Genomic DNA, 62,285 nt, shown 5'->3' with positions numbered 1-62,285 from the left:
CTCCGAGAATTGTTATGGACTTACTTGGTTATGATTTCTCACTAGACCAAACTAGTTATTATATAATTAAGTTTAAACATTAAATGTATATATTGTTTTTCATAAAAATACATATAAAATTCTTTTAAAATAAAATTTCCGGCCTAACGGGGTGTCAGGCCAGGGGCCGTTGACCACACGCCCCCCCCCCCTGACCAGCCATGCTCCCATCATCACTTGGGTACATCTGAAACTAAATGATATGAGCATGAATCGAACATGTGTCACATGAAACACCAAGTCACTTTGTTACCACTCTACACTAGCTCATCGGCACAATTGTGTTTTATTATGTTTTTTATATTTATAAACTCTAAAAAAACATATGGCGAAATGTTGTAATAAGTGTGTCATATTATAGTTGAATTGGTCATTTTTGATGCAACTGGGGTAATCTTATCACTTGAAATGAAATTAAACGAGTTAAGTTTTGATCTATACAGGCATTTCGGTCATAAAGCGGGTGACACGTTAATGACCGGGTGTTTAACCCTTTTATGACATGAATAACACGTTTACCTGATCGTGTTAAATGGGTTAACACGTAGGTACAACATGTGTAACTTTTTTTTATTAGAGTGATGTAGATTTATAATTAACAATAATTAAATCATCTCCCCTAGCTAATGTAGTTAGTTTATGGGTTGTATTTTTTTTTAACTTAGGCGTGTAACAATTATGCTAAGCGGGCGTGTCTTTCGTGGTATTATTAGAAGGTTGAATACAACCATGTTAATTATGTCGTGTAACGTGCTTACTAAACAAATTTGTGTTAATGTTTAGGTAAGTGACGCTTTTAGGTTTACCTTTTGGCTTTTGGATGTCATGTTGGAGTTAATTATTCATGTCAAATGTTTGGAGGTAGTATATAATTGTCTTTAAAGTTTTAACCAAAGAAAGTATGGTGCATAGTGCACACTAATGTTTGCTGCTTCTAATCCTTTACAGAGTAGTCATTGTGCACATGAAGACAAAAGTATGTTACATACTTTATCGAATTATTTTAGTGAGACACGGTGATAAAGTGACCGTGAGGATATTAAAGCAAAGTTGTTTATGAGAGATCTATTACAAATTCTCAACAAATATACGTATGTGTCGCTTCGTTAGCTACATGTACAATCGCATCTATATTGACGTTCTATAATGGTTCTCTTATTGGGACCACGAGATGTCGCTATCTAAGAGATTTCTTTGTGGCTTGAGCCCCACGAATAATCTCTCTTTGAAACCACACGTTATCACTCTCTTATGTCTTAACTAATGCTATTTGTCTTTTTGATTGCTTTGTTGTTTATGAGATGTTACCCTATAATTATAGGTGAAAAAAGAGATTAAATTACATGTCATGGATGTACATGGGCATACCTACACTTGAAGTATGGAGGCAACCGCCCTCCATAAAAGACATTCTTAATGTTATTTATACGTTAAAATTCTGATCATCCCCATGAAAACTAAATCCTCAATTTGTGAAAGGGAACAGTGGAGTTCTTGCAAGGCCAAAGGACGGTGAAGAAGGCGAGGCCTTCGTTGACATGAATCCATTCTCCATGATTTTCGATCCAAATCTCGACGTTTGATCATGACAATGTGATGCCAAACGTCTTGTTATCATAACCGGGTTTAGTGTTTGATTTCAGTAGATTGTATGAGCTCTTTTGCATGAGCACTTGTAGAAATTATACTCTTTATAACCATTTGACGTTGGATGTTAATTGTTCTATGTGCCTACTTCTTGTGCCGGCGCCTATTTCTTGTGCTGCTTAGAAACAGTTTCATGACTGTGATTATACCAACTAGGGCTGTAAACGAACCAGATGCCCGGCATACGTCTGGATGTCCATTCGGCCAGAAGTTCGATCATATTCGTCCGTTTAATAAACAAGCCGAGCATGAAAAAAAAATGCTGTCCGGTAAGCTAAACAGATGAACACGGAGAGAGAGTGCGTTCGTTCAATAATGTTCGTTAACAACACTAATATTATAATGGTGGGTTGAAGGCGTTCCTTAATCAGTTTAAGAGTAAACTATGTATATAGGGTTAAGTGATTTATATCTATATTATTGGTGATCTTTATTTAAACAAATTATGGATTTTGGAAAACATGTAATTAACCAATCCAACTCCAGAAGAATTTTCAATAATGTACAAACAAATATGTAATCATTTTGAAAATCAAACCGATTGTATAAACGATTAAAACTGGCAAATCCCGATCTAAGCAAAGTAAAATAAAAATAAAAATTCATTGTAACCAAAGACTCCAAAACTACATGTTTAATCTAGATGTTACTTAAATAACCAAAAAGGTACAGATTCAGTTGAGCTAACCTTGATTATGACGTTAACAGAGATGTATTATTAACATAATCACAGATTCAACCAAGTAACAAAAGCCTCACGAAGGCTTTTTACTCTTTTTCTGGGTAGGCTTAGCGGGCCCATCATTTGTCTCTCGCTTCCGTTTATTTTGATTATTGTTGGTAGTTGTGGTGTTGGTGGCGGTGCCACCAATGCTTGTTGGACTCTTTCCTTGACTCTGAAGCAAATCTTTCACAAAGAACTTTAACTTCCATAAAGTCGCCTCGCTCTGCACGTTACATGAACAAAAACACGATGTCACAACACATGTTGACTAACATAAAATATTCAATTTGTTTAAAATTTAGATTATAACCTGTGCATCAATGTCAAGGTCAACCTCTTGACCCGTTGCTTGAAAGCTGGGGTTATTTTGAGCAACGATAAGTAACGCCTTGTTCAGATCTTCAGGTGATAACTGTGTCAAAACCGTCATCAGTGCTTTCTTCTCTTCCGTGGACATTTTCCTGAAATAGCACACTATATTATTAATATCATTAACTCATTAATTTAATAAACAAATTTAGGTCGTATGCTCGTATGCTTAAAGATAATCTTAGGACAAACCTGCACTTGCTAAGCACAACTTCTCTCATTTCCTCGAGCCGCTTGTTAATCGCGTCAAGCTGAAAAAGGAATAAAACCATCAAGAAGATATTAAAATAATCAATTTGGTAAAAAGCTTTAAAGTTTTAACCTACTTCACTATTCAATTCTCTAGCCATTTTAGCATGAGTGACCTCCTGAGCCAGCTGTACATCTAACTGTGCTTCTGCTTCCTCTCTTCTTCTTCTTGCATCCTACAAGTACAAATTCATAGTTCTAAATGTTACCAAACAATCCCTGAACAATTACAAAGTTTACATCCATTGTTTAGAATTTACCTCTTCATCAACTTTTGGCATAAACTCTATCCATTTATCCTCATATTTTGATAACAAAGTTTTGGCCATGACATGAACATCGTTTCTCTCATCATTATACTTCATCGCATTCTTAAAAATTAATCTCACGTCTGCGTGTATTTCTCGAACGTGTTTATACCCATTCCCGTCTTTTGCCTCCATTTTAGTTTTGATTGTACTGAAGTCCATTGGCTTTTCAATTATCTAGATTGAAAATTGTGCACCAACATAAAGTGAGCAATGTCACATAACATAAACAAGATATAGATCGTTAGATGATAAATGATGACTTAAAAAGTAGAGAAATACCTCATAATAATCATGCAATCCAAGCCCTACAACGTCCACCGGTTGCATGAATGGTCCAGCCCATTTGTGCGCCGTAACACCAATGGCGGTTAAGGAAGTTCAAATATGGTAACATATTATTTAAGCGATACGAATATTTAATACGAGGGTAACGTTATAAGAGATAGATTTCACAGATATCCTACACAATTTAGGTTCCATCTTAACTTCTACTCACAAGTCACATCTAGTAAATGAGACCGACTATCGTATCTTTAACCATCTGTACATCATCTTGGTGGGTCCCAAATAAATTAAAATGTTTTTATTGTCAAGATAAAGTGCTTCGACCTATTCAAATATGGTATGATGAAGCAAGATTGGTTACATGGGAAATCTCTAACTGTCATACAATGTATTTTATTGTGTAATTAATCTGCTTCCAATAAAAATCAAAATTGATACATAAATTCAAGAAAAGTTTGGTAAGATGTAAAGGATATATGATGTGCAGACGTAACAATCCCGCAAGCTGGCGCATAAGATCTTGCATTCTCTTCGCAGCAGCTGCTTCTCTGCGTGATGCATCCTGCTTTCGCTTCTTAAAGCTTGTTAATTGTTTATCTTTCTCATTGTCTTTCGTTGCTGAACTACCTTTAGAAGTGTTTGACTGTTTTTTATTTGTCTTTGAGTAGAACTGCTCAACTTCATTAAATCTTTTCTCAAGCTGTATATTAGTTATATCATGTAATATTAACAACTGAACACAGAATGTAACGCAATATGATCAACACTATAACACAAAAAAACCATGTAAAAAAATCCACTTCTTATGGTGTTTTATAAGACTGACTCCGAAGATACAATATCTATCTTTCCGGCTACTCAAATCCACAATTAATCCTCTCGCTATTGCCAAACTTAGAACAAATAGTTTACATGCTCTATATGGTTACACATGATGTTCTAGCGGATCATTAAATCAGAGAAAACTTGGACCATAAGATATATCACAAACTCCACTGTCTATAAAACTAGAGATCCAATTCAAGGGTGAATCTTTTCAACTAAATTCGTAAAACAACGTTTCCTCAATGTAGGACTTCAGTTTCATTATGTATTAATTATGTAACTGTTGCATCCGACTTCAAAGTATAAAAAAGTTTTAAAAAATAGTGAAAAACTTTATTTTCATATCACACAACGGTGCGCCCGTACCTACCTACCTATTATCATATAAACTTTAGAATCAAATTATCAAAATTAATCTCTATAAAACCTCATCTGATCTTTATCTAGCCTATGCAGTCAATATCGGTTATCGGTGACTCCCCATGTGAAATATCGGTCACCATATCGGTACGGATAATATTGGCAATATTGACCAAAATATCACCTATTTTCCCAATATCAGTACCTTTCTTCTTGGTCCTTCTATTCATCTTTCTTTTTATTGGCTATTGCCGCTATTAATGTTTTTAAGTCTTATTCAGTTCCTACTTGCTACAATTGTTAGCGTTTTGTACTGAATTGCAAGTTTGAGTTAAACTGCTATGTATACAAAGCCTACATGTTATTAAAATTACCGATATCCCACCGCGATGACCTGTATCTCAAATACCTGTATCGGCACATTAACTGCCTAGTATCTAGCTCAATCCTCTAGCATAAAAGCTTTAAATCAATATCTCAGATAAAAATTAAAACGACCTAGTAACATTCATAATCATAGACCTAAACTTAGGGTTTGTTAATAATCACAATTTCAACATTCCCTGCTAAATGTCACTATGCAGCAACCGATCGTCATCAATAAACCCTATATAATAATAATAACTGTAACAATAGCCCTACCTATTTCCAGATAAACTTTATAAATCAATTTATTAGAATCAATCTCTGTAAAATAAAAGTTCATCTGACATAATAATAATAATAATAATAATAAAACAGTAAATTCAATTCACACATTCATAGACCTAACCTAAACTTAGGGTTTCATATTCATAAACTCATAATAATAAAAAATTTAACATTCAGCAACCGATCGATCGTCATCAATTAACTCATAATCATAAAACTAAAAAATCTGAAGCAGTTAATGGTGTAATATGAATCCATACCTCATCGACTTTGAGGAAAATCTGATCAACATTTTGCCCTAATTCCTCCACAAGCGCAGGCTCGCCTTCGGTCAGAACCGGTGGTGCGTCCGTTGTTTCCATTGATCGAGACGATTGAATCAATTGGTTTTCTGGCAGAAACAGTGAGAAAGAGTTAAAAGGGTTTGAGAGCATGTGAAGGGGGTTTTGAATGAATATTAGTAGTATTATTTACAGACAGATATCTTTTTTTGTTTTAATTTTAAATTAAATTAGAATTAAATAAAATAAAAAAAATATCTTTTTGTTTTATTTATAGAAAAGTAATTAAATGCTGTGTTTGATGAAATTGCAAGATTCACCTTGTTCTTGTGTCTATTGACAATAGTACACTCAATATCTACTTCCTTCAACTTTTAACAAATATGTAATAAGAACTTATATGTCACACTTAGGGATATAAATACATGAAATTGTGGTATAAAACACGAAATGCATGAAATGAAATATAGGTATAAAATGGCTAGGAATATATGAAAAGGTGAATGGTTCGGTTCGGTCAACCGAGGGTATAAAACATAACCAAACCCGCTTTTTGGTTAATTCGGTTATCATTTAATTTCGGTTCGGTTTCATTGATTTTTGGTTCGGTTTAGTTAAGGGTTTGACTTTTGCTCACCCCTACCGAGTTAGACTAATATGATATAAATGTAACTATTTGATGATAACGTTATACATTAAAAAAATTATATGTTTTTAACTGTAATGGGAGATTTGTATTAGAGAATTTAAGAAGAAATCAGCCTTATGGATTTCTTTGGGATTGTATTAAAACTTAAAAGAATAAGTTGCTTGCATTGATTTGTTTTGTTTCATTTTACATGTGTAACGCCTCTATATATTGTATAAAAATGTGATCGGAAGAAAAAGCGGAGCGAGAAAGATGGAGTGTTCAGTGTTACCCATTGGAAATTGATAGTTGGTAACAGTGATGAAGCTTATTGTTTCAACAAATTAGGTTCAGCAGCATTGCACTGAAAACGCTTATATAGAAAGTTGTTTGTGTACATAGGTGTATATTAGTATCCAAAGTTATATGCTAAGAATGTTAAATCTATAAATATTACTAGACTAGTATCAGTTAAGGAACTTTTTTAAAAGTTTTTTTTATTTTGAAAAGCATTTGGCATGTTGTGAATGGTATTTTCTTTTTCTTTAAACTTCAATAAATAAAGTTTACAGCTTATTAGAACCAAAGCAAAGTCTTTTTTATGTGACATTTCACTTTATGAATTTCTTTAGAAAAACAACTTTAGTGTTAAAAACTTAAATAATAGAAAATTTACTAAACTAACTCAATCTTTATAAAACGTGAGTATATTAAAATAATATTTTTAACAAACTTACTATTAAATCATATTTGAATTCTTGACCCTTTGTTATCGCGCGCATTTCTAAGAAAAAATGACACACAATGTTTGATATGAAATTAAGCCTTTGCTATCAAAGCCACTTATTCACTTAACGCACTATGAAACATAGATTCAACCGAAAACGTTCAATCGTTACATTACATATCGTATCAGTAAACCCACGCGTGTAACATTGATCGGTTAAGTGAGACGCATGCATACGGTTTATTTGGCGGCGTGTGGTTACAAAGCTTTTAGAAAAGAGAAAGATTGTTCACATGTTTGAAACAATCAAGTTGTAAACGTGTTCACGCGTTAAAAGTATTTTATCTTGTATAAAGTATAAAATGATATAAGCATGTTTGAATAAAAATTGTAACTAAAAACAATGTATATAGATATATATATTTTTAAATGGATCGTACATGTATTGATGACACATTTAGAAATACATCTATTTTCTATGTATTCTTTCTTTTGTAATTGACTATGCATGTCATATTATTTTCACAATACACGTTTAATTGGCAAATCGACTTTCTACATACAATCTTTAACAAAAGTAGGTTGTTATTTCTAGTAAAAACGTCAAACATCGTTAAAGTGCGATTATTCCTTTACAAATCGGTAAATGTAACCCTTTCATCGAATCACAACGAGTTCAAACTCATTCCATTGAAGGTGGCATACGTGGAGGAACGAACATTTGGTGGTCTGATCCAACCTATTAAACAAGCATTACCATTTTAAGCTTAATACTAGCTAACAATATTCCAAGCCGAAATTTCAAATTTATAGAGCTAACCTTTAGATGGTGTCGAGCCCTCGGATTTGAGCTCATAATTATGTTCTTGGCTACGGGAACAAAAGTGAACACAACAATCGTCGCAAGGGTCTGGTGGCAAAATGTGCTTGGCTTGTAGTTTTTCTCTAAACATGCATGATGCACGAGTAGCTAATGGCACGAAACCATCATCAAGACACCGTAGATGAAGCCTTGGGCCACACATGCTGCATGTATAGTGTAATCAAGGATCTACTAATGGTAGTAAGCTAGTGATAGATTGGGCAGGTTGGATTACAAGTTAAAATAGTCGTGTAACACTTTTTACGTCTAGTTTCTATAACGTTTGTCACAATTAACGGTTTAACTACTTAACTAGTAAGGAACCCACAAAATTTGTTAAAACTTTCAACATGACCACCAACAATACAGGGTGAAAGGAGGACAGTCGACTAGTCAACCTACGAATCGTTGATATTTGTCATAAAACCGACATAAACGTCTACCCGGCCATGGGTTGCGTTTGTGAAGGCTTTGGATTGGGCTCAAGATAGAGGTCGGTTTTTGGCCCTTATTTTGTTTATTGTTCATTAGTTATTGAACCTGATTAGTCTATATATACCTGTTCTGTAATTGTAGTCTTGCACTCGAGCTAAACTCTAGTTGTAGCCGTGGATGTAGATCACCTGACCGAACCACGTTATTTCTTTTGAGTTGTTTATTTTTTTTGTTGCCTGTGTGATATTTGTTAATTAATTTGTGCAAGTGTTGATTATATTCGTTGCATGCCACTCTGTTCCTAACAAGTTGTCGATGAATATTAAGAGTAGTGTGTCCGGTTTAACTATAAAAGTTTTGAGACAAACCTCTAACTATGGTTTTGGAAAAGACAAATAAGACACCAAACCAGACATTTCGATGGCGAGGATATAAGAAATGATACGTTTATTAGTTACTGACAACTTTTACCCTCGCCCAACATCTCCGCAGTCTGACCGAAGGTTACACATGGAAGACAACATGTTATGAAACTTGCAAAACCATTCATTGGTACCATCCTCATCATAAAACTAAACATATATACATACAAAAATATAGAGATGAGTGCTGGTTACATGTAGCCGGATTGCGGCGAGTTCAGTGGACCATTTAGATTGTGGGGATTGGTTTTTGGTGTTCATTGTTGACTACAAAGCATTGTTTGTTCACATAACATGTCTGATTTTAAGGATGTATATTCATATATATATGCACGTGCATGTTCCACATAGGCCAGCAGGCAAGTTACCTGAGATCACTATGTCACTTGATACTGTCTGAGATTTAAAAACATGACAAAACAAATAGAAAAGGACAACAAGGTGTTATATTCAGAGTGTGATATGTTTTTCTTGTGATTTTATAAATGATTTTATAACATTTAACTACTTGACTTGCTGGAACTAAATAGACTGAAATGGACCCGGTTCTTTGGGAAAGTTGCGATGGAAGATGTAACGGATTGACATATCATTTTCAAAACATGAAAACCCGCAACGAGCAATTATAAAATGATTTTTTTGAAATACTTTAAATGACATTCACTTTTTATTTTGTGTTTTTATCAATGAAAATGTACTTTTATTATGGTGTTGTCTTTCATTATGTGCCATGACGCGGCCCGAACTAAATTATGACGTTGGGTCGTTATAAATCCGAGCACCGGAAAATACCGACCCATATGAAAAATATCTTGACTGCGCACTAAATGAACACAATGTTGTGACAATTAGCCATAAGCAATTTGCCATATTTGCAAACACAATATTCTCACATAAAGCCTCGTGACGTTTTTCCTTAAATTTCGTTATTTTGATTGTAAACTTCATTAACTCTCGCGTTTAAATTAATTACCATTTTGGTCGATTTTGATTCGTCAACATCTACTATTATAATATACAAAAACCATTATCGTGTCACATGTCACATAATTGTTCTATTTTTATGCCAAGTGGCATGGTTATTGTTCAACATTGAAAGTCAAAACTATCTAATTTAATCAATTAATAAATATTTAAACATTACATATTAATTATTTATCTATGATTTTAAAGCAGTAAATAAAGTAAAAAAATAGAATAAAAGAATGTATGTGGAACTATTGAAACTCATTTTAGTGTGTGTAAATTCGTGTTTTATGTTTTTAGTGACCAATTCAGAAGATACCACTATTTATATTTACTCTAAGCAATACGAAAATGGTTCATCTCACTAGATTACTTTTTACTTTTAAGTCAATATAATAAACTCTTTTTATGTATTGATAACTTTGTGCTAAAGTGACATAATTCAACACTCAATGAGCATAATTGATTAATGATGATGTATATCGGTACTTTTTTTTGTATCTAATAGTTATGTGAATTTTTTTATGTCATATGTTAACTGATGATGAACTTCATTGTTCTTATTATACTTCATTTGAATGTCAATATATTATACAAACTTGTATCAACTAGAGTTTCGGGCCAAACTGATATAAAAATAGAGTTGTTTTGATTCTCATAATACAATGGTGCCATAATGAGTTTTTGTTTTTATATATTCATATTCATGAAGAAAAATTATATGTTATTGGATGACTATCATTGTGTTGTCTTTTTGGAAACAACACTCATATGTTTTGTTTTGTTTTGTTTTGTTTTTATTTCAAATCTTACAAGTTGAGACCATAAGGTATAATTGACTACTAGAAATGATAGGGAAATGGTTGTAATTATGGGTGTTACAAACCGATTCAATACATAATCATTGTAAGATCATGAGCAGGGCGTTAGAAATGATAATTTGTTTCTTATAAGTTGATTGTTTAATATTATAATTTATTTGTGTTGTATATTTTATACAACTATCTCGAAATTGTTTGATATAAGGGAGGAATGATGGTTTGGTTTTTAGTGAGATACTTATTTGTTGCGAATAAAATATTTGCAACAGTTTTTTTACTCGGATTTACGTATTGGGTCACAACAAGTTCCGCTTGAAACAGACCCTTAAGCTACATTAGAAAGCTTTCATAATATGAAATCTGGGCAAGCTCAACTTATATTCGGCCTTTTAAGCTACATTAGAAAACTTTCATAATATGAAATTTGTTTTAAAAAAATGCACTATCTCTAAAAACTATTAAAAAACAACGATCTCGACATGACATGAGCGTGAAGAGGTTCAATAAATCAGTTTTCTTTTTATAAAGAAATAAAACAATTATAGAAAAAAGCATATTTTAAATAAGAAAAAATGTTTATTATAAATAAAAAAAGTGATATTTTGTTATTTAAAAATCATTTATAATATATATTAAAAACAATAATAAAAAATAACCAAATGATAACAAAGAAACACAAATTTTTTGAATTGTATTAATGAAAAACTTCAGGGAGGGGATATATTTAATAAAAATGAGGGGGTGAGGTACGTTTAATAGCACCCTTATAAAAATATAAAGAACAAAATCAAATAATAAGATAATGAATGAGATTTAATTTTTTAAACCCGTGTATTACACGGGTTTCTAACCTAGTACAGCAATACATGGGAAGTATACAAATTTTCCTACAAAATTAGACTTTCATATATTGAATTTACTGATTTGGAAATATATTTATTTTCTCTAGCGTATTGTTTCCTTTATAATTGTTCTGTGATAAGTAACATATTATATTTACCAGTCAGGTATCATATATGTTTACCATACACAAATCAACCTTCTATATACATTCACATAACAAAAGCAGGTTGTTATTTCTAGCAAAAACGTCAAACATGAGATCGAAAATTGTTTTAAGTGCGATTATTCCTTAATAGAATGGTAAATGTAACTCATTCTTCGATCACAGTGAGCTCAGACTTCAAAATCTATTCATTGACGGTGGCATACGTGGAGGAACATTTGGGGTCCGATCCAACCTATTGAACAAACATCACCATGTTAAGACAAATACTGAAGAAACACTAAGTGAACCCTGGACAGATTATAGATAATCTGGACAGATTATAGATAATCTGGGGGGTTAAGTAATGTTTCCCACGGATGAGATCTAACTGAGAAGGCTGTTCTTCAGGAGACCTGCAAAACAAACACCGTAAGCTCGTCACTGAGAAGGGGGGGGGGTTCCTCCTTGTGACCACCCTCCGGCGTGAGAATCAGACTAGATTGCTCTGAATATAAGTGTATATTAAGAGATTGCTAGATAACTGGATAGCAGATGATCCTACCATTCCAAGATGTTGGAGTATTTATAGCCGAAGGTAGGTTAGAAGGTATAGCCGGCTGAATAGTATTCCTGTTCTACCAACAGTGAACTATGCACAGGCCATACTGGTTGGTGGATAGGTTACGGCCAACAGTAACTATGTCGGCTGCACTATTCCTCCAACTGTAGATTATGCACGTCCTACCTACTGTGGATTATACGCAGGCCATGCTGGTTGGTGAATAGGTTACGGCCAACAGTAACACTATTTCACCAACTGTAGGCTGCGCATGCCCTGCAGTAAGGGTTGGTGAGTAGGCAGCGGCTAATAGTGACAAACAGTACTAGAGGGTGCTCCTCCTCGTACTGTTATCGGTGAGCTGTCACCCTGTGATTGGCTCATGGGCTGTTCTGGTCAGATTGTCTGTCCTATCCATACCTTGGTAGGTATAGTACAGAAGATCTTTCAGAATCATACGGACTGGCTCATTTTGGCGGGATTGTTCCCGTCTTGCTCATTCCTTCGTGTGACTACTGAAGTATCTATTGTCTTGTGCGTGTAGCCCTGCTGTCTGCGGGTAGCCTTCCCTGATGGCTTGTATCCGCAACTGCGGGAACAGGCGGGGTACTTCACCATTGGGAGGCTTTCCCTGCGTGTACAGCTTGCGTACTGCGCGTAAGGTTCTCTGAGCATGGTGGGTCCTGCGGAAGCAGATGGCCTTTGCGCAGACGTCCCTGTTCAAGGTGAGTCTTGCGGGACCAACTGGGCTCTGCTGGGACCTACCTCTTCAAGTCCCCCCAGTCCAATGTTCTTCTCATGAATGTTTAATAAAGTGAGGTGAACTTTTGGACTTTGAGCAAGGGGTTTTGAAAAGGCTTTTTAGTTTTAAGGTTCTCCGTGGGGATTCTTCCCGCGGGTTTCCTAGTGTCACTTGCAAAAATTCCCGATTTTTTTGCTTGATCTTTGGGTATGATGCGGGTAGGTATGTAACCTTCTCGCAAGGCAGGAGCGTTGAGTCTCGCTTGTATATAGTCTCCATGAGGTTCTGGTGGTTTTCAACATAGTGATCAATTATGCTAAGACCACCAATTCCATTACGGAGTTTCAAACAATATAATTCTCGACGTTCCCGTTATGCGGGGATGTTATTCCTCTATCCGCAAGCATTGCCTAGAAGATCCTTCTTGGTTTCAATTCTCTGCGGGTGCTAGGTATGTGAAGGGTTTTGCCTTAACACTGTACCCGCACCTGTCTTATAGTTACTTGGTTGCCAAGGTATTCTTGGCTTCAATTCCCTGCGGGTGCTAGGTATGTGAAGGGTTTTGCCTTAACACTGTACCCGCACCTGTCTTATAGTTACTTGGTTGCCAAGGTATTCTTGGCTTCAATTCCCTGCGGGTGCTAGGTATGTGAAGGGTTTTGCCTTAACACTGTACCCGCACCTGTCTTATAGTTACTTGTTTGCCAAGGTAAGGGGTGTTTTCCCGCTTACTTTTGAATCTTTTTTGAATTTTGAATTTCAAAATTCGAAGAGTTGGTAGAAAGATAGGAACAGTCCAAACGTCTGAAACGTCGTGCGACGGTTTCTTCTGACTGTGTCAGGACGTGCAGGAAGTTATGGTGACGTGACATTATATGGTCATTCCAGTCTCTTTTTCCGGCGCGTGGGCGCGATTTTTCGGGCGCGTGGCCGCGAAATTACTGGCACACGTCCTGTCAACAGCTGTTGCCAGCCTGCTTTATGCCACGTGTCATAGTTTCATTGCACCTTCGATTTCTCTCTCCTCCGCATTAAATTCATCGCATTAATTGCGATTAGTATATAAAGGGGGAGAGGGCTGTTTGCAATCCACACTTTCACCCTTCTCTTCTTCTTCTTTAGCGATTTCCGGCAAATACTCCCCTTTTCAGGCTAGCATTTTCCCGAAATCGCTTTCTTTTTTCTGCACAATGTCTTCTCGTGATCTTGAGTCTTCGGCCGATGACAAGAGTACTGCTGGTGAGTGCCAGTGTGCTCTGCCCGGCGATCAGTACCGGTATGTTGTTAGGAAGTTCATGCTCGATCCTCTCGAGCCTGAGTTTCCTGAACCCCATCAGACCGTGTACGATGCCCCCAGTGGCAAGATCGGGGTATATGCTGCATTCTTTGTTTATGGGAACCTTAGGTTCCCATTGACAAAGTTTGTTTACCGTGTCCTCGAAAGGCACGGTGTTCATCTGACCGAGCTGCACCCAATGGCGATCGCGAAGATTCGCCACTTCGAGTGGGTGTGCCGGATATTGGGTGTTGAGCCCTACGTGGCCCGCCTGATGACCTTCTATACTTGGAGGTACATCCAGGGGTGGTACACCCTGACAACCCGAATCAAGGGTTTGAAGATTTGCGCGACAGAGCGCAGTCTCCGATCGTGGAAGCGGGAGTTCTTCTACATTTCTGCTCGCGCCGTCCCCATTGCCATGAAGTTTAAAAATGGCCAAGCCATTCCGAGCCACCACGCCACAAACTACCAGGAGGCGGAATGGTTTGCAAAGATATCCCGGGTCCAATCTCCGGTTTTCCGGTTTCCGGAGTCCGGGATGGTGATGTTGGGGATGAGCCGAGTGTGGAAAGAGGCTGACGCGCAAAAGGTTCCAATCGTCCTCGAATACGGTTCGAACTTTATCCCTTACGGTATGCTCCGTTTCTCTTTGCTTATACGAGTTTATCTTCTAACTGTTTATTTTCTTTCAGAGGGGAACAACTTGGAGTCGCTCCTGTACCCGCGGGAAGCTGACGGTCCCGCGCGGATGGGTACTCGTGCTCTAGACGAGAACGAGTTGCCCATCCTGGAACAAATGGCGGATCGGTTTGTGGAGGTCTATCCGCCGGGCCAAGAGATCCTGAGCCACCGGCGGCCAGGTAAGGCGATATTCTATCCTCAACCCCTCAATGCTGTACCCGCTGCTGGAATTCCTTACATCCTGTCTTCTTCTGAGGAATCCGCAGATGGTCCTCCGCTAGTGCGGAAGAAGAAGGCTGCCGGCGGGAAAGGGAAGGAGAAGGCCTCCACAGCTGATCCGGTGCTTCTATCTGACACCGAGTCAGATAATGAAGAGGTGGCGGGGAACCCCGGTGGTGAGAAGACCACTGCTCCGGAGGCTACGACTGTTACCTCCGGAGAACCGACGACGACGGTGACCGGCATCAAGAGACCGGCTCCATCGGGTTCATCCCCGCCCGTCCGTATGTTCAGGCTCAAGAAAACCCGTAAGTATAAACATTCTTCTTTTTGTAGATTTATCATACTTCATAAATTTATTAACACTTGTCTTCTTTCTGCAGGCGTGGATGTTGACGCATTCCAGGGTGGAGCGCAGGGGAGTACCTCTCCGCCAATGACGGTAGGCTCGGTCAGCCTACCTGAGGCGTCGACCCAGGCACCTTCGCCTGCTTCCGCTGGTCCAGTTGCTCAATCCTTTGAGCCAACTGTTCCAGCCGAGATGACGTCACCGCCGGCGGTGAGTGCAATTTTTACAGCATCGTTCACCGAGCCGGCGGTTACTGTTGCTGCTGACTCCTCGGCGGCGTCCGCGGCGGACACCATGCCTCCGCCATCGACTGCGGCGGAAACCATGCCGCCTCCGCCATCGGCCTCGACGGCTGGACCTTCAGGTACGCGCGGGGCTTCTCGCCGATCTTTGTTACCTTCCCATCTGCCTGACCTTTTGGATGGATTTACCTTAGGTTCAGGTGATGGGTTCGGTGGCTATCGGCCTGTGATCGACCCTACAGGTGCGTAGGGTTCTTTTGTCCTTTATGCAATTTTTATCATCTTTTCCTAACTGCTTTGTTTCTTTTGCAGTGTCGGATTCCAATGAAGTGTATGTTCCAAGATGGAACATTCGCCGAGGAACAACCCTTCGCACACCTGTGGAGTGCGTGGACTGGGCTCGCCACGCTGCTCCCCATGGTGCGTTGGGGGAAGCCATGGTTAGCTACCAGGAGGGTAGGCTAACCAACGAGCTTCGGGTTCTCCTGGCCCGGATGCAGCCACGCGTCGAGCTGCTTTGTCGTGAAAACGACAAGTTGAAAGCAGCTCGCGTTAAAGAAGTATCTCAGGCGCGTGCTCTCCGGGAGGAGAACCAAAAACTAACCGCAGCATCTGCGGAGAAGGAGAAGGCCTTCAAGGCCCTCGAGGTTGAGGTTCAAGCGCGACTCGAGGCCCGCTCCAAGGCTGCCCAAGCTGTTAACGAACAGCTTCGGCTAGCTAAGGAGACTGCGAGGAACGCGACCGAGAGGGCCACCAAGGCTGAAGCTGTTGCTGAGCCTCTCCACCTGGAGAATGAAGAACTTAAAGCTAAGTTAGAGGCTCTTCAACAGGCTCATGATGCCTTGGCTATGGAGGATGCGAAGAAGCTTCAAGAGATCCTGGACCAGAGGGGTGTGCTTGCGCACACCGAGCGGAAGCTTAAGGGCGTTGAAGAGGCCGCTGCAAAGGATGTGCTTCTCGCCAATCTTAACAAGAACGAAGCTGAACACGCCTGCACCCAAGCTCTGGTTGTCAAGGAATGGCTTCTTCGAGAAGCGTTGCCTCAGGTATTTTAGCTTTATGTCGTCACGCTTTCCTTTGTAGGATAGAAGTTCTTATGCTTGTACATTTTTTGTAGGTTGTGCATCGGGTCTTTTCAGAGACATCTTACGACGATGCTATGAGCGCAGCCCTCAACGCTTCTCATGAGGATGGGGAACGGACCGGCTTCCTGCTTGGTCTAGGGTTTGCTGAGAAAGGCGTCCCGCCTTCCAACTTCCCTTTGTATAATGCGGATACCGAAACTATTTATGACCAAGCAGTGAACCAGTATGCTGCCTTCCCGCATCCGGTGGTGGAGAAGGTTAATGAAATTGCTGCTGCTGATGATGGGCTTGCTGTCCTTAGAGCTTTCCTTGAACCGTCACACTATGCCGATGGTGCGGGTCCAAGTGGGAGTGGTCCTGAAGCATGATCCAAAAGATCCCTTTCCGCCACTAGCGTAGATATTTGCTCTTGTACTTCTTTTGTATGCGGGTATATACCCAGCAATGTTTGTAATATTCAAGTTGATGAAATAAAGAATGTGTTTGTCCTTTGTTTATTTTACGCATGTTTACACTTAGCAATTTCTTTAGTACTTAGATAAGTTAACTTTTTGACGTGGTAAATTATAAGTTTATTTTTGCTTCCTCTTTCATGATTGTGCGGGTAGGACCGTCACTTGCACTGAGTAGGATGGCTAAACTTACATTTATCCTGCGTGGAAGTTTTCCTCATCTTTTCCTTGAAATTTTCTAAGTGTTCAGAATAAGTTAACCTTTGAACGTGGTAGATGATAGGTTGAAGTTTTGCTTCCTTGCTTGTGATTGTGCGGGTAAGACCGTCACTTGCACTTACAAGGATGGCTAAACTTTACTTACCACTGACCTGCGTGTAGGTTTTCCTTTGAACTTTTTAACATTTTTAGCGTTGTGTTTATGCGGGTTTTGCCGCCTTCCACACGCAACTACTTACTTCTTCACGCATTGGTGCGGTGAATACCGGCACATGGGAAGTTCATAAGTTAAAGGTAAGACTATCAACACATTGTGTAAGGAGAATCATTTCCATTAGAAGTGGCTCTAGGCCTTTTCTTTACAAGTTTGGAATTGATCTACATATAACATTTGCGTAATTGAGCTCCATTCCATGTTCTTGGGATAGGAGTGCCATCGAGCCTTTCAAGCCGGTATGCGCCTTTTCCCAGGACTTCTTTGATAATGTATGGCCCCTCCCAGACCGGGGCCAGCTTTCCTGGGCGCTCTTGGTTTGAAGCCTCGTTGTTACGCAGTATGTAGTCTCCTTCATTGAAGTTGCAGAGTTTTACCCGCGTGTTGTAGTACTTTTGCATTTATCGTTTGTAATTTTCTTCATGCACTGCGGCTAAGTCTCTGCGTTCCTCGGTTAGCATAAGGTCTAACCGTCTTTCCGCATCATTGTCCTCTGGCTGGATCAAGACCCTTGGTGAGGGTAAACCAATTTCGACTGGGACCATGGCTTCAGTGCCATAAGTGAGACTGAACGGGGTTTCCCCCGTACTGGCCTTTTTCAGCGTTCTGTTTGCCCAAAGGACGTGCGGGAGCTCGTCCACCCAGCCGGATCTGTGTTTCAAGAGTCTTTTCTTTATGCCATCGACGATGCTCTTGTTTGCTCTTTCCACCTCACCATTACCTTGCGGGTGTGCCACTGAGGTAAAGGTGTGGGTGATTTGAAGTTCTTTCAGCCACTGCTGTAGCTTCTTGTCAGCAAAGTTGGTGCCGTTATCGCTCACCAGATTCTGTGGAAGTCCAAAACGACAAATAATAAATTCCCAAATAAATTTTTTGATATGTTTTGCGGTTGTTTGGGCTAAAGGTTTTGCTTCTATCCACTTGGTGAAGTAATCGAAGGCTACCACTAGGAACTGAACATTTCCTGCTGCTGTGGGAAATGGGCCTGTCACATCGATGGCCCACTTCTGAAATGGCCACGAAGAAGTGACTGGAACAAGTTCGTTCTTCGGGCGATGCGTGTTGGGTGCGTAAAGCTGGCAAGACCTGCATTTTCTAGTGTATGCCAGTGCATCCATATGCATCCCCGGCCAAAAGTATCCCGCATTGTTCAGCTTAGCCACAACAGCGCGGGGACCTGCGTGAACTCCACAGATGCCCTCGTGTACTTCCCTTAAGAGGTAGTCAGCATCTTGGTTGTCCACGCATCTTAAAAGTGGGCCAAGAAAGTTACGTCTGTAAAGGTTGTCATTGATGAGTTGATAATTTAGTGCTTTACAGCGTAGTTTTCTTGCCTGTGTTTTTGATTCTGGTAGTGTTCCTGCTGCAAGGTAATTTATTATTGGTGTCATCCACGTTTCTGTACCGGTTTGGATGACACAAATTTCCTTGTGCGGGACTGATGGTGCTTCGAGGAGTTCAATGCGGATGTCCTTCCCCAAGTGGGTGAAGGCTAGTGATGCAAGCTTGCTTAACGCATCCGCAGATTTGTTTTCGCTGCGCTTAACGTGTATGACTTTACAATCATTAAAATCACGCATAAGGGTTTTTGCCTGGGCGAGGTACAGGGCCATTGTGTCGTTCACAGCCGTGTACGTCCCATTTATTTGGTTGGCCACCAGCATGGAATCCACGTGGGCTTCCAAGTTTTTCACTCCCATTTTACGCGCAATTCTCAATCCGGCCAAGAATGCTTCGTATTCGGCTTCGTTATTCGTACTTGGGAAATCCAACCGAATAGCGTAAGTATATTCTTGGCCCGCTGGGTTGGTTAATTTTAACCCTGCGCCTGAACCCTCGTTGTTGGCTGCTCCATCAGTATAGAGTCGCCAGATATCGTTGATGTCCTGTGCTGGGGAGGGTTGAGCCTCCTCCTGGCACTCTTTCTCCCGCGTAGCAGGGACTTCTGCAATAAAATCGGCCAGGACCTGGCCTTTTATGGCTGGTCTTGGCCTGTACTTAATTGCATATTCTCCCAATTCAATTGCCCATTTGGCTAGACGTCCCGATAATTCGGGTTTGCCTAGAACGTTTGAGAGTTTGAAGTTGGTGAGAATGGTGATTGGGTGGCCCTGGAAATATCGTCTTAACCTGCGTGAAGCGTGTATAAGTGCTAAGACTAATTTTTCGAGGGTAGAGTACCGGGTTTCTACGTCTGTTAGTACACGGCTAACATAATAGATTGGCATCTGGATGCCTTTTCGTTCTGTTAGCAGTACTGCCCCGGTTGCTCTATCTGTTGCGGAAAGGTATAGGATTAACTCCTCTCCCGCTTGTGGTGCTGTAAGTGTTGGGAGTTCGATCAGGCGTGACCGAATCTCCTGAAAAGCTGCTTCCGCTTCTGGTGTCCAGCGGAAGTGCGTTTTCTTTAAGCAGTTTCTTAATGTTGACACGAAAGGAAACGACTTATCTGCATGGTTTGCCAAAAAGCGATTAAGTACGACTAGTCGTCCGTTCAGTGTCTGAGCCTGTTTGATGGTGGTAGGTGATTCCATTTTAACAATGGCTTCGACCTTTTCAGGGTTCGCTCTGAAGCCATCTTTAGTAACAATGACTCCCAAGAACTTCCCTTCTTCCATCCCAAATGAACACTTGCTCGGGTTGAGCTTCATGTTTATCTTTCTGAGCGTGTTGAAAGTTTCTTCAATGTCTTTCAACATCGCTTCTAGCTCGGGGCTTTTGATGACCAAATCATCCATATAGACTTCCAAGTTTCTCCCGATTTGGGCATGAAACTCTTTGTCCATCAGGCGTTGGTACGTGGACCCTGCATTCTTAAGTCCGAAGGGCATCATTTTATAACAAAATGTACCATCGGGCGTCCGAAACGCGGTTTTGTCCTGGTCATCTACGGCCATGTGGATTTGATGGTACCCCTTATACGCATCCAAGAAGCATTTAAGGCGAAATGGTGCCAACGAATCCACCTTAAGATCAATTTCTGGTAACGGATAACAATCTTTGGGGCATGCTTTGTTCAAATCTTTGAAATCTATGCACATGCGCCATTGTTTGTCATTCTTCGGTACCATTACGGGATTTGCAACCCATGTTTGATATCTACTAACGCGTATGATGCCTGCGTCAAGGAGTTCCTTGACTTGGGTTCTACACGCGTTAGTTTGTTCAGGCCCCATTACTCTGCGCTTTTGTACGACTGGCGTAACAGCCGGATCGCACTTGAGCTTATGCTCCGCCTTACTTCGGGGTACACCAGTCATGTCAGCTGGTGTCCACGCAAAGATGTCAGCGTTTTTCTGCAGTAGGCGTTTGAGTAAGGTGCGGGTGGGATCAACGATTGTTGGTCCAATTGTAACGGCCTGGTCGGGGTATTTGCCATTGAAGGCCCATTTTTCCGGTTCGGTGATGGTTGGTTTAGCCATCTTTGGTTTGGGTTTAGATGAGACAGATGCGATGCATACCTGGGGAATGCCAGTGATCATCGCCACACCCTCAGCTGTTGGCCACCCCATCATGCCGTGGACTGAAGATACCACGGCGTTGAATCTTGCCATCCCGTCTCTCCCGAAGAGGATGTCGTACGTGTGGTGTGGCTTCCTCATCACGACAAAGTCCACATCCTCTGTGCGGGAGTGTTTTCCATCTGTAAGAGTGACGGGGAAAGATAGGATACCCAGGGGGGTTTCTGTACTGCCGTCAAACCCTTCCATTGAAGCGTAGACCGTTTCCAGGCGTTCTTTGTCTTCATCATCCAGCTTGTCAAAGAACTGCCTGTACATCACTGTTGACGAAGCGCCGTTGTCAATGGGGCCTTCTTTGCTGGGGCCTTCTTGTCAAAGAACTGCCTGTACATCCAGCTTGTCAAAGTCCACATCCTCTTTGCTGTTGACGAACTGCCTGTACATCACTGTTGACGAAGAACTGCGGGAAGTGATGTAATGCCCCAGCTGGCTTTTGATGACGATGGGGCCTTCTTTGCTGGGGCCTCCTGGCACTCGCGGGAAGCGCACCTCAGCTTCCTTCCACGCGCATGGTTCTGTCATTCGTCTTTTTCTTCCTCCGACCTTGCCATGAACCATGTTGATGCTGATATCGACGGGCTTTCGTCCGTTACCTCTGTACCGGTTGTCACTCCTTCCTCCCTTCCTGATTGATGCCACGAGATGTGCAAGTCTTCCATCCTTGACAAATGCTTCAACAATGTCTTTCAAGGATGTGCACTCTTCAGTACCATGACCCTTTGTCCCGTGGAAATCACAGGACTTGCTTTGATCCGCATTAGGTTTCTGCCGGATCAATGGGGCTTTTGGCCATGGCAATTTTTCCGTGGCAAATATCTCCGTGACGCTCTTGGTGAGTGGCGTCCACCGGTTTTTTCGGTTTGAAGGGTGTGTGTTGTCCCTTCCGCCAACAAGAGGGCGAGAGCTGGATGAGGTGTCAAAGTTTACCCTTGACTGCCAAATACCTAGCCGCCTCTTTTTGTTCTGCCGGGCGGTCCTAACGTTGTTCTCCCTTGTCCTCTGCGTGTAGAGGTGTGTACTCTGGGAAAGATCCCTTCCCAGTTGCTTTTCCGTCTCGGCAAAGCGCTTTGCCGCCGTCATGATGGCATCCCAAGTTGATGGCATGCCATCCTTACCCGTCAATGTGCGGATAAGTTCTGGGTATTCGGCGCCTTGGATGAAGGCGGCGCGAACCAGATCCTCACTTATGTTGCCGAGACTTAGCTTTTTGGAGTTGAAGCGGGTGATGAAGTCTAGTAAAGATTCATCCTCCTCTCTCACGCAATTGAGGATCGTCCACTGCTCTTCAGTGTACTTCCTCTGTTGGCTAAAGTGCTGGCTGAACTTGTTCTGAAAGTCCGCTCAGTCATATATGTGGTGGATCGGTAAACGATCGAACCATGCCCTTGCCGCTCCGACCAGAGTCATCTGGAACATGTAGCACCACGTGGGTTCCGTCCAGTTGCTGACGGTAGCCCCCGCAATGAACCTGTTCAAATGGTCGTCCGGGTCGGATAGACCATCATAGGTGCCAATGTTGGACATCTGTTTGGCACTTCTCGGGGCGATTGCTTCCGCAATGTCCCTTGCGAATTTTGACTTTCCTGCATTTGTAGCAGTTGGTCTAAAGGTTTTGGAGAAGTCACGCGGGTTTCTCTCCGCGATTGGTTTAAAAGCTTCCCCAAAATTCCTTTTTTGTTGGACGTCCGTTTCCTTACGCTTCCCTTTCGCCTTATGGCGAGGGTTCGCGTCGGTATCGGACTCTAACTCGTCTGAGTACTCGCAGTCACTGCTCATATTGAGGTGTTGGCGAGTACTGCCGAATTCGTCAGCCTGTTGAGCTGAACGCAAGCGTTCATCCAATTCGGCTTGGAATTCTCTTTGCCGTGCTTCGGCCCATGCCTTCACTTGATCTAGTGTTTGGCGAGGGGCCCTTGTTCGTTTTTCCAACTGGGTGTCGGTGGACACCAGTGGAATATTTACTGCACTTGCTCCGGCTTTGGTAGTCGGAGTAGTGTTCGTAAGGATTGTATAACCGCCGGTGTTCCCCCCAGTTGCTGGGGTTGTTACCGGGGTTTCTTGGTCGGTTACTGGCCTTTGGACCGGAGTAACGTTAACCATTTCTTCAGAAATTGTGAAAAAACTAAAATAGTTCTAGCTTTTATGCACGGATGGCGCCAATGAAGAAACACTAAGTGAACCCTGGACAGATTATAGATAATCTGGGGGGTTAAGTAATGTTTCCCACGGATGAGATCTAACTGAGAAGGCTGTTCTTCAGGAGACCTGCAAAACAAACACCGTAAGCTCGTCACTGAGAAGGGGGGGGGTTCCTCCTTGTGACCACCCTCCGGCGTGAGAATCAGACTAGATTGCTCTGAATATAAGTGTATATTAAGAGATTGCTAGATAACTGGATAGCAGATGATCCTACCATTCCAAGATGTTGGAGTATTTATAGCCGAAGGTAGGTTAGAAGGTATAGCCGGCTGAATAGTATTCCTGTTCTACCAACAGTGAACTATGCACAGGCCATACTGGTTGGTGGATAGGTTACGGCCAACAGTAACTATGTCGGCTGCACTATTCCTCCAACTGTAGATTATGCACGTCCTACCTACTGTGGATTATACGCAGGCCATGCTGGTTGGTGAATAGGTTACGGCCAACAGTAACACTATTTCACCAACTGTAGGCTGCGCATGCCCTGCAGTAAGGGTTGGTGAGTAGGCAGCGGCTAATAGTGACAAACAGTACTAGAGGGTGCTCCTCCTCGTACTGTTATCGGTGAGCTGTCACCCTATGATTGGCTCATGGGCTGTTCTGGTCAGATTGTCTGTCCTATCCATACCTTGGTAGGTATAGTACAGAAGATCTTTCAGAATCATACGGACTGGCTCATTTTGGCGGGATTGTTCCCTTCTTGCTCATTCCTTCGTGTGACTACTGAAGTATCTATTGTCTTGTGCGTGTAGCCCTGCTGTCTGCGGGTAGCCTTCCCTGATGGCTTGTATCCGCAACTGCGGGAACAGGCGGGGTACTTCACCATTGGGAGGCTTTCCCTGCGTGTACAGCTTGCGTACTGCGCGTAAGGTTCTCTGTGCATGGTGGGTCCTGCGGAAGCAGATGGCCTTTGCGCAGACGTCCCTGTTCAAGGTGAGTCTTGCGGTACCAACTGGGCTCTGCTGGGACCTACCTCTTCAAATACCAACACAATTCGGACCAAATCTTGAAATATATAGAACTAACCAACCTATAGTTGGATCGAGCCCTCGGTGCATGAGCTCAGCATGCTCTTGACAAAGGGCACAACCATGGCAACAACAGTGAACACAACAATCGTTAAAAGGGTCTGGCGGCAAACCATACTTGGCTCGAAGTTTTTCTCTAAACATGCACGCGTAGACCCAATGGCATGAAACTAACCATAAAACGCAGTAGATGCAGCCTTGAGCCGCACACGCTGCATATAGAACCAAACCGGGTTGGATTACAAGTCAAAACAGTTGAGTTGACCGACGAACATTTTTACTTTTTAGATCTATTTTTAAACTTTTATCATATGCAATCATAGAAAAAATTCTACAAATCTAAAAATAAAACACATTTTAACATACATTACGTTCTCTTTAGCTCGGTATTGTTTTATATTTTAAATATGCTTTCAATAAATTCTCATGACCAAATTCGTTATTATGTTTCAAATTTTCTCATCTGCAAATCAAATCAGGCACCGAACCTGAATTTAAAAACCCGAGCAAATACGTACTACAAATTTGACAATGAGGATATAACAAATGATACGTTTATTAGTTACTTACAACTTTGACCCTCATCCAACATCTCTGCAATCTGACCAAAGGTAACACATGGAAGACAACATGTTATGAAACCTGCAAACCATTCATTGATAGTTTGATACCATACTCATTCGTAGAACCAAACCAAACATATTATATAGAGATGAGTGGCAGTTACTTACATGTAGCCGGATTGCTGACACAGTCACAGAAATCTGTGGACCATTTAGACTGTGGGTGGTGGTGGCTAATGTTCATCACTGACACTAACAAAATAATGATCACATAATTGTTGGCCCAGGCAGATCAAACAATCGAATCAAACGAACTTATCAAACAAACGAACACGATATATTGGGGTGACAACCCTCGACTCTTTTCATATATCAAACGAACATAACAAACGAACTTCACGAACTTATCAAATGTACATGGAGATGAGACTCCTTGACTCTCTCTTAACTCTCTATCTCAACTCTCACAAATAAAACTAATAATCTAGACCATATTTATATAGACCTACTTAACTTGCTCTCCAAGACATACCTTTCCTAAACCTACTACAATTCAAATACCTAAATTATAACTTAACAATATAAACCCTTAACTTTACTAATAATTCAAGATTAATCCTTCAATAACATCTCTTTTTAAGGTTGTTATGTCCATATATATATATATATATATATGCACACGCGCACACATACATTGTAAAGTGTTACACATAGGCCAGCACAGAAGGCAAGTTAATTAGCTGAGTTTCCTATGTTATTTGGTGCTATCTAAGAGTTTAAAACAAAACAAACAGAAAAAGGTAACGGTGCCCGTATTTAAGAGTGTTGTAACTTGCAAGATTTAATTATTTATGATTTGACAATATTACTTGTTTGGAGACTAAATAAACCGAAATTGGCCCGATTTTAATTAAAAAACAGATCCGAATTGTCATGTATTAAGTTTCAAGTTCCATAACACATGGAAATGTCAAATATATTACATAAAATCAAAACCATAAGTAATGGTTACTAAGCCAAGTACTTTGAAATCGCAGGGCGGTCACTTGATATAAGCAGAGCCCGTGATTCAAAAAAGTCGAACGAAGGACAATATAAGTTATCAGGCCCGATAGTCTGTTTAACATTTTGACCACTTCCACGACCACTTCTCGAGCCATCATCTTTCAAATTTTCAATGCATCAAATACAAACAAGCCCGAACTACATACAACATGTTTAGAAAAAACCTTGAAACCGATGCCAGCTGGATGACGTAAGTCTAACACGATTATGGAATCCGATGTGCATAATACACCGTTGTTCCCTTCGGCTTCTTATGAACTTACTCTGTATAGGAAAATATCAAAAATGATTTAATAAATATGTATTCAATAGATGAAGAAAATGTAAACAAACTTACTGTAACGAGGCAAACCAAATGAAAGAATATAAGCATGTAAACGACGTGTTCGTTCGACAGAACGGGAAGTTGTTTATTTAATGAATGATCAAACACAGACAACATTTTTTCTGTTCGTTTATGTAAACAAATGAACATGAACAGATGTCTACGTTTATTTATGTTCGTTAGTTGACATTTGTTTAAGTTTGTTCTTGTGCATATTCATTTAAATCTGTAGGCCCATTACCATTTAGTCTAATTTATTTAAAAAATAAAATATCACAATTACAATTTAGTCTAGTTTTACTTAATTCCTAGGCTCAACATATTGATGATCACATTTACTCTCAATTGGTGTTAGCTCAATTATGTTCGTCCGTCTATGTCCAGTTGTGTTTCGTTAGTTTATGATAGTTTACGTTACTATTAGCGAACGAAAATAAACAAACACGAACATGTTCATATTGTTAACAAACAAACACAAGCAGGGAAACTCCATTCGTTTAACTATTCACAAAACATTGGTTGTGAACTTATTAGAAAAGGATCGAACGACTGGTTGTATTTTGTTTATGGCGGCAATTCAAATAAGCCGGGGATCTTTATTTACATCGCGTTGTCAACTTATTAGAAAAGGATAGAACGACTGGTTATCACGACATCTAATTAGGAGGGACAAAACAAAAGGCAAAACGGGCTACAAAATCTTTAGCACACGACGATAGACTAGATAAAATGTTGGCAAGGTTAAGAAAGTTTTCCCGCCAAGTAAAAGAAATCCAAATAAAAGAAGGAATATTTAAAACTATCATTGAACACCACCGACCACCTTAAAGGATTGACCCGAAAATGGGTCCAAATTTTAAACGGCGAAGATTCTCAAACGACCTTTAAGTTTGTTTATCTTACTTTTAATATTTCTTTTATGTTTTTCAATTATCTATATATAGCAAAAGTGGTGGTTGGTGTCACAAAATTTAGCTTGATGTTTTAGGTTTTAAATAAATTATTTGAGAGGTTAACCAATATGATATGTTGGTTTGATGGTTGATGTTCTATTATGTAAAACACTGGTGGTTTGGATCTTCTTCTTAGCAGGGGTTGGCCCATTTTGGAAATTCTTTTATTTGTTTTGAAGGAAGACTTGTATGAATATTTTATATTATTATTACCATTATTATAATAGTTATAATTATAATTTGTTAACGTTTTATGTCTATGGCTCAGGTTTTATCGACCGAATAAATGTCTTTAATACTTTAATATTTTATATGTTAATCAACCAACCACACATTAGTGCACCACTGCAAAACGCAGGTACATAAACAAATCCGACCTGCCTGGCGCAAAGCGCCGGGTAAAACAGTAGTTGATATCAATTTACGTTTTGTGATATCATTAAAACATAAAAACTATCATATGTAACTTAAAAACTAAAAATGACATAACCATGTGTACAATTTTAGTCCATCAATTAAGAAGCCCAAAAACTTGTCAGCCTCATTTCAAGCCTAGAATTCTGTCTTGGTCCAACCGGTTAACCTGACCGACCGAACCAATAACAACCTAAAACCGAATGCACTATGTTGTCCAGTCCCCAGATTCACTCTTCTAGGCTTCCCAGGTTCCATACCGGCTAGTCCGGTTATGGTTTGGAGTTTTATAGTGTTGAACGAGTTGCACAATAAAAACAGTTAAACAAGCATAATATAAATCAAGCATTGGTATGTTGTATATGACTACTACTAGAATGGACCAAAATGCTACAATTCTCATTGTTGCATGTGTGCACAAGATAAAAAAGTTTACAAAGTGTGACGAGCACCAACTAATGGTTTATACATAAAAACAACTTTCGGTCCTATAAAGCGATATAAATTTGTTAAGTATCATTTAAAGATGTTTAAAAAAACATGGTATGTTTCACGGATGGTCATATTCACAAAATGCTCTCTCGTTGGCCTTATTCATCCGCATTAGAGCCAGATGGATCTTTGGTTGATGTTCTCTTTTTCCTCCTATTCTTTTTCGCTGCCGAGTCTTGTGAAGGCGACTCTGTTCCCGCAGTTGAGGCTTTGGACCGCCTTGCACGACTTGCTTCATTGTCACTAGTCGTGCTCTTGCTAGAAGCTTGTTTCTTGGATTGCTTCGACTTGCCATGACGATTTGAAGTTCCCGAATCTATATATCGTGCAATAAACGATATTAAATTCAAAAATTTTGAAGGTGCACACAAGAAGTATGTTAAAGGCATGTTTTTGGATAAGTATAATGCTTAATGATGTTTAGATCTTTCATTAGCAAAACAAATGTACCTTTTGATCCACCATCGCCATCACCTTGAAACTCATTCATCTATCGTACGCGTACCACATAAAACAAGACTCAAGTAAGAACAACCTCATGACATATTGGCAATGACATCTAACATATGTTAAGTGTTATAAAATAGACCGGGAATTACCCAAGTAGGAGCATTAGAAGACGGGCCATCGCAACCAATGTGGGCAACATGTTTAACATCCGTGGGCGCACCAATTTGTATTTCGGGTTCTTTTTCATTATCGGCCTCTGTCAGTCCAGCGAATTCGTGAATTAAAACAAAATAATTACAATCAAAAGTTCAAAGCCATAATCACACATTACAAAAGTATATATACCAAAAATTTCAGAGATGTAACGTAGGCCTTTTAATAGACCTTTCATGGCCTTGCTCATAAAGGCTATTCGATTCGTGAATGATTAACAACACCAGAAATTAAGCACGTAGACCCGTCTTTGAATTTGATCATAGAAAGGTTTTCATCTTTAACTATGAAGATTGTTATGTGTGAATGAATCTATCTATATGCACGGTTTAATAACAAATTTTTATAAAATTATTACAAGGAATTGGAACATGAGATGATGGGAAGCAATGACCAAGATGATCGTTCCCAACAAGAAAATGGTAACAAAATTTGAGGGACAAAAGTGTGTTTAAAGAAAAATATCATTATTAAAAACATAAAGAATAAAATTTAGTAAATTGGAAGTTTGGATATATTTGCCAAGGTTGCCAATGAATATTAGCCATGAATGGCCCCAGATTTTAAGGGGCCACTAAAATTCAAGGACATAAATGTACAAAACCCATATTTTGGTGCCCAAAGTTTTATTTTTGTTTTTTAATTAATTTTGGTGTTGATTTATACATATATTTAATTTAAGTACTTGTGTTATATGCATGGGTTTCGTCTTGATCGTTGTCACATCAATTACAAGAGAGGGAATGAAAATATTGAGATGTTTTAAAAAAATAATATTATTAATAAACTCAAGGGGTTATTCGGAAACTGTAAATTGGGTATTAGCTTTGGAGATAATCCGAAAATAACCTACCCTTATATAGAAAATGAAATTGCTAAAAATAACTAAACTTAAAATGGTTTATAATCTCGAACTGTATAGAATTGACGAAAGTAGCTCATAGAATTGGACGCTTTGACAAACTGTAATGGCGGTTTATTGAACTTCGAGGCTCCTGTTTCTACTTCTAGAGCCTCAATTTAGTATTTCTATCTAATTTCCATGTTTCTATTTGATTCTGTTTTAACTGTAACACGTGTCAATCATGGATGCTATTAACACATGTTTACTTGTTTTTTAGTTAACCATCGCTCTGATAGAGACCGATTCGAGATGGTCAATCTCCTGATATACCCGTAGAGTGGGTTAGGCTCCAAGAACAAAAGAGAAGAACAGAAACCAAACTTGAGACAAATTTTCTTATTATTTTTCTTATTGAAACGATTACAATTTATAGGAAAAGAAAACACATAAAATAGGAAAAGGTAAACAATAAGGAAACACAATTAACGTATAATAAGGAAACTAAATAAAATATAAACTTAATTAATATATATTAATCTTTATCAATATATATGATCATATCACGTTCCGTTAATCTTCAAAATCTGATATTACCTACTAATTTTAAACCAAACCTCCTTATATAAGCGAGTATGATGTAAAGCTTAATACATCTAGAAATCATTACCCCTCAAAGTTTTTCTGCTTCTACTCCAAGTTTTTTGTCTTGTAAAATTTATACCCTAGCCCTCTAGGATAGAGGGGAGGAAACTTATTACCATGTTATATCCCTTGGGCTTTCTACTTCAGTTTCTACGAACTTTGATTTTATTGATCAATATGTATGTTTTTTAATGTTAGTAACTTGATATAACACAATGAAACATGTTAACGACTAAAGAGAAGGGTATGTCAATAACTATTCGAGGGTATTAACATGTTATCCACAACATCGTTTAAATTTATTCACGCTTGATTTATATTATGTTTTGGTGTATTTCATCGATTTTACGTTTGCCACTCTCACATCCTATATATCCTACTCAAGCATTGCTTGAGCCTGAACTTTCGAGTTTATCACGTCAGATAAATATTTAATGATGCTAAAAATGATAAGGAAACGTGACGTTGTCTCTTTTAGTTATTCGTTCATGACATCCTATTATTTTAGGTTGTTTACCGGTACATGGACAACGAAGAAAACAATAAAGTCTGGATACGTATATAATATAAATTTCTAATACAATAGTAAATATAGTAGTAAAAAACAATGGAATTGTTAACAAAAATGATGCAAACAAAAGATAAACGCACTGGGCCAATAAGGTGACATAAAAACTCCCACTGAGATTTCTTTCATCATGCTGCCTTCATAGAATCCACGCCACATGAGTGCTATATGAAATCAAAGTGACAAAACTTAGGGTGCAAAGTTTTCGACACGACACAAAAGGTTGTCATAAGTAAACCATTTAACATGTGTAACTTGTTAATTAAACAGGTTAGCTTGATTAGTTAATCAGGTCGACACGTTTTTGACTTGTTTAATCTATTTTTATAGTCAGCTAACCTGATTAACACGTTTAAAACTTGATTATTACCCACCAACCTGTATGCCACGTTTAAATAAATAAGTTAAGCGGGTTGCATTCAGATAGCATGATTTTAACTGTGTGTAGGTTAGGATTGATATTTTTTTACACAAATAAAAATATGGAGCGTGTTCTATTATAATAATTAAACCGCCAACTACAACACGACACAACTGTTACCACTAAAAAGGACCTTTGGTTTTGTTAAACAAATAGAGACATGACTTACTAGGAACTTATGAATCTGAGCCAGAACCGGTGAAAACGAATCACAAAATTTATCCATATCTGCATATGTATCTCCCTTGCTTGCAATGACCTCCATGAACTTCTTTCTATCGGGAACCAACTTGATGGCAACCTACATGTGGAAGTTTATACAATACACGCGTTATAATCGATGATAAAAATTAATGAAGTGAAATTAACTTACCGTAAAACTAGAACTTGCTATCCAACCATGCCATTTCTTCAAAGTCTTGCCATAGGAGTCGTTGCAAGCTTGCTGCATCGTCCAGTCCTGATGTTGGTATAAGTTACGGAAAAGCTCCACTAAAAAATCCATTGCTCTACAAAAATACAAGCTAACAATATGTAACATGATCTTGAAATCCATTCCAATTAATATTGTTTGTTTGCTCAATAAACTTAAGGTTGGTTTTTTATTACATACTTAACTATTTATTTAGGACGTATCCAACAACTTTCGGATCACAACTTGTGTGCGATATGCCTAAGGTGTTATAAAATATGTAGCATTTATGTCGAAACTAGGTAAGAAAATGATACCTTGTCAACCAAAGAAGCCCGTTTGTACAACTTGATGAATTCTTTGTGGTTTTTGTTTCGAGTTCAGCTTGTACAAGAGCATATAAGTAGTTGAATCTCGTTGGATTTTCTGAATACTTAGAATCCAGTCTCTACAAGTAAAAATTACAACCACGTAATTATTGCAACAATGAAGGAAGTTTTTTTTCTTTTATACATACGACCCTGTTAAAGGAATATCACGGACCCCAATAATACTTTGTTTGCTAACCAATGTGATCAACTATAACATTATAACATTGCCTGCAATGTGCAAGTTGTTGGACGTAATTTCCGTTGGATCAACTCATCGAGCCTATGATGAGTTGGTGTATTGTTTATCAGATTGAGCACATAACTTGGTTTACATGGAATAAATTACTTGGTGAACATGTCGAGCCAATGACTTGGACAACAAGAAATTTATTTATTAATTATTGTTTAAATATGTTTTTACTAATTAGTATTTGAGTATGATAAGAAGTTTGTATTCTATTCTAATTAGGTTTTCATTTCAAACTAGTATATATACCCGAGCTTGTGGGTTATATCATTGTGAGTTTAAGAATTGTAATGAGAATTACAAGGATCGAGCTTAGGACCTAAATTTTTGTTTTGTGTTTATCAATCCTGGTCACCAAACTTCACAGAGACTAAATGTTCAAACTAGTGGTTTTAGACTTATTATCTCCTAAAGACCACTAGATTCTTAAAGGCTAAAGAAACCAATATACATAAAATTGGAAAACATACCGTGATGTTTCCACTTATATCTGATTTCACAACAGCCATGGCAGCTCCAAATTTATCTGATTTTAAACAAACGAAATCTTGTAAGACTCGAAAACATGTTATGAAACCAAACTACAAGTGACAAGGTTTTCTAGGTAGCTACATTATCGAACAAGAAGTGATAATAGCACAAGTGTGCACCTAGAATCGGCAACAACATTTTGCAGACATCCAAGAATGGTTTGGTCAAGATTTCATCATGATCAGACTTCATATGCTTCATTCCTTCTATAGCAGATGTAAACACAGTTTCTTCCATATCTAATTAAATTACTTCAACAAAATTAGTAAAATTTCACATTTCATCCCTAAAACAGCTTCAGTAATGATTTTTCTCGTATAACCACAAATAAGTATTGGTTATTCATAAACGTAAAACCGTTAAAACCAACTAAACCGAGGTAAACATGTACTTTTGGTTTGAGATTTATAAGCGGTTCGGTTCACAGTTTGGGAAACCAGTTTAACAGTTCGGTTCGTAATCTATAACTTGAAATCAACCATATAAACATAACCTGTCATTTGCTACTACTACTATTATTATTATTATTATTATTATTTTTATTATATTTTCATAGAGTAGATTTTTTTAATGACTAACTCGGACGCTCTCTGAGTGTAGTTCAAAATCTACATTTTAGTTTTATTACGAAACTTAAATCCTAACCATTTTTATGAATGACTCGTTTTTCTAATATTTTGGTACCACTATGCCAAAGATCATTTAACATAGATATGCATATTGATATGTAGTGGGCAGGATGTGATATAAACAACTTTTTTAACATGAGAAATGTAACAAACATTAGAGTAATTATATTAATACTATTATTACTCTAACTCAAAGCACGTAATAATAAATTAATAATCACTCTTGTGTTTGCATAATTCAACCAATGTTTCTTATACTTCTCTCGTTAAAACTGGTTTGTGTTTAATCGTAATACTTGATATGTAAATGTAAAATACTAGCAGACATATCATTTTTTTTAAAGTTGACAAGAAGTAACGATTCTAAACTATAAACCATTTTAGCCGGTCTGGCCTATATATCAACCAGACCGGTTTGGTATGTCGTTTTCATAATCAAAGTTAGTGGCTCTACCAAAAATGCTCTAACAGAATAAGACCGTAAACGCCCAAAATCGAACATAATCATTGATGAAATAAGATTGATCTCTATATATAACGTAAGGATGCATCATAACAGACAGTTTAACAGGAAATAAACACATTAAATCTATTTACTAATAATATAAACCTTAAATCGTATATATTTATAAAATGACGTCAGAATCATGGATGATAGATTAAGAAATTAGGTGCGTACCTGAAACCTGATTTTGTTATTATATGGACAGAAATGACAATGAAGATCAGATATGTGAATGAATAATTGTATAAAAAATTGATGAAATGGTAATAGAATTATAAAATTTATATTTCTTATTTATAACATCAACATACTGTATATTTTTGTTTGTTATTTAAAGAAAGAAAAACGCTAATTGGGAAGATGTTTTATTGACGTTAACAACATATTAAAAACCTTAATTCATGCCACGATTTATGTTGGTTTTGTTCACCAGTTTCTTTATATTTGAACAGTCAAACGTAGAATAACAACCGAACATATAGTTGACTTATTTGTCGATTGATTTATTTTGTTGTAGGTACGGGAAAAAGATAAAATAAATGTATTCATGATTAGGCTTGTTCACGAGCCGAGCCGAGCCGAGCCCGAGCCAAGGCAAGCTCAAGCTCGGCTCGATAATCAATCGAGCTGGCTCGGCTCGAACTCGAGCTTTTAATCGAGCTAAAAATTTGAGCTCAAACTCGGCTTGGTTTTAAATCGAGCCGAGCCCGAGCTCTTAATCAAGCAAAAATTTGAGATCAAGCTTGGCTTGGTTTTAAATCGAGCAGGCTCGGCTCGGCTCAATTTCGCTCGAGTTTACCTGTAATAATAAAAATTTTATGCAACCATCAAGCTAAACTAAAAAATATGACGTTAAGATCAACACCAACCAAATACTAACTAAATAAATACGTCTAATAACACCATCGAAAACAAAATATGTTCAACAAGTCTAAACCAAACCAAATACAAAATTAAGCAGGGAAGTATTATCTATGAGCGACGGCCGATGGTGGAGGTGAATATGAGCGGCAGCCGACGGCGGAGGTGAATATGAGCGGCTAGGGTTAGGGTGGAAAATGGAACGTATACCGATTATTGAGTGTGTGAACAGTTACTCAGTATATGGAATTATGAATATGAACTATGGGGTGAAAAAGGAAATTGGGCTGGATTAAAGGAAAGCTAATGTGTTAAAATAATTGGGCTCGATAGTTATATGCATGTGTGTGTATATATATATATGGGAGAGTTATCCTAAAAATAAGTAGTTTCCTAGGAAGACTAGGAATAAACCATAGTCATTGGATCATGGTAATCAATGGTTGAGATTTAAAATTACCAATAATCGACATAGTTTCCTAAAATTGTTCTTTCACCATATTTGTAATGCCAAATGTCAGAAATTTGTTGGCTCTTACCATTCCTAGGAAACTCTTTATTCTTATTTGAACCCTTGTATATATAAATATATATACATATATATGACAGAATTACAAATTTTGTCCTTTAAGAAAAGCCAAATTACGGTTCGTGTCCTTTTTTTAGTTTTTTTGCAGGCAGTGTCCTTTAAACATTTTTTCCTACACGTTATGTCCTTTACGCTAACTGGGTTAGAAAAACTCAGTTAAATACCCTCATGTGAGGCGCATGTGAGGGCATTTTTGTCTTTTCAATGAAGTGGTTAAAATATATTTAATATATATTTAATAATTAATATTTAATAATTAATTTTAAAATATTTATTAATACATATATAAAATAAATTAAAATAAAATAGTTCGAGCCAATCGAGCGAGCTCGAGTCGAGCCAGGGCTAGCTCAGGCTCGGCTCGTTTAGAAATCGAGTCGAGCTAGACTCGGCTCGTTTACAATCGAGCCGATTTCGAGCGAGCTTTCTCCGAACTTTTTTCAAGCGAGCTTCGAGCCGTGAGCTTTTTAAACAGCCCTATTCATGATTGATTCATTCATTAAAAATTATAACAGAAGTATGAAACAATCCTGTCGCGTTGCGGTGGCGAAAGATATGAATTTAATTGGTATCGGTTAATTTGTTACAACAACGATGATAAAATCAAAAAGGTATACGCTCAATATAATATTGTCGTTGGCGTCTAGTTGTTTGATAAACTTGCGTTGTGTGGCTATGAGTCGATGCGAATTCGGCCGGTATCGACACTAAATAGTAAAAATAGAATTCAACTGGTATCGACACTAAATAGTAAAAATAGTAAAAAAAAAAAAGGACGTAAGACACAACAGTGAATACGTATAACACAATGACCTAAAACGTAAGGCACAATGGTGAATACGTATAACACAATGACCTAAAACGTAAGACACAATGGAAACAACATATTACACAATGACTTGAACGTAATATACAATGAACGCAATACTATTTTTCTCAAATTAAATGAATTTGTCATATGTCAATCCGAATAAAAGACAATGAACGTATTACACAATGACTAAAAGTTAATGACGAACAAAACGACACAATGACGTAATCGTTGTTTTAATTTTTTTCTTTAATATGAGTACCAATTGAAAATATAATGATAAAAATCTATAATACAATTCATATGAAAACTCAACTAAAAGACACAATGAACTACAAAAAAAACACAATTAAAAAAACCACTATTTTTTTTTATTTTTATATAACAATATGATATTCATATTAAAGATAAAAAAACGTTTATAATTATGGTGAATTTTTTTAAAAAAAATAATGTCGTATGAAAAAATTATGGACATTTTAAAATTATAGGGGAATTGACATGTGTCTTGCATGTGAAGAGAGAAAGTCAACAAATGTAGTTATTACCTTAATGTTTTTTCCATCAATTTTTATTTATTAAACTAATCTCAGTCATTCAAATTTAAGATCAATGAACTGGATTCCTTCTCACCCTTTTTATTTTTGTTGTCCTTTATATTTTAACTTTACCATACATTCTTAATATTTATTTAGTATATAAATTTTAGGATATGTATATATGTGAACCAATCTATGAAAAGAAATAAAATAATTAATATGATTGAGAGGTGACCTAATTCTATATTCCAAATCTTATTGAAAAAAAATATATAAATGTAACATTTCTTTCAATTATTTCGTTCTATAATTTAAAATAGTGTTTGGTTGTGAATGTCTTTATACTTTCATAAATGCACTTCACACTGGCCGTGAATGTTATATCATAATTGAACAAATCACATACACAATGATAAGATAATGTTTTTCTAAGTTGAGAACTACATTTTGATATATGCACATCATACTTTCATATATGTAATTATTCGTACTTCATGACTAATATGGATTTCAAATTTCATATGGTGCATAGGAGTTTTAGATCTTTGTATTCCTTAAGTTGTCTCCGTATTTGACCAATCTTGAAAATCATGATTATACCTTCAACAATGGTCAATGGATGTGAAGTATTATCAAGACACTATTTCCTAGACTTCATTAAGGGGTAAGGTATAAAGGCGTCTATCGTGATGGTCTAGCTAACTAAGTGGTTTTAGGTTGACAGGCTGAAATAATGAACCAAATTACATGTCTAGCATGATCATGCCAAAAAATTTAACATTGTACCGAACTTATAGTCATGTAACATTGTAATACACTTATCTAAACGAGTTAATTAGATTGACGACTTGTAAATAAAGGTTGTGATTAAGTTGTATATGGATTAGCGTGTTGTAACAAATGGGTTAAACGAGGGGGCGAAATGACCTTGTAAAAATATACTTTTCATTCTAACTTTAAACGGGTTTGACATAACAACATGTTCGATTAAACGAGTCAAAAAATTCAAGTTTAACACTTAAATATTCATTAAACGAAGTAGAAAAATGACAGCCTAAACCTGAATTATTTTCTTACCGTGTTCATCACATTCCAGGTCACATCATGAAGTAACACTTCTAAATTAGGTCATACGCTAAAGCGTTTGATTAACTGATAAATATGGCAGGTAATATATCCCTTTACGAACTATGTGCCTGCACAACTAGAATGTTTGACTCTAGCACTAGCTTTCATTTTCATTTGTTATGTTATGTGTTGTTCAAACGTTTAAGAAGTTCAATATCTAATTATACTCAAGAAAATACTTCTGCACATACTGTACGTATATCCAACTATCTTAATTAAACATAACTTGTTTATATAATATGTATTCATGAGATGGATCTTGCGAGAAGTGAATTTACAGCGAGAAGTGCGAGAAGTGAATGTATAACTCCATTAATCCATAATTTCACTCGTTTTCATATGATGTTACATACATATATGTAGTTTGGTTGTATTTATGTCTTAATTACACATTCAAGCCAACCTACAAACATATAAATGTACCGAGCCATATTCAAACCTATGTACCTACACACATACAAACAAGCATACACATATACAAACATATATACACATATACAAACATACGTACCTACACACATACATATGCACCTACACAACGCAACTACACATAAGAAAGGGAGTGAAAATAGGGATTAATGGAGTTTTACCTTCACTTCTCGCACTTCTCGTTGTAAAAAAAACTTTTGAAATGATCCAATACCTATGTATTCATTGCTGAAAATTTGCTACTTTTTCCCCCTTTTTTAAAAAACTATAATAAAATCATACATTTTTTCATTGGTCCAGTGGTAAGAAGTCTTACCCTCTCTTGTGGAGACGTAGGTTCGATTCCAACTCAGGCTGATTTGACGAAAATTTGGGTGAAGGGATGAACCAGGGTTTTAATCCCGAGTTCAAACTTGACATTTTTTTTACAATAATTTTATATATAATTTACTATAAAACGATTACAATAAAGTGGCAGGCAAACGTGCAACAAGCTGCGCCGCAACCCCCTTTTGAATAGCAAAACCAATCCTGCTAAAAACGAAGCTTTGGGACCTAAAAGCTGAAGAGGTTCCGAGTACGACGCGCTGAACCCTACTCAAAAATTTCACAGCCTCTGGGGCCAAAAAACCAAATGTATCAAAGGCAAATGGTAGAAAGACATGTTGATTATCTAAACAAGCTTTCTCGTGTTAAGCAACTTTGCCCGATTCAGCCTTCAAAGCAGCCTGACCCACAACAAATCCACGGTCCCTGAGCCCAACAAGAGGAGACACTCCTGTAAGATCCACACAGGCGTGTTTCCCCCCAGCCCACCCGAACACAAGAATATCAGCTGGTCGTAAAGTAGACCTCCCTTCAAGAGGATCCGTGAGAAAGTTAACATGGGCCTCCTTTTTAGCAGAAATCCCTGTCCGTTTAAGAACATCACACAGAACATCCCTAACCAAATCATGTCTGTATTTAAAGCCAGACAATTCTTTGCAATGCACCGCATGGTCACCAAAAGAATCCAAACAGACCTTGCGACAAATTGGGCAAGGTTCATCAGTCGGGAACATAAGGATCATTAACCGGTACTTAAGGATAGCCCGATACTCCAAACCCGATATACGTTGGCCTAATCCTTCAATGGGGATGGCCGTTAAAAAATCCTGAGCCCGAGGAGCCCGAAGGCATTCAAACACCGCCTTTTGGCGAGGGGATAGATCAAACTTCACTTCTAAACTCTCGACGATTCCACAAAATAAGGCACTCGCCACAACATGTTGGGCTTTAGGGGGGGCGGTGTCCTTATTAGAGAACCCGCTAAGATCAAAATCTGGAAGTGAAGTACGTAAACGATCCATCGCACACCCATAATCAGAGTCCAACCCATAAATATCACAGCCCCGAAGAATATGGTCTTGCAAACACCACGACTGTGCTCTCGAAGCCACAAAAGCATATGTAGATACATCCTCGGCCGAACAGAGACCCAACCCCCCATAACGGGTCGGAAGTGATGCCAACCTCCATTGGAGATCTCCAAAGAACGGACCTCCACAAGCCACGATGTCCTCAATCGCCCTTCGAAGACCATTGTCAAATATAGAAACAGCTTCCCCCACATACATAGTGTAACACCCCGACCAAAGGCGGATTATACATCGGGGCGCCACATATTGCTTCATTACTCGCGACACTATTGGTGTCAATATTTATTAATACACATTTTATCGCGCACGCGCAGCGGGGAAAATAAAGAACATAAATCAAACATAAATCAATATATTATAAATTATAACATTCAAACAACATTAACTTGTCTTGATACATTTTAATTCTAGGTCCAAAAGTAAAAACGTCCTACGTGTCCACAAGCTCCAAAACAGCTACTGCAAACCTGAACATGTGTTAAAATAAACGTCAAACACTTGCGTGTTGGTGAGAAATCAAGTTTAATACAATACATAGATAACAATAAATCTGCGCGCAACACATGTATGTCTAGAGTTTAACAAGGGTGTAATCAGATTGTGATCAAGCCTAAGATAGTTCATAGATCATAGTTCAATCCATGCTCCCAATTGAGCATAAAAACGAGAAAACATCTGTGCAAGTGTAAACAAAGAAAACCGTAAACGATAGGTCTCCCGTGTTCAACTAATGGATCCATGAAAACTTCGGAATAGGCCGAACAAAGCGGTTAATGATACACACATACAAATAAACAGCCAAGTAAACGTCCTCAACACATGGGATACTGCGCGACTAAAGTTCATAAACCAGTTTAAGACTCAAGTTTGTACGAACACATGAACATCCCAAAACATTAAAAATAAAAAGGGATTAGGTACGAGATTACTCACATGATAAACGATGCGGTGATAGATAAAGCAAGAACCAACTTTAAACAAGCACAAGTTAACCTATAAACAAGATTATTGTTTTAACGATTGGTTTTAAGTCTTGATTATAAGTTAGCATAATTAATAAGTAAATTATAATATATATTACCGGAAAAGCAGGAAGAACAAGGAGGAAGACGGAGGCAGAGAGGAAGACGGCAGAGAGAGCAAGGAGCAAGAGAACAGGAGAGATTAAGTGTTTTGTGTGTGATGTGTTATGAAATATTATTATTATTTATAGAAAAACCCTAGGAGACATAATCCCTAGAAAAGGGGAAAAGATCTCAAAAAGCAAAAGATTCCAAAAGCAAAAGATATCAAAAGATATGGCAGCTGCAGGGGGCAAGATAAAGCTGACAGGGAACAGTAACAGGCATGGCGGGTCAGATAAAGGTACTGGTCAAGCATGGCAAAAGCAGATCTCAAAAGATAATGTCAGTCACTTTTTTTTTTCTACCAACCAATGGGGGTTGGTACGCATGCTGCGCCGAAAGTAACTATTCAGACATTAGATAGGTTAGGTCAACAGCACAGAAGATAAGACAACACAAAAGCATACAGGCTGGTATAAACAGAAGATACAAGGGTTAAGCGCGGGAAGGCTGAGTGCGCGAGCGCGAAGGCTGGCACAACAATCCTTAGCGCACTGCGGGAAGAATCACAAATCCTTAGCGTGCTGCGTGAAGAACAAGAATTCTAAGCGCATCGCGGGAAGAACATACATTCTTAGCGCATTGCGGGAAGAACATGCATTCTTAGCGCGCTGCGAGAAGAGTTCTCTTCACGCATCGCAGGAACAAGATGTCTTCACGCAGGCTTCCATGTAAGGAGTCTGGCGCGTGGAGCTGCAGACATCCTTAGGCGGGAAGAACCAAAGGACAAGCAAAGAGGGAAACAAGGCGTAAGGGCGGGACGGCGACAAGAGGGAAAAGAAGGCGGAAAGAGAGAAGGAAGAGGGACGGGACGGCGGAAAGAAAGAGAGAGAAAGAGGCGGGAAGGAAAATATATATTATTATTAAAAGTAAAATATAAGTATAAATATTAAATAATAAAAGAGAGATCGGGTCAGAGAAACGGGTACCTGGGTCGGGTCGGATCGGGGCAGATGTCACAGTCTCCCCTACTTTAAGAAATTTCGTCCCGAAATTTATCTCGAAGTAGGTTGCGCAGAGAACAGGTGCGGGTACTTGATCTTCATTTGATCTTCCCTTTCCCATGTAAACTCGGCTCCGCGCTTGGACTCCCAGCGAACTTTCACGATAGGGATACGACTGCGCTTGGTTTGCTTAACCTCGCGATCCATAATCTAAACAGGCTTCTCAATGAAATGCATGGATTCATCAACTTGAACTTCATCAAGTGGAATGTGAAGGTTCTCGTCAGCTAAACACTTCTTGAGATTGGAAACATGGAACGTTGGATGCACATTACTGAGCGCGAGCGGCAGGTCAAGTCTGTAGGCAACTTTTCCCACACGCGCGAGAATCTTGAATGGACCAACATATCGAGGAGCAAGCTTACCTTTCTTCCCAAAGCGGACAACACCTTTCCAAGGCGACACTTTGAGGAGAACAAGATCACCAACTTGAAATTCGAGAGGCTTTCGCCTACGATCTGCGTAACTCTTCTGTCGGCTTCTGGCAGTCAGCAGATGATCACGGATCTTGGCGATTTTATCGGTTGTCTCTTGAACAAGTTCGGGTCCTGTGATTTGAGTTTCACCCACTTCGCTCCAACAAATTGGGGAGCGGCATTTACGACCGTAAAATGCTTCAAATGGGGCCATACCGATACTGGAATGATAGCTGTTGTTATAAGAAAACTCGATCAAAGGCAGGTGTGAATCCCAATTACCTCCAAAATCAAGAACACAAGATCGGAGCATATCCTCAAGAGTTTGAATAGTTCGCTCAGACTGACCGTCAGTCTGAGGATGATATGCCGTACTCATGTCCAAGCGAGTTCCTAGCGCAGATTGGAGAGATTTCCAAAAGCGAGATATAAAACGGCCATCGCGATCGGATATGATGCTCAAAGGAGTACCATGGCGGCAGACGATTTCCTTGACATAAAGCTGCGCGAGATGCTCAACACGGTAGTTTTCACGAATGGGCAGAAAGTGAGCAGATTTAGTCAATCGATCCACTATTACCCAAATGCTATCATGTTTGCTTGCTGTCAAAGGTAACTTGGTAATAAAGTCCATCGCTATACCTTCCCATTTCCACGTAGGAATTTCTGGTTGTTCGAGCAAACCAGATGGGCGTTGGTGTTCAGCTTTCACTTTAGAACAAGTCAGACATCTAGCTACGAACACAGCAATATCCTTTTTCATGCCAGGCCACCAATAAGTAATGCGCAAATCCTTGTACATCTTTTCAGCGCCAGGATGAATAGAATATCGAGATTTGTGCGCTTCACTCAGGATATCAGCGCGAAGATTCTCATCACAAGGGATCCAGATGCGATTGAGATAGCAGAGAATTCCACTCAGATTAGGGACAAAGAGTGCTTCCGCGCCACACGCTAACTCTGCGCGAAGGTTACCATTACTGATGGATGCGCGCTGCGCGTCACGAATACGCGATTCAAGGTTGCTTTGAATCGGCGCGAAGTGAAGCTGGGTGCGCGGCAAGATACAGTTAAGTTGGCAGGGTTTTCGGCTGAGCGCATCGGCTACCACATTAGCCTTACCAGGATGATACCGGATCTCACAATCGTAATCGCTGATGAGTTCGTTCCATCGGCGTTGCCTCATGTTAAGTTCCTTTTGATCAAAGATATGCTGAAGGCTTTTATGGTCAGTGTAGAGGATACACTTAGTACCATAAAGGTAGTGTCTCCAGATCTTCAAGGCAAAAACAACTGCACCAAGCTCGAGGTCGTGAGTTGTATAATTCTTTTCATGAACCTTGAGTTGCCTTGATGCGTAAGCGATAACCTTGCCTCGTTGCATAAGAACACAACCGAGACCTTGGTTGGATGCATCGCAATACACGACAAAATCATCATTACCCTCAGGTAGCGCAAGAACAGGAGCTTCACACAACAAACGCTTGAGCGTCAGAAAGGCTTCTTCTTGCTTCGAGCCCCAAATATATGGTTTACCTTTGTGCGTAAGAGCTGTTAAAGGCAAATCGATCTTTGAGAAGTTCGAAATGAAACGCCGGTAATAACCAGCTAAGCCCAGAAAGGAACGGATCTCAGAAGGAGAGGATGGCGTAATCCAGTTCTTGATTGCTTCAATCTTGGATGGGTCGACATGAATACCCATCTTGTCTACAACATGACCAAGAAACTGTACTTCATCAGACCAAAATTCACACTTGGAAAGCTTAGCATAGAGTTGCTCGGCTCTAAGCTTTTGCAATACCAATCGGAGATGTTGCTCATGCTCGGCCTTGGTCTTAGAATACACCAGAACATCATCGATAAACACGATCACGAATTTATCCAAGAAAGGCCTACACACCCGATTCATTAGATCCATGAAAACGGCGGGTGCGTTGGTTAGACCGAAGGACATGACCAAGAATTCAAAATGGCCATAACGAGTTCGAAAAGCAGTCTTCGGAACATCTTCATCGCGGATACGCAACTGATGATAACCAGAACGGAGATCGATCTTCGAGAAACAGGAGGCACCTTGGAGTTGATCAAAGAGGTCGTCAATACGCGGTAAGGGATACCGGTTTTTAATGGTGAGTTTGTTCAACTCGCGGTAATCAATACACATGCGAAACGATCCATCTTTCTTTTTAACGAACAACACCGGAGCACCCCAGGGCGAAGAGCTAGGGCGAATGAATCCTTTAGCAGTCAACTCTTGAAGTTGGCTGGCCAATTCTTGCATCTCAGCGGGTGCAAGACGGTAAGGAGATTTAGCAACGGGGGAAGCACCAGGGACAAGATCAACACGAAACTCGACTTCACGAGCGGGAGGGATACCAGGAAGATCATCAGGAAAAACTTCAGGAAAATCACGCACAACAGGGATATCGCGAAGCTTCTTTCCTTCATCGGGTTTAACCACATGGGCTAGAAACGCAATACACTTCTTCCGCATGAGTCTTTGGGCTTCGGCGCAAGACATAAGTTTAAGACCACTGGAGGGTTTTTCGCCGTAAATATGAAGATCACCATTTTCTCGAGATATGCGAATCAATTTCTTGGCGCAAATAACTTCGGCGCGATTCTTCGAGAGCCAGTCCATACCAATGATAACATCAAAGCTTCCAAGAGGCATAGGGATGAGGTCGATCAGGAAATCGTTTTCGTTAAGGTTAAGCGTGCAATCTTTAATTACCGAGTTTATTAAAACAGTTTCGCCATTAGCCAATTCAACTGAAAAATCTTCTTTTAAGTTATCGCGCGGTCGCGCAAGCTTCTGTTCGAAGGCGCGAGAAATAAAACTTCGATCGGCGCCAGTATCAAAAAGCATAGATGCATAAAATCCGTTAAGCAAAAATGTACCATTAACTACGTCGTTATTCGCTTGCGCTTGGTGCGCGGTTATGTTAAAAGCTCGGCCACGCGTCACTTGGTTCGAAATTTGGTTCACCGGATTCGCTTGAGTAATCTGAACTTGTAGCCTTGAGCACGCGTTCCGGAAATGACTTGGATCACCGCAGTTAAAGCACGATCTGGGTCGTGGGTTTTGGTAAGTTGGCTGTGGGTTCTGCGGGTAGGCTGGTGGTGTTGGCGCAATCGGATTGGAGGGAGGGGTTCTACAGTACTCAACGGAGTGACCTACGCGGCCACATCGGTTACATTGTCGACACGGGACTTGAGGTGGGTGATGAAGTCTACAGGTTGGGCAAAAGGGTTGGTTTCCTGTGTAAGGTTTCTTAGTTGGCGGGGCAGGAAGTGCTGGATTGGTTAAGGCATAGTTGTGGACTACAGGAGGAGTTGGGTAGGCTGACAGTGGGTTAGGCGTGTAAACTGGAGGTTGATAAATGGGTTGTTGGGTAATGGGCGGGTTGGTAAGCGCATAGGCTTGTCTGCGCCTACGTTTCTGGTTATGGTTTGAGGGTTCTGGTTTGGTTTCTGTTGGTTCAGGGACAGTCTTGGTGGGTTTGGTCTTCTCAGTTCCCCGTAGGAACAGGGTTCCTGCTCTGACATGGTTGTCGCTGAGCACAGCGGCCAATTCGATGGCGTCAGAGAGGGTAACTGGGTTTCTGGCCCATACAGAATCTTGAATTTCCATGGGGAGACCCCCAAGGAATTTCTCGATGGCTCGGCGTGAAGGGGTAACAAGGTGAGGGACCAGTAAGCTTAGCTCGTGGAAGCGCGTCGCGTACTCGCGCGCTTCGCCACTGTATTGCTTCAAGTTCCAGAATTCTTCCTCCAGGCGCTTAACTTCGTTGGGAGGGCAGAATTCTCGCGTAAGAATTTCCTTGAATTCCTCCCATGTCATGCTAGAAGCAGCCTCTGCGCCACGCGCATGAGCTACTCCATTCCACCATGTAAGCGCTCTGGATTCCAGGACGCTGGAAGCATATAGGGTTCGTCTGTCCGAGGGGCATTGGGTATGGAGGAAAGTGTTTTCAATCTTTTCGAGCCATTGGAGCATCACGGTGGCTCCTTCAAGACCTGTGAACTTTGGAGGGTTACCCGCATTAAAGGACTTAATGTTATAACTGGTGGTGTTGGTATTGTTTTGGCTCAAAGCTTGGGCTATTGCGGCGGCCATTTCCTGGGAACGTTGCTGTCTACGCATGCGCGAGGCTTCTCTTCTCTGAAATCGGCGAGATAGCGGAGGCATTCTATAAAAATTTTAATTTTAGTTAATATCTTGGTTTTAGCGCAAAGTTTTAATCTTATAAAGCTTGGTTTCACGGAGTTAGATACTATCAAAAGTTAAAGTAAAATAAATGATCCTAAATGCAGACTTAATAAAGGTAACAAATTCGAATCAAGAACCGACAATTCACGTATCACCGTGACTTTCCGAGTTCTCAATTTAAAATAGCTAGTAAACGAGTATTGGAGATTGACGATTCATGTATCACCATGACTTTCCAATCTTCAATATAAAATATACAAGAAAATGAGTATTGGAGGTTGACAATTCATGTATCACCATGACTTTTCAAGTCTCCAACCTCAGAACATAATCGTAAATGGAAATTGAAAATCAACTATTCATGTATCACCATGACTTTTCGGATCTTCAAATCCCAACAAACGAATATGTAAGTAAGATCAATAAAAATCGAAATTCAACAAAAATCGAAATATCGCGAAATAGAACATAAAATCATATACTGCGCAAGTGCGAGCATATTCATAAATAACGAGTAATTAACAATAAGCGCGCAAACATGAGATTTCTCTCATGCGCGAGAAGGGACTCTTAGGTATTCTAGGCCGTTACGTCTAACCACCTATCCTAAAGTCAACGAGCTCTGATACCAATCTGTAACACCCCGACCAAAGGCGGATTATACATCGGGGCGCCACATATTGCTTCATTACTCGCGACACTATTGGTGTCAATATTTATTAATACACATTTTATCGCGCACGCGCAGCGGGGAAAATAAAGAACATAAATCAAACATAAATCAATATATTATAAATTATAACATTCAAACAACATTAACTTGTCTTGATACATTTTAATTCTAGGTCCAAAAGTAAAAACGTCCTACGTGTCCACAAGCTCCAAAACAGCTACTGCAAACCTGAACATGTGTTAAAATAAACGTCAAACACTTGCGTGTTGGTGAGAAATCAAGTTTAATACAATACATAGATAACAATAAATCTGCGCGCAACACGTGTATGTCTAGAGTTTAACAAGGGTGTAATCAGATTGTGATCAAGCCTAAGATAGTTCATAGATCATAGTTCAATCCATGCTCCCAATTGAGCATAAAAACGAGAAAACATCTGTGCAAGTGTAAACAAAGAAAACCGTAAACGATAGGTCTCCCGTGTTCAACTAATGGATCCATGAAAACTTCGGAATAGGCCGAACAAAGCGGTTAATGATACACACATACAAATAAACAGCCAAGTAAACGTCCTCAACACATGGGATACTGCGCGACTAAAGTTCATAAACCAGTTTAAGACTCAAGTTTGTACGAACACATGAACATCCCAAAACATTAAAAATAAAAAGGGATTAGGTACGAGATTACTCACATGATAAACGATGCGGAGATAGATAAAGCAAGAACCAACTTTAAACAAGCACAAGTTAACCTATAAACAAGATTATTGTTTTAACGATTGGTTTTAAGTCTTGATTATAAGTTAGCATAATTAATAAGTAAATTATAATATATATTACCGGAAAAGCAGGAAGAACAAGGAGGAAGACGGAGGCAGAGAGGAAGACGGCAGAGAGAGCAAGGAGCAAGAGAACAGGAGAGATTAAGTGTTTTGTGTGTGATGTGTTATGAAATATTATTATTATTTATAGAAAAACCCTAGGAGACATAATCCCTAGAAAAGGGGAAAAGATCTCAAAAAGCAAAAGATTCCAAAAGCAAAAGATATCAAAAGATATGGCAGCTGCAGGGGGCAAGATAAAGCTGACAGGGAACAGTAACAGGCATGGCGGGTCAGATAAAGGTACTGGTCAAGCATGGCAAAAGCAGATCTCAAAAGATAATGTCAGTCACTTTTTTTTTTCTACCAACCAATGGGGGTTGGTACGCATGCTGCGCCGAAAGTAACTATTCAGACATTAGATAGGTTAGGTCAACAGCACAGAAGATAAGACAACACAAAAGCATACAGGCTGGTATAAACAGAAGATACAAGGGTTAAGCGCGGGAAGGCTGAGTGCGCGAGCGCGAAGGCTGGCACAACAATCCTTAGCGCACTGCGGGAAGAATCACAAATCCTTAGCGTGCTGCGTGAAGAACAAGAATTCTAAGCGCATCGCGGGAAGAACATACATTCTTAGCGCATTGCGGGAAGAACATGCATTCTTAGCGCGCTGCGAGAAGAGTTCTCTTCACGCATCGCAGGAACAAGATGTCTTCACGCAGGCTTCCATGTAAGGAGTCTGGCGCGTGGAGCTGCAGACATCCTTAGGCGGGAAGAACCAAAGGACAAGCAAAGAGGGAAACAAGGCGTAAGGGCGGGACGGCGACAAGAGGGAAAAGAAGGCGGAAAGAGAGAAGGAAGAGGGACGGGACGGCGGAAAGAAAGAGAGAGAAAGAGGCGGGAAGGAAAATATATATTATTATTAAAAGTAAAATATAAGTATAAATATTAAATAATAAAAGAGAGATCGGGTCAGAGAAACGGGTACCTGGGTCGGGTCGGATCGGGGCAGATGTCACACATAGGTTGGCACGTTCTCAAACCGAACAAAAGCTTGGCGACTCCCATAAATGAGCGAAGCAAAAGAAGCTCGCATTGAGGATCCCGAAGTCTTGGGAGACAGCTCATCAATTCCACAGCGCTAGATGCCCTTTTCATAGCCAAACTGCTGATAAACCTCGCATCCCGGCTTACAGCACCACCAAGGAGTTTCACGCCAAGCACCGGCCTTCCAATCCCGCAAGGGAACAACCCATCTTGTACCTTCACCCCATTGCATGTTGGCCAAAATAACTATGTTTTCTTAACGTTTAATTCAAGACCCAAACTAGGCCCCTCAGACCTGATAATATCTAATGCTTTGGCCACCTCTCTAGTATCCCCGATAATCGTGCCATCATCCAAGTACCAGGCATGAAAGAGAAGCTTGCACCAATCTCTGATTTGGTGAACAAGTTGGTGCAAAACTAAGGCAAAAAGGAGAGGCCCAAGAGGATCCCCCTGTTGAACCCCAGTGATGGATTTAATGTAAGTATCACCCACATATAACCTAGCCGACTGCCCATATAAAAAATCCACCCAAAGAGAAATGGAAGGACATCGACTCCGGACCTCATGTAGAAGGGTCGTCCTATCTACTAAGTTGAAGGCATTGGAGAAATCAACAGTAAGCATAGCCAATGACCCATCCGAATGAAACTGATTTAGAAACCTGTTCGTGCTATGGAGCACGGCCTCTGCCCCACTGGTGACTCCCACCCCAAATTGAAAGTCACCAAGGTATTTAGCCATCTCCTTCCCGACACCCATCATAGCCACCTTAGAGACCAACCGCCTCCAAATGGCCCCAATGGCAATAGGTCTAATCCCATTGTCCGGTTTAAGCAACGGCGTAAGTGGGGCAGACGCAACAAACTCTGCCAACACCTTAGGACACCTTCCCCCCAAAAATAAATTAACCACCGCAGAGATAGCCTTGAGCAAACCATCCGCAATCGGAGACCCTCTCCGCACAACGCATCTAAAATGTGTTGGGCTCGCAAACCGTCCCGCCCACACGACGTCCCTTTAGGGAAAGATTTAATGCACCCAAGCACACTATCAACGTCCACGACAAGGGGAGACTCAGAAAGCAAGGAAACAGGCATAATCGGAGGTGCCATGATGGGATGCTTAGACAACAAAGCGTTCAAAGTATCCTTACCAAAAGGTGCAACCCCTGAAGAGCATAATACCTTGACCGCAGCAGTGAAATGCCCGTCCGCAACTTTCCGCAAACATTGTTTAACATTGGCGCCCAACCCGGCGTTGTCAGACTCGGGGACAAACGCCTCACCACCCGGAGCATCTCCTAGGGGTTGGTCAAAAAGCGATATAAGGAGCTCAAAGAAACCGTCACGGTCACCCCAAGGGGATAGCAACCGTTGAATAATTCGGCATTGCTCAGACTTTATATTGCCAGACCTGCGTTGCTGACGATTAGAAGGTCTGAAAACTCGTAATGTGCAACGTGGTAACAACAAAAGTTTCACCCATGCCTCAACAGACTCTGGCATAGCCGCCACCTTACCCAGAGCACCCACTAAGGTTTGGGAAAAAGCCATATGACAATTATGAGGAATGTTTTTAACAGTCGTAATATGAAGAGTGAAGACACGCTCAAGGAGAGCTACATCCACCTCCACCCTTCCCACCGCGATAACTTCCCTCCCAACATGTGGCTTCGCAATCCCCACTATAAATTCCTCCACATCTCCCGTGACACACTTGTACCAGACCGACCCGTCATCATGATGGCATCCCCGACGGAGAGCATGTGACTCCATACACGCTCCACACATCCACCTACGGGAGACCTTTAAAGCCTCACCAACCGAAATAAACAAATCCAAATTCGTCGAGTTCGCCTCCCGTAAGGTCTCTTTCTTGTCATCCGATGACAAATGAAGCCGCTTAATATGTGCGGCCAAACGAACCCCCTTGGACCCCGGTAATCCATCCGGGCAACAGTGAAAGCCTCTAAACGGACATGGCCAAACAACCTCCTCAATAACCCCGATCATACCACCCCCGCCCAACGAAACACCCCGGTTTTCACGTACCACACCAAGAAAAATAATAATAAAACAAAATTCGAGTTGAGTTTGAGGAATGAACACCCGAACGAAAGAAGAAAGAGGAGAGCAACCACCCGTTGCCCTCCCCTCCTCAAAACAACTATTTTCTCCAAAATTTTAGTTGATGATAATTCCTTTTTGAATGTACAAAGTGAAAATGAGATTCCTTTTGATGATAAAACTATAAACTACCTTTGTAAGAAGAAATGAAATGAAATTGTGGGTTGTGGATAGTTGGATTTGCGAGTACACAAGATGATGATTGTTGTGGCAATGAAAAGACAACATTACTCCGATTTTAAAAGAACAGAAAAACGTTAATTAACGAAAAAAAATCCATCATGTGGTTAACTTTACAAAACATTGTTTACCACTGTTTACCACATGTATAATTAACTCTAATTTTATCTATGGCCTATGGGCAAAAGTCAAACCAAAATTAGTTTTAATTTTATCATTTATGAGAGTATTCCTATCACAAATCATTCAAATGGGGCGAATGTTTATGAATTTCATTCGATTCCAGTGTATCAAGGGACACGGTCTCACAACAAACAAGGAGTCTCAAGTTCCGGATATATAATCAAACACGAAGTAAACAAATAACTCTTATTTATATTAACCTGAAAATATAACTCAAAAAACTGATTACAACTCTTAAACTATAACTCAGTTTGATTTTTGATGAACCATAATTTGGTTGCATCTATATGAACCATAACTCGGTTACATATCACACGTTCTATAATATCTAACCATGACTTGATTTATTTAAATTAACCTAACTTATTAGCCAATATATTACTTGTTATAATTACATACAGAGAAATTAGAAAACATAACCACTATGAACTACTTGTCAATATTAGTCATTCAAGTTCATTGACTTATGATTTGGAGTTCGAAATTACGTCCAACAGAGTCGACCTTGGACATATCCTCTAAACTTTACATGTAAAATCCTCCACCGTTCAAAAATAAAAAATCACGAGTTCACTACAAGAAGATTTAAACCACAAAGTAAAGCCATTTGTGTAAGGACTGCATCTGTTCAAGTACTAAACTCAGGGGTCTAAAATAGAAAACTAAAGGCGTACTTTAGCAAAACGTCCACAATAGTGGTTGACATTAGCACGAGGGGCAAAAGCGCGTGGGCCCACTGAAAGACTGAATCTACTGACTTTTGTGTGCGCTTTACAATAAATTGATTCCCTGCGGTCCTACATACAACTTTATCATGCACCTCTTACCTCTGATCATGACACGTATCAATAAGTATAATTAATGACGGAGATCGAGAGTTTAGTCTGCAAGAATACGATCACAGTACGTTAAGGACATATATGTAGACAGTGGGACCAACTAAGTTTTCAATTATATTGATGTGACTTTAGAAAAAAAATAAAAAATTAGATGTATTATTTGTCAAATTAAAAGGTGATGATCAAAAATAGCAATACTTATGTTGTTAATGTATGGATCTTAAATGGTAAAAGAAAAGATTTAACTTTAATATCATACGCAAAATACTACATAGAAATAGGGTTAGACTAAAGTATCACTTCTCATATCATACATCCTCCCCTTTAACATTATTTATGTTAAAAACATAAAATATTAAATATCATATAACATTATATATTTTATTCTCAATTCGTAAAATTTATATAGTTTATTACATACATACCTATTTCCTTTTTTTAAATTAACAAACAATATAAAACTTGTATTAAAAATGCAAACTATTTAAAAATATAAAAACACTCTCTAAAATGAAGAAAATATTATAGAAAAAAAAATTGTTTCGACACGATAGTTTTTTTATTTCAAATAAAATAAATGTTCTTCCGTTAATTTAAAAAATAAAAAAAAAATCATTTTAAAGTATATAACAAACAGTAAACAAAAAAAAATCTTAGAAACGTGTTTTAAAAATAAAAATAGTTAAAGATAACAAAATGACAAAAAAAAAACAACAAATGTTTAAATCGTATTAATGTAAGACTTGAATACGTTTAACTGACCCATAAAAATATCAATTAACTATTAATTAAAAATATTAATTTGAAAATAAAATATCTATTATGATAAACTATGTTTTATGTAATAGATTAACATATATAATTGATTGAATCAACTGTAACAAATTCTGACTCGATTTGAACTTTGAAGCATGATACATATAAGACATAAAATAAATCTAGTTTTAATTTGTCAAATCAAGTCTGTTTATAAGCATGTCGTCTTTGAGTTTGCATGTTTAGCCTGTTTAGCTAATTAGCTAGGCTAACTCCCAACCTTGTTTAACCTGTTTAATCCCACTATTCTAGCCCACCAAGTTAATTAGCACGTTTATAATTTGATTATTTTTAATAACAAATTACACTCCTTTATTTTACACCAATAATAATACTAAACTATGTATTTGCTCAAGTTTGAACATGAAACATCTCATCTAAGATGCAAGTGTTTGTGAGTTCAGATTACTACATGTCAACATGCTTATAAATGAGTTATACCAATCATGTACAGGTTGTGTTTAGATTTGTGATTTTATATGAATGAAAACATGGGGAGAGTTGGGTTGATACAAGTATAAACTAGTTCTGTGTGACATAGTGTCGTATTAATCAGATAAAAGTATTAATCAGATAAAAAAATATATGAGTAATAAATCAATGATCAGATTTAACGAATAATTTGTATACAATCAATCAATCAATCATACCCAGTGAAGTCCCACCAGCAACAAAGCTATAAGTAGGGTCTGGGGAGGGTGGGCTGTAGGCACACCGTACCTCAATCCAAAGGGATAAAAAGGTGGCTTCCAGAGAGACCCTCAACTCTAAAATACATATGTTTTTCGAGCAATACAAAGGAAATTAAAGTGCAACAATAATATATAAATATTAATAATAATAACAGTAATAATAATAATTCAAATACTATATATATATATGTAAAGAGAATATCATTCTGGTGTGTGACAAAAAAAGAGAAATAATAATTCAAATACTATATAAATTGTATTTGGTTGTATACAATATCAATAAAATTTATTGATACACTGTTTAAAATCATTGAAATTTGAAGTTTGGTGAGGATTGGACTCGTTGAATTAGTCTTAAAAGATTAAGATTGATGTATTTGGTTGTTAGAAGTTAAAAAGAAAATGGTTTTCACCCAAATGGCCAAATATTAATACTACACTCTAAATTTGAAACTGTTTTTTTTCTATCAAAATGACGAAATGTTTAATCAGTAATAAAATAACTCTTATTTTCATTGTTCAGTATGGCCAATGGATGTCATTCGTTTGGTGGGATGGTATTATGGTAAGGTGGTGAATGTGTAAAATAGGTAAGTGTTCAATCCATCTTGAATGCAACATTTAGCTATTAAAAGAAACATTTAGTATGGGCAATGGATATCCAAGTTCACTATCGGGTACGATCTTAACACACATCTCTTCAAGCTATGGTAACAGTACCGGGTTTATGTGAGTTAACTAGCTAGTTGGGCATTGTGAGCAAAGGGATACGATACTTGAACAGTGCCACGTAAGCATAGGTGTTTTAACTATCTCACATGTTAACATGGATATTGTGAGTTAAGTAGCTGGTTATGATGGTGAAGCAAATAAAAAAACAAAAACAATAAGAAAAAAGAAAAAAAAGTTTGATCGGTTGTTAGTTGGTGGCTCCACATTCCATCCATAAAAGCTTGTTACCATGCTAACCCCCCACCCCCCTCACACACACACTGCCCCTCTTAACAACGTAGTGCAACATCGCTTGTGTTAATGGGGTTGTCACATCATCTGTAACGCAGACGTTTGTGATCGTCAACAGATAGCCTCATTGATATAATAATCAAAATAATAAATCAATTTTTGATAAACAAACAGTATGCCATTTCAACTTTTGAAAGCCTACGGATGAGCACATGGTGCCGATGCCAAGCTTTTGGGAAAATTGTGATTGTGATTTCCGGCATCGTTATCGGTATTATTTTGCTTATTGTATTGGTACCGAAAATCGGGATTGGGGTTTTTGGGATCAGTACCGGCTAGCGGCATCCCGAAAACACCCGGGTCGAAATATGTCTTTCAAATTAAGTTCCGAATCAATGGAGGTTGCCAAAGGGAGTGGTGATGCCACACGTGAAAAGGAAGAGACTCATAAAATAGCGTAGGGAAATAGAGCTTTTGCACTTCGTTTAATCCATGAACATGATCTATACATCTCGATAGGAAAAGATTTAAAAGAAAAGGTAAGTGTAACATTTTGGATTTTTCGTATTCGTATTTGTTTACCCGATTCGAGAATGTAATCAGGTCTTTCATATTAATAAAAACTTGTATTTATTGGTATTTAACTTGATTTAACTTATTTTATATTTTCATAACCTATCAAACAACACTTCGAAACTCTTAAAATTACTTAAAATGGCTAAAAACACATTTTTGGAACTTCACGGATTAAAACTGTAAAAAAATAAAATCTGGTAGAATTACCCTCAGCGTAGCGCGATGGGTTTCCCTAAACCCCATAGCGTATCTCTACCGACGTCAGATAAGCAAATTGTTATTTTTGGTTCGTTTCTTGTTAAATCTTTCCTTAAACGACCCCAAATCATGAGAATTGAGGTCCAAGATAATTAATCTGCTATGGTATCATGTCCACAATCATTTATTGTTGATTACACCGAAATCTTTAAGTTAATAGACCCGAATTTTGTTATCAATAGTTTATTTTCTTCCTTAATCGAGTTAGTTACAAACTAATAGGTTTTACCCCTGCATACTTAACCAAAACGCTTTCTCAAACCCTAAACCTACTGTATTCAGCCGTCCAAATTTTAATTCCACGAATTCCCTGTAACACTCTTGGCAAACACAACATCGTCCCACTCTTAGGCAAATCCCACATCGGCCGTGGACAAGAGAGATCCTTGGTTCATAAGTAAATGTCCTGCCTCTTCAATCACCAACGCGTTTTGGGCTTAGTTGGTTGTGGAGCATATGAAAACTCCACGGTTAAGCGTGCTTAGGTGGAAGTAGTACTAGGATGGGTGACCTCCTGGGAAGTCTCCATCTGGGCAATCAAAAACAAATCCGTGAGCTCTTCGTGAGCAGAGCGGACAATATTGGTGGTGCGAGGGGCCGGATGTTACAATATGCGTACAAAATATATAGATTTGTCAACACGAGATTGAGAGAAAATCACTAGTTTTTGATAATATGATATTAAATGTATAAATGAGTAAACCCGTACTGTGAGTATCAACAATTAAACAAATGCAAGTAATTGGTGTGGTTTGAGCATTGTCATGCGAATCGGGCTTTGGCTATTAAGACATTATCAATGAGTAATGCTAAAATCAATGATGGACCTCTTCGAATGCTAGAATTAAACAAATAAGCAAGTAAGCAAATAGCAAATAATCATTTAATCAATCAACACACAATATAAACAGTTTGCTAGTTGTGTATAGTATGTAATATGTAAAGTATGAATAGGTACACATAAGTCCCCAAAAGGTTTTAAAAGCAGTAAAAATAGGGGTGTGGTTACTCACCTTATTAATTAAGCGAGTTTAAGGATAATAAGAATGAAAACAAGAAACTTGAACTTTAACGTGCTGATTTAGCCAACATGAATGGACCTGACACTTGGAGACAATAAAGTATAATTAAAATCGAGAATAATGCAATTGGAATCAGGTTAAATAGATACGTAAAACTCAAGTTATGAGATTTTCAAGATTTAAACAAGCTGGTACTGTTCAGAATCCGAACTTTGAGTCGGGAGTCAGGTTCTGACCAGTACACTCAAAATTCAATGATGAACAAAAAAGTTTTCTGGCTCAAAGGCTAATTTTGACCAGAACATAGAGAAATTGATAAGTCAAAATATTTAATTATTATGCCTAACGGGTCGGGATCAAATTGACCACCGAGACTCCCTCAATCTGAGAAGTTGATTGAGGGCTTTTGTATATGAGATGAAAAACTATGAAAATACAGAAGACAACTTACCCAAACGAGAAATGAAACTATGAGAAAATCGTGATCAAAGAGGTCTTGAACACCAAAGTCAACATTAATAAACTCGATTAATCTTGAAGAATATGATAACGGGAGAGGGGAATGTAACACCTTTGGCAAACACAACATCGTCCCACTCTTAGGAAAATCCCACATCGGCCGTAGACAAGAGAGATCCTTGGTTCATAAGTAAATGTCCTGCCTCTACAATCACCAATGCGTTTTGAGCTTAGTTGGCTGTGGAGCACATGAAAACTTCACGGTTAAGCGTGCTTAGGTGGAAGTAGTACTAGGATGGGTGACCTCCTGGGAAGTCTCCATCTGGGCAAACAAACCCACGAAGAGCTCACGTATTTGTTTTTGGTTGCCCAGATGGAGACTTCCCAGGAGGTCACCCATCCTAGTACTACTTCCACCTAAGCACGCTTAACCGTGGAGTTTTCATGTGCTTCACAGCCAACTAAGCCCAAAACGCGTTGGTGATTGAAAAGGAAGGACATTTACTTATGAACCAATGATCTTTCTTGTCCACGGCTGATGTGAGATTTGCTTAAGAGTGGGACGATGTTGTGTTTGCCAAGGGTGTTACACGTATTGCAGGTTGCCATCTGATTTGAAGGGAATGAGAAAATCATTTAGAAAGGACATTAGGTTACTTAATAAAAGAAAGACAAAGTGTTTTGAATTAGTTATTTTTGTTATTTGTTTTTGAATTAATCCTGGACTTGGACGAAAGATGTGAACTTGATTTGGAAATTATAAATAAAAAGCAAATTAAATGTTGTCATAAATTGCATTATAGTGTTTTGTGAGCTGTGAACCAACGGTTCACACCCCAACATTCCGTCATAGGTTGGGGTGTGACAGTAAGAATCAGAATTGATCGATATATTTCTTGAAACAAACGAAAGATGAAACCTAAATCATGGATTAACTAAGTCTTCTTAGGGACATTCTTAAGAATAAGAAAGAACCTCATGTAAATACCATAGAATAATGTTTGATCTTATTCATAGAGATTATATAAACATTTCATTCCAAAATGGAAACTGTTGAGATTTTTCTTAGAAATTATATGGAGTTACTAATTCATTATCTGAAATGTACATAATGAGAACTTCATTCTCGATTCTACGATAATTATTATGCAAGCCTTTCATTTGCTTCTCTTTGATGAATGTTTGATTTTGTAAAGCCACATCAAAATAAGATGATAAGGGTTACGATTCATAGTTTAACAGTACTATACCAAATATGATTTATCAATTATTATATGGAGTAAAGTGTCATTTTCGTTATTGAGGTATGGTCACTTACGCAACTTTAGTGCAAATGCTGTTTTTTTACATGTGGACCCTTGAGGTTTCAAAATCTCGTTTTTATCAATTCACTAACCGCATTAGGTTTTTAACGTTAAGTCAAGTGTATTTATGCCTTTTTATCTATTAAAAGAAAGTGATAATTGTGACCAAACCTTATGGACTATTTTATAAGATGAATATTACATATTAATTATTTCAATATTATTTATTACTAACAACCAAGTTTGCAAAAGACGCTAGGCGATTAATTGGGTTGTTGGGTGCAGTTAGGGTATTCACACAAGGTATGCATAAAGAAAATTAATTTTGGAATATTATATATATGTCAAATAATGTAAGTTTACTAATATGTATAACAAAATAAGTGAATATCAATATAAATATAAGAAATATATTTTTAAATATTAAATTATTTTAAAAATTATTAATTAAAAAATTATATGTGTTATTTAATGTTATAGAAATACGAGTTATGTTTTATTTTTTTAAGTCAAGATTGTCCCAAGTTGACTGACTATATTTGATTATGGTTGAGGCTGACCACATTTAATTGATTATTAGGTAGAGCTAAAAAAAGACGTTTCGACACCATACCTTATATCGATTACTCAGAAAGTATTCGTCTTTCTTGACCTCATTTTACAACATTGATAATAATTTATTAAATGTCTATTTTACCTATATTTAAACTATATGTTTATAATCACTGTCTCCCGTCACTTGAATGAATCACTTAACGTCGCTTGAATCGTGTAACATCATGTGTAAAAGATCAGCAAATCACCTAAGTATGTCACATACCATGGATCGATTATCATTATTTTGTTTAAAAGACAACAACAATATCACAATTTTACTAAACATAATCCAATACTAAAGGTGGCAATTTTCATCACAACACATATAATAAGGTTTTAGGTTGTTAAAACTTAAAATATAAACCATTAAATAAATGAGTCGTTTATAGATTGGTCTCTTTAGATGAACAGACCATATTCAAGTAGACCTATTTAGATAACGGGTCATGTTTGGCCGTTTGAGTAGACCTATTTAACACGTTTAATTAAACAAGCTGTCTCGCTACCATGTATAAGACACGTTTAACCAATTTTTAATAACCTGTTATCGTGACATTGTTAGAGCATCCACAACGGGGTGGATTTCCCGAGGTCCGAATACAGGTGGCAAGGGACGGACGTTAATCTGGCGGACATCATCGTTGTGGCGCCCAAGTTCGATTCTGCAAACGTATCACGGACCTGCAGATGTGGGTCCCTTTATACGTATTAATTAAATAGAAAACCCGATTTGAAGAGGTTTCAGATTTACAATCAATTAATCCACAACCTCACCAAAATCTAATTCAACATGAAGAGGTTTCAGATCTAACCGATTTGAAGTTTCAGAGAGTTTATCTTCAATTGGCGTCTCCACTACGATTTGCGATTTTTGTTCGCCGTTCGAGTCGATCAACTTGAATCTCCGGCGAGAGGTGATGGGTGGTTGTTTTTACTTGATGAAGAAAGTGAGAGGAGTGCGGTTGTGGGTAAGGTTAATATTATTAAGTGATTAAATATAAAAATTAATATATTATAAAAGTATAGTTAAAATTCATTAAATATAAAATAGTATGCGATTATGTGTTGTGGAAGAAAGTGAGTATTTTTGTGAAAAGTTTAAAATCTGATGTGACGGTTTGTATAAGTTTGTTGTTGTTGATGCTCTTGGCTGTCGGTAAATGGTTAGTAAACTACTTATTTCATTTACCGAATTACCGGTAGAGTTGGATATTAGCTGTCAAAAGCGAGCCATTAAATGAAATAAAATAATATTGTCGTAATAATGACGTCATTCATTGTTTTATCCTCTATTTAATTACTATTTATTGAATAAATCATCCTTCTATAAATAGCCACCCATAAACATCTTTCAAAATCCCCTAATTTCCCCCTCACACACTTGCCGTCCGGCGACCAATTCTCCGTCCGGTCATTATTTGAAGGAAGGGAAGAGATCCTTCACAGTTTAATAATAATTTAACTTAAAATTCTCTGTTTTGGCATATTATATAATATTCACTCGTATGTAGTGGCGGATCTAAGAATTTTTTTCGGGTGGTGCACTACTTTAGATGTTTCAATTTCATAAAGTCGGGTAAAAAATTTCCGGGTCGGTTTGAGGTTCGGGTCGGTTCGATGGTTCGGGAAAAAGTTCATTACATAACAAAAATACGATAAAATAATAAAAGAAACTAACAAACTAACAAATTAAAACCAACAATCTAACAAACTAAAACTAAATTTAGCAAATAACTTAACAATTAAGTAGTTAACACTTAACAATTAAGAACAGTTAACATTTAACAATGAATCATGAATGTAAACTTACCTTCAAAGTGGGAGGATAAGAGGGATTCGAGTAATAGTAGGCAATGGCAGGAGGACGGGGACGGCTGAGTGGCAGACAGAGACGAGGTTGACGGCGTTTCGCGATGGTCGGAGTGACGGGGACGAGTGGCTGACCTGACGTAGTGAGGCTGCCGACGGTCAAGGGTTGAAGAGGTTCAGGGACTGGGGCGGACTGTGGAGGCTGGAGAGGGGCTCTAATTGTGGACTGGTTATGTTTGAAACCCTAACTGATGTTTGGGTAAGTTATTAAAAAAAAAGAAAAAAAAAAGTTTCAAAACCGGAATCGAACCTGCGACCTCTGGGTTACAAAACCAACATGTTACCATCTAGACAAGCGCTTCAAATGTTTATAGAGTGGTTCCTTTCTAATTTATAAGGTGGTTCCTTTATTATGTTCTATATATATAACTACACTATTATTTCAAAACTCGGGTGGTTCCGAGGAACCACCCGTTAACACCGTAGATCCGCCCCTGCTCGTATGTATGTGAACCATATAATAAATAATATGATCAAAGGTTCGGTTACAAAACTCGCATTGAATTATTATTAGCGTTTACTTCACAGGTAAATTCCGCTTCCTTATATTATTACTACAGTCTAAAAGCTCGAATAGAACCAAGCTTAGCCTGAGCTGAGCTGAGCTTCTCGAGTTTGAGCCAGCTTGCGAGCTAGTTTATTAAGTATTTATAAACTTTTTTTTTAATATATATTAAATTTTGTTATATTTCTATAACAAAAAATTATGTATATAAAATTGAGTGATTAATCGGATTATAATTTATATGTAAATTTTCAAATATATGCCAAACTATATATGCAAAATTGTCAATTTTTATTGATTTTGACCACTAGTCGGCATGTGCATACTAGCGATTAATTAAAGATTAATCGACTCAGGATTTTAGGGTTTTCGAAACCATGTTTCAAACTATGATAAAAGTAGGCAAATAATATATACTCCATTATATTTTATATATAAAATTATAATTAAAATATTTAATTTATTAAATGAAACGTAGTGATTATATTGAAACAGAAGGCAAATGAGCAACAAGCTGCACCGTTTGTCCCTCTTGAATTGCAAAACTTAGTCTTTTAAAAACTAAACTACGTTGCTGATCTTGGAGTCATAAAGTTACTATGCATGGTCTGTTGAACTCGGTTAACTAACTCATATTTTAAGGTTACTCTCGGCTAGGCTCGTTTACACCCTTAGCGCGTTTGTGATTTTGTAGGTTATTTTTGTTGTGTGGATGACACGGAAATAAAAGTAGAAAATATTAATGGTTGGTTAGGGTTTAAAGTTTTAACACTCATGTGCAATTGGCT

At 38.5% G+C, this 62,285-nt stretch overlaps 2 protein-coding genes across 2 annotated transcripts; both read right to left on the bottom strand.

Moving 5' to 3' along the window:
• Positions 1–2,168: 2,168 nt before the first annotated feature.
• Positions 2,169–5,903, bottom strand: LOC143635959 (transcription factor GTE6-like). Its single transcript, XM_077103665.1, has 8 exons — positions 5,721–5,903; positions 4,101–4,324; positions 3,619–3,691; positions 3,289–3,513; positions 3,106–3,204; positions 2,972–3,030; positions 2,721–2,871; positions 2,169–2,633 (listed from the first exon to the last, which is right to left on the bottom strand). Exons 1-8 carry the CDS (start codon positions 5,892–5,894, stop codon positions 2,442–2,444), a joined length of 1,197 nt encoding a protein of 398 aa, XP_076959780.1. The 5' UTR covers positions 5,895–5,903; the 3' UTR covers positions 2,169–2,441.
• Positions 5,904–30,402: 24,499 nt separating this feature from the next.
• Positions 30,403–33,132, bottom strand: LOC143635930 (glycolipid transfer protein 1-like). The gene is made up of 6 exons (XM_077103638.1): positions 33,013–33,132; positions 32,833–32,888; positions 32,062–32,192; positions 31,706–31,841; positions 31,502–31,633; positions 30,403–31,075 (listed from the first exon to the last, which is right to left on the bottom strand). Exons 1-6 carry the CDS (start codon positions 33,128–33,130, stop codon positions 31,040–31,042), a joined length of 609 nt encoding a protein of 202 aa, XP_076959753.1. The 5' UTR covers positions 33,131–33,132; the 3' UTR covers positions 30,403–31,039.
• Between the last annotated feature and the right edge of the window lie 29,153 nt (positions 33,133–62,285).

Source organism: Bidens hawaiensis, unplaced genomic scaffold (assembly GCF_021521415.1).
Source record: "Bidens hawaiensis isolate Kalapana, Puna unplaced genomic scaffold, B.hawaiensis_p1.1 tig00007743_1, whole genome shotgun sequence".
Taxonomy (NCBI): Eukaryota; Viridiplantae; Streptophyta; class Magnoliopsida; order Asterales; family Asteraceae; genus Bidens; species Bidens hawaiensis.
The sequence above is the reverse complement of the archived record's forward strand: the minus strand, read 5'-3'. Positions and strand labels throughout refer to the sequence as shown.

Bases quoted from the DNA above. Each gene is read 5' to 3' on its own strand.
- LOC143635959 (XM_077103665.1), bottom strand. From the start codon at position 5,894: ATGCTCTCAAACCCTTTTAACTCTTTCTCACTGTTTCTGCCAGAAAAC. The intron at 3,514-3,618 runs GTATTTCTCTAC...TTTTCAATCTAG, and splicing joins GATTGCATGATTATTATGAG to ATAATTGAAAAGCCAATGGA. The intron at 2,634-2,720 runs GTTATAATCTAA...TGTAACGTGCAG, and splicing joins ACCTTGACATTGATGCACAG to AGCGAGGCGACTTTATGGAA.
- LOC143635930 (XM_077103638.1), bottom strand. From the start codon at position 33,130: ATGGAAGAAACTGTGTTTACATCTGCTATAGAAGGAATGAAGCATATG. The intron at 32,889-33,012 runs GTGCACACTTGT...GTTTAAAATCAG, and splicing joins AATGTTGTTGCCGATTCTAG to ATAAATTTGGAGCTGCCATG. The intron at 31,634-31,705 runs GTAAGTTAATTT...TTCCACATGTAG, and splicing joins TAGCAAGTTCTAGTTTTACG to GTTGCCATCAAGTTGGTTCC.